This window comes from Carya illinoinensis, chromosome 4 (assembly GCF_018687715.1).
Source record: "Carya illinoinensis cultivar Pawnee chromosome 4, C.illinoinensisPawnee_v1, whole genome shotgun sequence".
In the NCBI taxonomy this organism is placed as follows: domain Eukaryota; kingdom Viridiplantae; phylum Streptophyta; class Magnoliopsida; order Fagales; family Juglandaceae; genus Carya; species Carya illinoinensis.
Window position 1 is genome coordinate 21,508,953 of NC_056755.1, and position 72,089 is coordinate 21,581,041.

Genomic DNA, 72,089 nt, shown 5'->3' on the forward strand with positions numbered 1-72,089 from the left:
CTCAGCTCCTTTCAACTCTTGGCATGTACAGTACACTGGCCTTTCTTTCCCCTTTTCCTCTCTAATGAGTGCCGAACTCACAGCCGATGGAGAGATCACAAAGGTTTTCTCCATTCTTAATTTGACTTAGTAAATGTGGATTCATCAAACATCCTTTCAATGGCTGGAAAGCTCTCTCACACGCATTCCATTCAAAGGCCTTTTTTAATACTTTGAAGAAAGGGAGGAATGGGTTTGTAGATCTTGAGATGAATCGGTTGAGTGCCACCACCTGGCTCGTGAGCCTCTATAGACCCCTCTTGCCATTATTGCCTTCTTTTGGTTCAAATTCAATGTAATTTTCCTTACTTTAAAGAACGACTTGGCTGCATAGGAGGTGGACTTTGTAGTCTTCACTATCATATCTTCCACATAGATCTTATTGTTCCTTTGTATCCAATCTTTGAATAATAAACTGGAAAACTTGGACTTTACCCTGTTTGATATTAGGTACTTGTGCAATTTTTTTTAGGTTTACACCCTGTGCTATGAAATGTTTTGAATTAGTTCTGATCTTCACAAATTCTGTCCATACTAGTTAATAGAAGACACATGCCACCATATAAGGCTGCCATGTGTTAAATTTTTTCTTATTATTCAATTTTTTAAATAATAAATTATAATAATCTACTTTTACAAAAAGATACAAAACAGAAAAAAAAAATTAAAACTAAAAAAAAGAAGGTAGTGCGAAGAGGGGCCACCAAGGATTGGGACACCACGTGGTGGCCCAAGTGTCGACCACTTATGGCCACCTGGAAACCCACATGGTGGCTACAAAGAGGGCCACACTTCTTCATCCATTGACTTTAGAATAGCTCTCCTTTGAACTTTCCAATAGGTAAAGCTGCTGCCATCAAAATAGGGAGTTGACAAAAGAGTCTATCCATTTTAATTGCCTAGCGCAATATTACACCTGGGAATTGAATCCTAGAATAGTGAACCCTGCTTTGATGCCATCAGAAAAATCAATAGGTGCCTTCTGACTGATTAAAAATTTTCAGTTTGGCAATTCAAATTAACGATACTACATCAACCAAAGCAAGAAAAATCACCACATAGGAGTTTTGGCAATAAAGTGGAAACACATTTGAAGCACGTCTTCAAAATTTGGAACTACTCTGATGGAAGTTACCACATAAGATCCAATATAGAAATTAGTTTGTTATTACCAATTTAGAAACATTTACACCCTTAAAGTATCAAAATTTTGCTTGCAACACCATGAATGACCCACTCAATCTCTACATCTGGGCAGATCCAAAGTTCCATCCTTTCTATAACTTCTCCGCAAGTAGCCACTCAATGTTTGCACCTCGCTGGCTCTGAACGTCCAGCTTTTCTATAGTTTTAACACGACTACGTACTTGATTTCTCTCCCTCTGTAGCTCCGGAAGTCCCTCTGGCCAACAAACTCATCCACACCGATGGACTCATTAAGAAACCAACATGAACATGAAGGGATGGAGGTCTATTTATGAAGCGATAAAGTGTCTTGAATATACAACGGATCTCCCTAGATTTTTCTCTCAAGAACATGATGAGTTCAGCAGCTGGGGCCTCACACTTAGCCCTAGAAATTGTGCTTGTTAAACTATATTTACCTTGGGTTAATGTGGGGGCACTTAACGAGTCCAAATCAGACGTAATTTACTGAACCCACTAATGTTCGATTGAGCAAACATGGCCCCCTCATCAAGTGAACTGGCTGCCTATTTTTGGTTGAGTGAGTTTTTGAGTTAGTTCTCTGTGTAGAGTCTTGCTTGAGGCAATAATGAATTGAAAGTGGAGCAAACTCATTGGGTGAGGTTCGCTTGAACAACTTTCAAGCACATGTCAAGCGAAGTCACTCTTTGGCCATTTTCTTCGAGCAAACTTTCCTCATGCTTAAACTAGAAAATTACAACTCAAATAGACTAGTTTTTTTCCCCACAAGGATATGCCAACGCATACTCTTACATTAACAGAACTCTTGTAGTACATTGGGAGGATTGTTTTTCCTCTCGTTCTTGTACTCTATCTGCACTATTGCTTCCCCACTTTCTTCATCCTCCACATGAGGATTCCTTTGATCCCTGTGGTGTGGTCCTTTAGCTCAGAGCTGAGTTAGAGTTTCCACACTAAGAGAACGAGTGATAGGTTGGGTGGTGAGCATCTTAAACAAATTTACAAGAAGTAGAGATCCCACAAATGGTGCCAAATGTTGATAAAAATTTTGTTGAGCACTGCGGCACCAAACCTGCACGCCTGCTATCACAATTCAAAGTGGAAATAACCCTTGCTGGAAGGGTCCCCGGTGGGTGGACTCTCCAAGAATCAAGTTAGTTCTTGGAAAGGAGGATTCAGAAAGTAAGAATAGCGTTAATTAGGCATAGTCCTTTTACTTAGAGAGTGCAATTTCTTCTATGGGCCAATATCAACATCTGTTTCTCCGATTCAACCCATGTTGCAGACATGTCTGGAGGATCTTCTGGGCTGTTGAGTAGAACATGTGATAATGGATCCTTTTTCCATTGTGGTCCATTTTCATATTTTCCAGATTTCTCACGATATGGGTAGATTTGCTCCCAATCTGATGAAATGGGCTTTACACCTTCCCAACATCAGCTACATTGTATCCTAAGGTCATGGCCTACATAAATTTATCCTTATAAAACAGGTGTGATGAAACACATTGTTCCGCATAAGTTATTGATATAATTCCAATATTTATTGCAATATCGTAAATGCATTTTGGTTTTCTTGATTGTAATATATATGAACCTTTGTGATGCAGCTTAAATGTGAACAATGGAAGCGTTTCCAGTCTCACAGCAGTAGGGGGGATGGGGTCAAGCGAAGGCATGAGCGGCTGTTCTCAGATTGGTCAGCAGTTGTTTTGGCCTGTAATTACCGGTCATATGTTCATGTTGCTTACACAGATTATTTCACAATGGTAGAGAGTAACGTCTTTACCCCTTTTTACCCTTTGGATTATTCTGTCAGGGAAATCGAAATTTAGGGTCCATTTTATCGTGATCTAGGCATTTAGGTTTGAAATTTAAATCCATAGCATAATGTTATATGAAGTTAGTACTGCTAAGGATTCGAGTTTTATTTCTTATGTTTTAGCTGTTTGACATTTGTTATATATGTTAACAGATGAAGCAGAATCAAGTTCTTGAGCCTGCAATCAAGTGGGATTTTTATGGCTTATTTTGGGGGATTACAGCCATCTGAACCCAGTGGATGGCTTAGATGCTCCATTTCCTAGCAACGAGTATCTAGTAATCTCAGAAAAGATATGAATAAGTTCTGGATCCCACTATGCGCAGGAAATGTGTTGTAGCTGTGGTTTTAAATATGATTTGGGACAATCTAGTAAAATATATTGGTGGCAGAGAGCACGAAAATATGACTACGGAATATCTGTGGTCACATAAATTTTGTGGACATCCAAAAAGCTTTGACATCAGGAGGAGACTACTGCAGAAAAACTAGAGGCAAGATGCACTTTACAAGAGCACGCACAGCTGCAAAGGAAAATTGCAGCATCACCTACCAACTCTTTAAGCATCACCAAAACGCAAGACATACATCAAGATCCTCAACCATATAAATCCCAACTGCAATCCAACAGAACAAAAATCAACATTCAACTACAACATAAATATTAATCAACCTGCAGTGCAAACTTTTACACTAGTAATAAAATATTATTTTTTAAATTAGTTAAACAAAATTTAAAAGAACATGTCCCAAAAATAAAATATTATTTTTATTACTGCCACGTAGGCAGTTGTGAAAAAGTTGGATCATGTCTCACTCAATTGCGACAACCAACATACCAATGGAGCAAAACAAACAACGATCCAAGGCCCAGCCAAGGTGCAGGTCGTCCCCGGATTTTATAGCTTTCACAAACTTTAGTTAAGACGATGTTGCCATGTGGATTCAACCTGATATCTGTCCCCGGGCAATCTCTCCTTGTCACACTATAAGAAAGTGTCTAAGGCCCAGTAACGTAGTTAGAGTTGATATGTTGTCGGGCCATGGGCCATATTATGTTTAGTTAGTTATTTTTATTACTCGTTGGGGTCTCTTGTTTTAATTGGATTTTAGTTGTAGAGGGTTAATGGGCTTGGGTCCTTTATAATAGTTCTCACTGAAAATGGTTGTTTAGTGTGCTTTTAATCTAAGTCCATAAGTGGGTCAGCCTTGTTGAAGCCTGGATAGGAGCACAGGGTTCTATGAAAATTATTCTAGAATGTTAAAAGTAAATTCTCTATTTTTCTCTCATTTTCTCTCTCATTAGTGTTTCACTATTTTAATTTTTGAGGTGTTACAAATTGTTATAACAGAGATATAGGTCTTTGTGCTATCAAAATATATGAAGAAATTCTTGCATTAATGGGAATAGAATACCTATCGAAATCTTCGTAATAAGGCACATTGCAGATAGAAGAAGACTCTGGTGCCGTTGAGGACCCCAATGGAGTGGTGGAGGAGGAGATACATTTTGGCCGATCATTGACACAAACAAGTGATATGTAGGAAGACAATTAGGCTTCGATAGAGAACATCAATGGGAAAAATGAGCAAGCAGGAGTGTGAGAGGTGACAAGAGGGAAGAGAAAGTTTATCTATAAAAGGAGACGTGATAGTTGAAGGACCCCAAGCAGAATATGAGAGCGGGTTGACAGCAAGATTGCTATGGACAAATCCCATGATTTGGTGACGTGACTAGGTACGGATGTGGAGTCCTTATAGCCCACCCCAAGGCGTGAGAACACAAATTGCCAATTAGAATCGACAATATGATGGACAAAACCGTTAATAATTATTAAATTCCTGCCATGCCAACGTGACAAGAATTTGCAGGGTAACCAGGCTCCCTAGCAGGATCAATATGGTAATAGTCATTTATAGCTAGAGGTGCCTCATGCTAAGGAAACAATGAGATATACAACTAAGCAAGATAACTCATTCCTTCTATATTCAAATCTCTAGATTTGATATCGAAGTCCCGAGATCAAGGGAATAAATTAAGCCGTTAATTGATTGTTATCGGTAAGATATAATGAACAAGTGCGGGTAATCTGAGGTAATCTTTTCCCTGATTCCTCATTGCAAGGAAACATACATATATTTCTAACTTAGGTATTGGATGTGCATCAAGCACATTGGGCCACCATCTTTCCTTGTCATAGGTTAATGATCGAGGTTAACAGGTGGTGAAACACGTCCAAAACACTTATCATTACTCAAAATCAAGGACCTGGTGGAACAAAATTAGCAACGCTATCAAGTTATCTTGCAGAAATTAAAGAAATACCGGAACAACCTCCATGAGAATTTCAGCCATTTGGAGTATGAGGTTTGCGCATTGCAAGATGAAGAAGAACAAGCAGCATAATTGATTCTTGATGATGAGACCATCAAATGTGAGCTCAACAATTTGAAGTCTAGTCCCAAAACTAGCATTTACAAAACCAAGGGCGATATTCATGGAGATGGAGATTACCATCAAGTTGTTCATGCATGGAATTTTTTTGAGGATACTCAGCTTTTATGGTTTGGGTTGTGGGATATCTCCAGGAGAAAGAGATGTGTGGGTTCTAGGGCTTATCAAACTAGGAATAGAGCATCACTGTTGCTCCAACCTCAAGTTTCAAACCAATATTCTTAGATTTGAAAGTTTGACCCCAATGGTCTCCTATTCTCACCCTCACATTTCTTTCTCTCTAACCTCTGTCTTTGTCGCTATCACTTTAAATCCAAAAACACAAAAACTTTCTTCCATTGCTTGCCCTCTTTCTCTCATTTGATTCCTCTCTACCTATGTCTCTCCAATAAAAAACACCCTTCCTTGTAGTGTGGGTCCTCTGCAAGCAGCGGTACCCATCGACCAGTCAACCGGAACTTCACCTCCTTGTCCTTTATGACTGGCTCGTTGACCAACCTCATATGGTCCTCTCCTTCTGCTCAAGTTGTTGTCGTATTACTCAACTCTCTATGATGCCATGACGTCACCTTCGCACCTCTCTTCACGTTTCGATCCTTCACTAGCAATGCTACATCTGTGTGGACTACCTCCAAGCTAGATCACAATTGGGTAATACTGACAAGAGCATTTACTTCTAAGCCTGCTGCAAGTGATGTTGTTGGCATTGACTTGGGAACAACCAATTTTTGTGTTGTAGTTACGAAGGAAAAGAATTCCAAGGTTGCTGAGAAGCTGTTTGATGAAAGGCTTGAGTGGAGACTTGGGAGGGATTTATTCCCTTTGCTGCCTGATGTGTTCGAGTGGATTAAGCAAATTAGCAACCCAGGAGCTCTCAGGAGATTTGATGAGCTCAACACGGATCTCTTTAGAAAGTTTTGAGAAATGTTTGGGGAATGCTAAGATGGACAAGAGCATTGTCTATAGTGTTGTGCTTGTCAGTGGCTCTACCAGAATTACCAATATCCAGTAGCCTTGTAGAGCTCATTTCGTTAAAGAAGTCCTGCAATCCTAATAAGGCTATCACATATGGTGCTACAATCCATGCTGTTGATTTGAGTGAAGTGGGTAACGAGAACGTATTGATTTCCAGGTACACAACCCACCTGTGTCATCCATTCCCCCAAACCACATGATGCTGGGGGGGGGGGGGGGGGGGAGGGGTCGTCCTCAGTTGACTAGCTGCTTAACTGCATGGATTTACCCAACAACATGGTGGTTATGGCTGTGCCGTTCCCGCCAAAATTCAAGGTACTACAGAAAGAGCTATACGATAGTTCTTGAGATCCAGTCAACAACTTAGAAACTTTTAAAGCACACTAGACCCTTCATGGGTTTCCTTGAGAGAAGCATGTTGAGCTTTCCCATTGACTTTGAAAGGCATGGCAAGAGGCTGATTCAGAGAGTTGCGGACAGCGTTGATTTATAGTTTCGAAGAGTTGGCCAAACTATTCCTGACACAATTCATGACTAGTAGGAGGAGAAGCCGACTTGGAGCATACCTTCTAACCATAAAGCAATAGGAGGAAGAGAGCCTGAATGCATACATCACCCGATTCAACAAGGAACGATTAACCACTAATGATTAAGATGAGAAAATCACGCTAGCAATCCTTCTAGGGATGTATGGCCTCAAATCCCATTCATGGCAGAGTTAGATGAAAGACCTTGTCGACACTGAGAGAGTTCATGGACAGGATTGATGACTTTGTCAATGCTAAAGACATGTTTGAAAACTTAATCGCACCATGGAAAGCAGAGATGAATGAATCGAGTAAAGACCTTTAGAGATCAAGTGAGAAGCCTCATAGAAGTCTGGGTGAATGCAATATGAAGAAAAATGAGAAGGGTGTGCACCCTATCAGGAATGTGGTTCAAGATTTGTCCATAAAAATCTATATTTATAGTTAGAAGGACAGTCACGAGACTAGGAGGGAAACGATCAGGCAAGGAGAGGACGTCGTTTCTACACCTACCCCCAGTCTGACAGTCACTAGATGGAAGACTGCTACACAAATGAGAAAGCAGAGACCTGAAATGATTGATTGCAAAACATTTGAAACTCATGAAGCAGGTGTTGGAGTGAAGAACAGAGCGAGATTGAATGCTTGTCAAAGCAGGAGTCCTAAAAGGTGGCAAACAACAAGGGAATATGATTGAGATGCTCCTCACTGAAACCTAACTGTAGCGACGCATCCTGGGGTGAGATTAACACGAAAGTAGGATTCGTTGGAGGAAGGGCCACCTTATCTTGTAGAAAGGTGCACACTTGCAGGGCAAGATACAAGGAAGTGTACACGACATATTGACCCCCAAACAACCAAGGCGTGGGAACTCGATCAACATCTCCTTTGGGGAGGAAGATTACAAAGGGGTCCTATATCCACATGATGATGCATTGGTGGTAATGTTGTTAGTCGCAAACTATACTAGAAGAGTTTTGATCGACAATGGGAGCTCGGTCGATATCCTCTTTTGGGATGTTTTCACCAAAATGGGCATTGATCCTAGAAAACTGCGACCGTCATCCACATCACTGAAGGGTTCTCTAGAGATACAATGCAACTGTAGGGCCAATAACCCTAACACTCATAGCCAAAAAAGGAGGACGCACCCCTACCACAATGGCTAACTTCCTAGTATTTAGAACCCCCTCATGTTACAACACCATATTGGGGTGACTAACCTTGAACAACATCAAAGCCATCACTTCAACCTATCATTTAAGGATAAAGTTCCCAACGAAGGTAGAGTAAGAAAAGTTCAAGGTGAGCAAGCCTTAGCATGGGAGTGCTATGTACAAGAGCTCAAGACTAGGGGAGTGGATATCCATGCATTGGAAAATCAAAGTTAGGATAAGGCCTTGCCCCACTGCTGGTCCTCCTTGACTATGACATAGAAGCATGAGATGAAGAAAACCTGCAACAAGCATAGGCAAACAAGCCAAAGCCACTAGAGCTAGTGACACTACATCCACAACAATCAAAAGTTACAACATGAATCGAGACCAAGCTCTAACTCAAAATTTGAGAAAAACTAATGCAACTCTTGGTCAAACATAGAGACATGTTTGCATAAGGACACGAAGATATGCCCAGAATAGACAATGCACTCATTGAATATCGCGTCTGAGTCAATCCCAAAAGTAAGAAGGTTCGCCAGAAGAGAAATACACGGCCATTTAGGAAGTCAATTGATTGCCTTCTACAGGATTCATTAAAGAAGCCCACTACCTCGAGCGGTTATCCAACGTCGTACTATTGAAGAAAGCCAATGGCAAATGGAGAATGTGTGTGGACTTCACCAACCTAAAGAAAGCCTGCCCAAATGATAGCTTTTCCTTGCCATGCATCGACTTGATTGTTGATTCTACGACAACACACCGCATGCTAAGTTTCATGGATGTCTACTCGGGTTACAATTAAATCTGGATAAATGCGACCAAAGAAGAGGCGACCTCAATCATAACAAATCAAAGACTATACTACTATCAAGTCATGTCGTTTGGCCTAAAGAACGCCAGTGCGACATACCAAAGGCTCGTGAATCGAATGTTTAAAAAGCAGATCGGACATAGCATGGAGGTATATGTCAACGACCTGTTGATTAAAAGCAAAGAGTCATCCCAACACTTGGAGGATTTGAGGGAAGCCTTCCATCTACTGCGCCAATACAAAATGAAGCTAAACCCCACCAATTGCGCCTTTAGTGTTGGCTTGGAAAAATTTCTTGGTTTCATAGTGTCTGAGAGAGGGATAAAGGCCAATGTAGAGAAAATTAAAGCAATCATGGATATGAAGCCCCCTCGAAACATTGGCAAGACACCAAGGCTGACTAGCAGAGTTGTAGGACTTAATAGATTTGTATCTAGATCCATAGATAAGTGCCTACCATTTTTAGGGCCTCGTGCAAAGTACACTTATGGAATGATGACTGTGATTGGGTGTTTCAAGCACTAAAGTAATGCCTATCCAACCCACCACTGCTAAGCCAACTTGAGTAAGAGGACACACTTTATGTATACTAGGTGGTATCACCCCATGCAGTGTCGACGACTTTGATTAAAGAAGAGGGGGCAACTTAGAGGCCAATATACTACACGAGTTGTGCCCTACGAGGGTAGAGTTGAGATAACCTCAAATGGAGATGCTGACCTTTACATTGGTAACAACTGCTTGGGGGTTGCAGCCATACTTCTCATTAGGGTCTTGATAGAAACCACCCCAAAAAAGGTATTACAAAGACCAGACACTTCTGGAAGCCTAGTGAGTTGGTTAATTGAGCTTAGTGAGTTTGGATTTGATTACCTGCTGAGGCATGTGACGAAGGGCTAGGCACTAGCAGAATTATCATCTAGTTTACCAACTTTCCTAAAGAAGTGTCGACCACTCTGGTTGAGAAGCTCTGGTAGGTCTTCGCTGATGGCTCATCCTGCTACACTGGCAGGGGACTAGCAGTCCACATAGTAAGCAAATCCAAACACGAACATCATTACATGGCAAAACTCGCTCTTAGAACCACCATCAACGAAGCCGATTATGAATCGTTGGTAGCAGGACTCTTGATAGCAGAGGCACTGAGAGCCATCGAGGTTAAGGTAAGAGCAGACTCCCAAGTGGTATTTAACCAAGTATTGGGATAATACATGATGAAAGGAGAGAAGTTGAAAAGTAATTGCAGCGGGTATGGGAGAAACATGACTGATTTTTTTATTTTAGCATAGAGCCAATTCAAAGGGAAGATAACAGTGTAGCGAACAAACTTGCATGGATAACCCTGGGAATGGGGGAGTTCGCGTTGCTATGGGAAGTGGTAAGCTGAGTGATGAAAATCTCAACTGTTGGGGATGAGGTCATCGAAGACTAGGAGAACCGGAGTGGGCTCAAGAGGTAGTAAGGTACCTAGATACTAAAAAAGCTTCCAGCAGCGAAGGAAGAGGAGAGGAAGATAAAAAGAAGGGCTGCTTGGTTCACCAAGATCAATGCAGTCCTCTATACTATCTTTAAGGCGATACGAGATGGGTCGGTTGTTTGCAATCACTATATATAGGCCTTTCCATCGTGGCCCCAGCTTTCCTTTTTCTATAGTAGAACCCTCAGCACCAGGTCACCTATTTTGAAAGAATGCGGCTTGACCTGCTTGTTGAAGTATTGCTTTGCTTTTCATTTGTTATTCTTCGTTGGTACCACTACCTCTTCCCTCATTTCTTCTAGAAGATCTAGGCCTTCTGCTAACCTCTCGTTGTTGGCGTCCAAGTTGAAGTACTGGTCCTAGTGTGTAGGCATTCCTACCTCCACGGGAATCATTGCCTCGCTCTTGTAAGTAATTGTGAAGTGCGTCTCCCCAATGGGGGTCCTAATAGTTGTTCGGTATGCCTATAATATGCCTGAGATTTCTTTGGGCCATCCTCCTATATGAGCTCCCAGCTTTTTCTTAAGGGTGGATAGGAAAGTTTTGTTGGTTGCCTTAGCTTGGCCATTGGCTTGCGGGTGTCCTAGAGACAAGTACTTCACCTTGATCTTGAGCTCCATGCACGATTCTCGGTAGTGTGAGTAGTTAAATTGTCTTCCATTGTTTGATTTGAAGCTCTGAGAATGCCAAATAGGTAGACTATTGACTTCCACATGAACTTTGTGATGGCTTGGGCAATAATGGTTGCTAGGGCCTCTGCTTCGACCCACTTTGTGAAATAGTTGACCGCCACGACTAAACATTTTGCCCATCCTTTGGTTGTTGGGAACTGGCCAATCAAGTCTATTTCCTATTGCACGAAAGTCCATGGGGAGGTGATCAAAGTTAGCTCCTCTAGTGGGTAGTGCGGCAAGGGCTCATGCTCTTGGCATTTCGGGCACTTCCTTGCGATGTCCTCTAAGGCTCTAAGAGAGTGGGGCCAGTAGTACCTAGCCTGGGTTACCCTCACAGCTAATGCCCTTCCACTTGAGTGGCTTCCATAGATTCCCTTGTGAATTTCTGCTAGCATGTATTGGGCTTCGTTTAGTGAGAGGTAGCCGAGGAGTGGTTCAGAGAAGCCTTTTTTGTACAAGACCCCTTTCACTAGGGTGAACTGTGCTGCCCTATTCTTGAATTTGTGGACTTATTTTGAGTCCTTTGGTAGTTTGCCTTCTTGCAGAAATTCCATGATGTTTATGGCCCATTCGGGAAATGCCGGGATCGTGACAAATACCTCGACCTAGATGGATGGGGCATCGACCATTCTGACCACAATGTGCTCGGGGAGGGGAGCTCCTCATGTCCTAATGTGGCATTTGCTAATTGATCTGCCTTCTAGTTCTCTTCTCTCATGACTTGTCCAATGTGGAAAAAGCAGAAGAGGTCATGCTCCTAGCAAAATAATTGGAGGTACTTCTTCAGCTTTTCTCCCTTTGTGGTGAACTGTTCTAATACCTAGCTGATGACTACTTGGGATTCCACCCTTACCTCCACTTTCTTGGCTAACAGTGCTTCATACTCAGCCTCATCGCTATTTGCCTTGAAGGCCAATTTCACTACATAGTTATGCTATTCTTCTTGTTCTATCACTATGTGCACCCCTACACCCTTGCCAGCCTAGCAGGACGAGTCGTCTACGTACACCTGCTAGGGCTTTCCTTGGTGAATTATGCAACAAAGTCTGCTAGCACCTGCCCTTTGATTACTGTGCAAGGTAGGTACTCTAATTTGAGTTCACTAAGCTTGATTTCCCACTTGGTGAGTCAACCTGACGTATTCAACTTTTGTAGGATCTTTTTTAGGGGAACATCGGTGAGCAATTTCATCGGGTGGGCTTGGAAGTATGGTCTTAGTCTTCTTGCAGCCACTACTAGTGCAAACACCAACATTTCAGCCTGCGAGTAATTAGCATCGACTCCGCGGAACGCCCGACTCATGTAGTAGACAGGCTGTTGTCCTTTCTCTACTTCACGGACCAATACTGCCAATACGGCATGAAAGGACATGGCCAGGTACACGGTTAGATTCTCGCTCAGTTTTGTTTGGCTGAGGAGTGGGGGGTGGGCTAGGTACTTCCTCAGGTTAGTGAATGCTTCATCACAGGCCACATCCCATTATTGGGCCTTCCTCAAGACTTTGAAGAAGGGGAGACATCGTTTGGTCGACTGAGCAATAAAGCAGCTTAAAGCAGCCACCCCACAGGCAAGCCTCCTGACCTCATAAAGGTTGCTCGGGGTTGGGGGGAGGCATCCCTACTATTGCTTCGACTTTCTCTAGATTAGTCTTGATTCCTTACTCAGAGATCATAAAGCCCAAGAATTTCCCTAACTCCACTTCAAATGCACACTTCGATGGGTTTAGCATCATTTGATACTGCCGGAGAACTATGAAGGCTTCATGAAGGTCCGTCAAGTATTGCTCGGCTTTCTTACTTTTGACTAGTAGGTCATATACATATACCTCCATGTTCCGGCTGATTTGTTGCTTGAACATCCGATTAACCAGTAGCTGGTTAGTAGTGCCAGCATTCTTTATGCCAAACGACATGTCCTTATAGTAATAGAGTCCTCGATATGTGAAGAAGGCTATCTTTTCTTCGTCATCCAGGCTCATCCAGATTCGGTTGTACACGGAGTATGCATCCATGAAGCTAAGGAGCAGGTGTCCTGCTATCAAATCCATGATCAAATCGATACAAGGTAGTGGGAAGCTGTTCTTTTGGCAAGCTTTGTTCAGGTCAGTGAAGTAGATGCACATCCGTCACTTCCCGCTTGCTTTCTTCACTAGAACAAAATTGGAGAGCCACTCGAGATAGTGGGCTTCTTGGATGAACTCCATTGCCAAGAGTTGGTCAACCTCCTCAGCTATGGCTGCGTACTTCTTGATGCTGAAGCTTTGCCATTTCTATTTGACTTTCTAGGTCGTTGGGTCCACGCAGAGGTGGTGTTTGATGATAGAGTTGTCGATCTTAGACATCTCCTCGAGACTCCAAGCAAACACGTCTTGGTGCTTGATGAGAAGTAGCTTCAGAGCTTGCCTTAGTTTGGGGTCCAGCTTGGTCCTGACTCTAATTGTCCATTCGGGCCTCTATCAGTCAACCAAGACCAGCTCCAAGGGCTCATTCAGTTCGGCTTGCCGGAGATCCTGCTCGTCACGGACTTCCTTATCCCTACTCAACCAGGTCTTGCAGTGAGGGTGGCTCAGCTACTTCCCCTGTTCCCTAATCATCCTGACTTCCTTGACCTTGTGCCTTAGTTCCCAAGTGTAGCACTCTCGGGCAAGCACTTGTTCACTGTAGACTTCCCCCACCCCTAAGTCTATGGGAAACTTCATCTTGAGATGGTAGGATGAGGTTACCGCCCTCAAATTGTTCAGGGTCGGGCACCCTAGTATCGCATTGTACAAAGAGGGAGCCTTGACCACCAAGAAGTAGGCCATGGTTGTTGCGGCCCTGGGGGTCATCCGGGCCAAGACGGATAGGGTGATGGCTCCTATTGGTTGAACAATGTTGCCCGTGAAACATTTGAACGGCTTGGGAGTCTGGCACAATCGGTCTGGGCTGATCCCCATTCTGACAAAGGCTTCCCAAAATAAGATATCTGCTGTGCTGTAGTTGTTAATCAAAACTCTCCGGGTTGTGAAGTTTGCAATCTGCATGGTCATTATTAATGCATCATCATGCGAATGAAGGTTATCGTGGCGCTCCCAGACTACCTTCGTGCCTCAGTGGAGATTCTTCCTGTCATGAACACCTCCTTATATCGAGCTCTGCGAGCATGTGCCCTCCGAGCTAATGAGGTGGTTCCTTCTCTTGCATATCCCCTCGCGATCGTGGGGATCTCTCCAACTTAGCTGTCCGTCCTCATCAGGCTTCTACATGGTGGGCTCCACCCGGCCTCTCTTCAAGCCCCTTGTCTTCTCGGGCCCAAGCCCCACCCATGTTCTAGGTGGCCACCCTCATGCCGTTTCTGTTGGCCCTCTGACTGTCTTATCTATTTCTACAAGTCTTCCATAATTTCCCTCCTCTGCCTTAGGGTAAAGCAGTCCTCAGTGCTATGCCGGTCTGTCATATGGTAGCCATAATACTGGTAGCCCTCCTTGCCCCAGCATGGTTCCCTCTATTGGCTCGAGTCTTGCTTTCCTTTTAATGTCATGTTTGCATGCACTAATGTCTGCCGCATCTTCGGGCTAGTACTTTCCTCCTTCTCTTTACCTCTGACACTCCTCTCTTGCCCCCTTGCCGACTGGGCCCTGCCCTTTGTCCGGCAGCCTTCCAATCCTCTTGCTCCAACTTGGACCATTGTGGAGCAGTCAGGGCCTCGAGGGTGTCTTCCGCATTGATGGATCCATCTGCCCGATCTATGAACTCCCTCAGAGTCGTGGGGGTCCTTCACTCTATCTCGGCCATGAACGAGCTCCGAGGCCAAATTCCTCCTAGCAAGGCTGCCAAGGTGATATTCTCATCTTGATCATCTGTGGTCACGCGTTTCTGGTTGAACTGAAAAATTTATGACTTAAGGCTCTGGCCATCTCTCTGTTTTACTGTCAGGAGGTAGGCAATCAGACGTCTTCTCTTCCGGCTCACCATAAATTGTGTCATGAAGAGGTGGGCTAGTTCATCAAAGCTAGCCATGGTCCCTGGCCGCAGGGATCTGAACCAGGCTCATGTGGCTCCTTTCAGGGTCAATGGGAAAGGCCAGCAGGCAATCTCTCTTGGGAAGCTGTACAAGGTCATGTGGTCCTTGAACATCTCTAGGTATTCCAGTGGATCCTTGCAGCAGTTATACACCTCCATCCAAGAGACTTTGAATTTGGGCAGGGGAGGCATTGTCATAACCCCTACATTGTACTGTAGGTCAGTGGTGAAGCGCTCCAATTTCCTCCATCAACTTCTTTATTGTAGCCCCTATCTCTGCAAGTCTTTCCTCCATCGCTTTGTCTTGCTCATCTTCTTTTCGCATGGTTTGGGATCGTGTTGCTACTGGCATGCGAAGTACACGCTTCTATAAGAAAGGACCTACAGACAAGGTCACTGTTGATGTTGTGTTTCACAGCCTGAGCAGTTCCATGAAAGCCCAATGCTGAAACTTGCAACTAAGAAAAAGAGTGGGCTTCGGGGTGGTTTGGGGTTCCTCCAATGCCAAAGTCAAACAATGTTCCTTGTGTAAGCTATGGAGAAAATAAAAGTGTAAGAGGAAGAATAAGAGAATCCTTTCCCTTGGTGAGGGTGGGGGTATTTATATCTATCTCGGGTTCGGTCCCAGATAGTGATCGTGCGGTATTAGCCCGTACTTGAGTCAAGCCTGCTATCAGTCTCTCTACTAGGCGGCATTGTGTCAGGGAAGGTCATGCAGACCACTGGCACCCCAGGATGCACGTCGTTGCGTGTTTGGCCCCTGGTGGGCATTGAATGCCACGTGGTTCCTGGCTGTGGCATGCGTCTGTGTTCCATTTAAAGTGATGCATCTTTGGTCAAGCACGCCCCATCCCTAGATGTGTCAGCCGTAGGGGCTTTGGGGTATGCCATGCCCCCATCCTTGCTGGTGGGACCCTGTCAGCCACTTGTATGTTAGGTGCTACTTGATCGCCGCGGGCCCTTTGGCTACTGGGCTCCCTGGTCTAGCTTGATGCATCTTCTATCTTTCTCCCGGGGCCTAGTCCTTCTTATGCTTTGTGGCTTGAGTTTGCTAGGCCCAGGCTGGCCCTAGGAATTACCCCCATTATAGTTCTCATTTCCTTTGTTATTTCTCAATTGCATTTCCAGTTTACATTCCACGCAACCCTCTGATTAGATTCACTCCTAGAGCAGTAACCTAACAAAAAATCGATTCGAATTTTGTTCCGCCACAAAAAAAAAGCCATGTGCCCCCAACTCTTGACCATAGGTTTAGGTTGTAGAAATCTTCATGATTTTAATCTGTATGTATATTTCGGAAGTTGATCCGGACTACTAATTCCCACTTTTATTAGATATTTCTCAATGCTTCATTGAGTCAAACATTGTAAGAAAGTCTTCTTATAAGGGTGTAAGTGGGCAGGTGGGTATTGGGTAACTTACGGACGAGGTTGTTGATGAAAAGCGGCTGCCTCCTCCATCAATTCAAGAGGTAATTTCTCCTTGGAATTCCACCGCTGACGTTCATTCATGAAGCTTAATTTCGAAGATGGTGTTGAGCCCTTCGTTGCCGAGTGATAGAATGATTTGGATGGGGAAAGAATATGGAGAATTAGTATGAAGAGTATACCAATTGGGTGGAGATCACGGAAATCAAGAGCAAGAAGAAAAATTTTAGACTGTTTGCAGCAATATAAAGAACTTTGCAATGAGCATGTCCTTATATCTGTCAATTATTTCAAATCAAAATAATTATTTTATATTAAAATGATTCAATTATTATTATTATTATTATTATTATTATATAGTGTTTTGTCAAACTTTGAACAAAAATTTTCACGTCATAGAGTCAAAAATTACTGTAGCGATTGCTTTTATCTTTTGACTACGTGATAAAGTATAACATCTAATTATAATATATACCAACGTCACTACGTGCATGATCAACGACCTAGCAACTGCTCTAGGAATACAATGTTTCAGGGTCGAACCAGTAAATACTAGAGCTTAAGGGGCTAAATTTTAAAAAAATAAGTTTTGGGGGTAATAGTTAATAATTAATATTTTTAAAATTTATCATAGAAAAAGCCATAAAAAATTAAAATTTTGAACTTTCAACTATTTTGGGGCTCCTGCATGCATGGCTGTAGTCCTGCATGCTTTAAACAAATCAAGATAATTTAAACATAAAATACGCCAAAATGTTTAATTAATTAAGTACGTGTGATCTGATCCAAAACTCTCAAGTTATCTCCGGTCTCTATCATTTTTCGAGTCTATTTCCAATATCCCTTCTTTGTATTAATTTCTACGTATCAATAACAGTCCCAAAAGTCAAGATCCAAATTTCTCAATAAATAAATAGTGATCCGCCTTCAATTGCCATCCAATTCTTCATCACCAAAAGTACACCTAATTTCTCCCTTGACCAAGTAATATTTTAATATAAATAGTCTCACATTTCTTTTAACAAACTAAATATATATTATATATTATATTATATATATATATATATATATATGAGAAATGATATTTATAATCGTATATTTTTTTTTTAAAAATAATAAATTTAGCATTTAATTTTTTTAATAATAAACTCTATTTTTTAAAAAAAGAATATACGATAGTTGCATAATCTATGACTGTATCTAGTATGATTTTATGAAATTTCGAAAAATGACAACCCTTTCTTGAATATCCATCGTAGGCTCCTGGTCTCTAATCAATATATATATTATATAGAGCCACGTTTTTATGCAAGTTTCTGTGAGTCTCACGTATATTTAATTTACTCATATCTGAATATTTCAAAAAATAAAAAATTTTCTCATATCTGAAATGTAAAAGCAGTACGCATCATCGTTGCCAAGAAAGGAAAAAATAAAATAAAATCGCCCTATAAATTATAATAAATAATTACCTGAAAATAATCAATCACTGCCTCTCTAAATCTTCTACAGTACTATCATCGTCTTGATCAATACCACCTGAATGAATTCTTGCAGATGATCTATCCCTACTTAAGATCCTTTTGAACGAATTAAATCGTGATGAGGTCGAACCACCCACGATCTTTTGATCAGAGGATTGGCCAGCACCATCTGATGTCCCAGCTACCACGCATGATGACAATCCAGAATTCGCAAACCCTAAAGATGGAGCCGTGGGTGCTGCAGTCTCTAGGCCGGCCGGACTTGCCGGAGCCTCACAAGACTCGGGATGAACTTCCGGCATAGCCTCGCATCGACAAATAGGACATGTAGAGTGTGAACTCAACCACTTATCTATGCATTCCGCATGGAAAATGTGCTTACAGTTTGGAAGCAACCTAGCCATGTCTTCACTCTCCAACGTGCTTAGACACACCGTGCACTCCGTCGCAGTCGACGACGCATCAATCATTTCGACATCCCTTTGATTGAAAACAAACACCGGTAACGACGCGATGACCTCCGGATCAAGCCCGCGCCTGGGTTGCTGCTCACCTGAGCGGGCAGGAGTGACGGTTAACCCCAGTTGAAGTAGAGCGGCTCGTCACCGGCGAAGGACACACGTTGCATATATGTTTAAAGCAATGAACAATACGATCACCACCAACAAAGAGACGATAGCCGTGAGCATCATCTTGCCATTCAAATGATTCCTGTTGTCAGGATTGAGCAAGGGTGGGGGACCTGGATCGTGATTATTCATGGCACGAAATGGGTCATTATCAGTGGAGGACATGGTTTGGTTTGGCGTTGTTGGTTAATTGTCTGAGAGAGATCGAGTGTGCAAGTTTTGCCTCTTTTTGCGAGGGGCTTTGGACTTGTTAACTGCGTTGTGGACCGGGTTTCTTTAGGGAGAACAAAAGATAAACTCGATCAAACGATTGATCGAGTAATGGAGTAATTAAAGAGAAACTCCATCTTTTCAAAGATGTTGAATGCTGAATGTTGACTTGCATATATGCATTATATATATATATATATATATATATAGTTCGGTATGCGCAATTCTTGAGGTAGCTAGGATGCTTTACCTGCCCCTAGATGTTATTTTGAACATCATTTAATAGTTAATTACCCTTTGAATTCTTCTTAATAATATTTTGGAAAATTTTCATATAAGAAAACGTCAATGTCCTCTTTGAATTATATAATTTCTTCAATCTCATGACCAGTTCAATATGTATTGTTTTCAAATTATTGTACGTAAATGTCAATACCTTAGAGATTGTGATAAACAATGAATTGGTAATTATTAATACTGATCGAGATGTCTTACCTGAATCATTTTGTTTAAATTCTATTCATATGAACTTTTGGGAACTCCATTAATTACTTTTATTCGATCGATTGAGTAGCTTAATTAACAACTTTAGATACTACAACGTGTACAAAAATTGAGATTTAGGGAGAATCAAATTTTGGGACAGAGCTTTTTTGAGACAGAATGTCTAGCGAGCCTTCTGCTGCCTAAATGAGAAGTACTGTCAGTGTACGCACGGCTCCCTGAGTACTTTAGCATGGGTTACAGTAAACACACTTAAACGCTAAAACAACAACACTAACGTGAAATTGCCTGATCAACGGGCAAGGAATCCGGAATCCGCTGGCACCAACGAAAACACAAACATACGTCGCAGAGGCACATCTTTAAAGGCCCTAACAAGCAACGATTTAGATGTCTCCTTGAGGTTCACCCTTGGAGATCTGTATTGCAATACACATAACGAAAATTCAAGAGCAAATTTCCATAATTTGTTTTTTTTTGCATTTTTTGTAAACTATGATCTCTATCGTGGTTGACTTGAAAATTCTGAAGTCTTTTTTGTTGGATATATAGGTTGACCTTAAGAATCATGAATATCTGTTGAACAAAATAAACTAAGGTCCAGCCCATTACTTGGGATTTAAGGAAAGTTGAACGACAAAGTGATAGAAGACAAATAGGATTCAACTATCCAAAAGAAAGAAAGAAATCTCTATAAAAAGAGGGAATCTCTACAAATCAAGATAGATTATAATTGGCTCCCCCTCCAGACTTCTATTGAGAAAGCATCTTCTTTTAACCTCATTGAAACCCTATTTTTCACCATTGCATTGAGGGTTATAAGAGGCCATGAGAGATTACAAAATATTATAGTAGATCTTGCCTTCAAATGACCCATGGACTTAGGCTTATATGCCAACTACGTAAATATCTATGTCTATCTTTATTTACATTTTATTTGCTTTATTTATTATTTATTCCATGGATGAGTATTAGAACAAAGCACGATCAACGCCTTAGCCACCCTTATATATGGGCCATTCGCTACATCGAAAAATACGTCAACACTTTCCTTTTCATGTGTTCTCTTTTCTATATATCTATAACATGTCCATGCTTATATTACAATTGCAAACTTTAATTACTGTTTCAACTTTTACTTCCTTTAGGTCCATATATATACGATAATTAAGTTTATTTTATTAACTTTGCAATGAACTTTAATTAATTTTTTTTGTAGGACGTAATTGAACGTTAATTATTATAATTATTGCATTATATATATATATATGACAAATTAGGATTTGAAGTAATAAACAATCCCTCGATTATTCACTCGCATAATGCATCTTTTTCTAATTTTCTCAATATCGATCCAAAGGAAAATTAACTAAGGGCCCTTTTGGGGGTAAAATCCTAATTATTCGCAGCACTTGGTATTTCAACTCAAATAACGCGCGTCTCAAACTCTCCGTTGCAGAAAATAATTAAGATGTTAGTTTTGTAATTTATGTTACAATATTTCACCATAAAATATTAGAAACTATCTCACTATATCCATTCTTGTGTTAAAAAAAAAAATAAAAAAAAATAAAAAAAATAAATAAAAAAAAACATCATTAACATTATTAAACATTATTATATTAACAAAGTGAGATAATGATCAGAATATATATAGTACTGAAGTACGTAGTTTACTTGTAACGTTACCGATCATAAATGATAAATTATGCATCTTTAGAAGGCCGTATGCGCGCGCGCATCATGATGTGTCACACGATCGAGTCGAACGCCGTGCATGCCCATGATATGTTCAAAGATAGTACTAATATTTCAAACTTAGAAATGGGGGTAATCATGTATGAAACACAAATTTTCATTGACTTGAAAAATAAACTTGTTGACTTATAGATAAGAGCGCCGTGCGAGGTTTGTTCATAGTCACATGAGGCGGAGACTTTTTTTGTCCTAATTTCACAGAAATGAATTATCCCTTTCTCACTGGATCGAAGACCTTCAGGTCATGAACATTGTTGTTCGACGTTCTTAATTGGAAAAGAAGAACCTAGTATTTATGAGTACGCGCGTGTACGGACGTTGCTTCTTCATTCTTTCTATTTCGAGATATATATATATATATATTTATATATGCGTGTGCAGGTATATTTGCAAGTATTTTGATGTATGCATGCATCAATGTATGTATGTATGTATGTTTGTATCTGTATGTTGGTCCAAAATTCAAATAACTTGATTGGGACAAGTGATCAGAGACGTCATTGAAAAGTTTAAATAACAAGATGGGTTGAATAATAGATTGATTTGCATGCAGTTTTTCTTGACACCAAAATGGTCCCAATACTATAATATATAATAAGATTGATCCACTCTTCCTCACGTCAAATATTGTTTTCTATTAGTAAAACTCAAGACATGTTCAAATGGGATTGCATGTCTCGCATTTTAAAAGCTATTTGAAAAAGGAATATATATATATTATACACATATTCTTGAACTAATACATTATAATATTTATTAAAAAAACTCTAAAAATTTGTCACATATCACTGACCACCGTTAATTAAGGGGCCAGATTGAGCTGGTCAAAGTCTTGTCGCCATCGCTAGCCACCCTTAACATTAGCATTGGTACTTGCATGCAAATGCAAACACATATTTAGCTAATAATCTCACTTTTTCTACTGCATTGGAATAGTTATATGCAAATTTTTTACTTACATGAACAATATTTCTACATATTTCAAGAGGTACAGTTCACCCTTCATATTTTATTTTATTATTTTTTCTCTTTCCTCTCATTTGTTCTGTGATACCCTATTTTTACGTATATTTTTATTGAATGAGTATTTTAATTTAATTAAAATATTGGTTCTTTTGTTTTAAATTTATCGAATTTTAATTGAATTTATTTAATGTGAAATTTATTTTGAGGTGCTTTTTAATATTAATTATTGTTTTGTGTTTAAATTACTGTTTAATTTAATTTAGTTTATTTTTGGATTTACAATTTTGTTGTTAGTTTTTACTAGTTATTTATTATATTTTAGCAAGACATTGTATTTAAATTATTTTATTCAATCTATTGCTTTTAAAATTGTTTTCGTTGGATCAGTTTCTGGATCCTAGATGTGAGGACTGGACTTTATTTCTTTTCCTCATCTTTTCTTTTCTCTTTTTCTTTTTTCTTCCTCTTTCTTTCTTTTTCCTTCTTTCTTTTTTCCATTTTCTCCCCCGGTCTCTCTCTCCCCTGTGTGACACTCTCTCACTCCTCCCTCCCATTCGTTTTCTTTTCCCCACCGTAGCACAGCCATCGGCTAGTCGTGCGTCTCACCACCTCCATCGATTGACTCCCCTCCTGCCGGTGATCACTTCCCTCCATTTTCAGACCACCTAGTGCCGCCGTTAGCTGCTGTGGGCTCCTCCAAGCTGTATGATTTTTCATCCATTCTGCCGCCGTCGTTCCACCTCCAGCCACCACTTCTTCACCGATCTCTTGACGACCTAACCCACCCATTTCCAGTTCCGATCCGTCGTCGAAGCAACCCCCACGAGCTCAACTCCTTTTTGGCCTTTTTTCACTTCCACCGCTGTTTTCGCTACCACCCACGGCCAACCCACATTTCCACTAGCGTCATAAACACCTCTAAGCCATTCTTTATCAATCTCAAGTCTTGGTTCGTCCCCATTTAAAAGTGGGTATTTTACAACCCACGGCCACAATGTTTTTACACTGTTACGTTACTTTTTTGCCACCTTTTGCCACCCTTTGATCCTTCCAAAAATATTATATAGCGCTGTAAATATTTTTCAAACTTTATTTAAGATTTAAATACATTATTGCTTTTACAATAAATTGTGACTGGTTGGTTATATCAGACTAAGTCCGAAGAGTTGGGAGTCGGATGGATTTGAGAATGGAGTTATTTATGTTTGGATGAGTTGGATTGTTGGTTATCTTTGTGTCATGTCATTGGCATTACATGGTGCATGTATATACATGTGTTGGAAATTAAAAACTGGGTTTTCATGAGTTAAATGGATTTTTGGGTGCCTGTGTATTACGACCCCAAACCGAGATGAGACATTATCTAGGTGGAACTTCTCTGGTCACTCGGGAGAGAAAAATACTAGGTGACATCTCCTGGGTTGTCACTAGGCAACAACGGGATTGAATGATATGGTAATGCTATCATGCCGACTCCATGGTTCCTTGGCTAGCGGGGACTAAAGGATTCCTTGTTATGGTACGCGTTGGGCGAGGAGCTGGGTATAGCTCGTGTAGATGTCACATGCGTAATTGTTACCTGCAATGTGGCATAAGAGCCAGAGTGTGTGGATAATCCCTAGGGGAGATCATGGCGCATACAATAATTGGAACAAGTTTTGATATTGGATATGGCCTATGTTGAACCCAAGGTTTCAAGTTTCATGTGATTATAAATCTACACATGGATTTTGATGATAACAAATTAATTCAAAGAATAAAGGAGTTTCAAGTTCAAGTTGTCCACACAATGGAGTCAAGCACATAAAAGAACCAAGCATGAGCCAGAAAGAAACAAGTTCACATTAAAGTCATAGAGTAATGTTGTAAATCTCTTAAAATTCAAAATTAGAATTAATGCTCAAAATTAATATTTTATCATAAAGCATTAAAATATATTTTCCACATGTGCATGAATTTTTTTGAAAATTAAATTTGAAAATTTTGAAAGATGATTGATTGTCATCTTTTACATATGCATGCCTTGATTAAAGGGTTGAACTTTGAAAATATTAAAGATGATTGATTGTCATCTTTTACATGTGCATGCCTTGATTAAATGGTTGAACTTTGAAAATATTAAAGATGATTGATTGTCATCTTTCACATGTGCATGTTTTATTTGAATATTTTTAAAAGTGATTGATGCTTTTTTAGACTTATACAAAAGGTAGATGATTTTGTTTGAAAAATTTGAAAAGTAAAGTGTGCTCCTTTTGTCATATACAAAAAAGTAAAAGATTAGGTTTGAATTTTTTGAAAATGAAAGTGTGCTCCTTTTGTTATATGCCAAAAGTAAAATATTAGATTTGATTTTTTTAAAAAAGTGAATGATGTTATCTTTGACAATTGAAAAAGAAGAACTTTTTATTTGAATTTTTTGAAAAAGTGAATGATGTTGTTTTTGACATATGAATCTTTTTTAATTTGAATATGAAGTCTCATACGTCTATAAATAGATCATTTGAGAGCTTCACATTCACAACACCAAGAGCATATAACATTCATTCAAAGCTTTCATTTTCTCTTCTCTAAGCATTGAGCCTTAATACTTGTTCATTTTGAGAGATATAGTTTGCGTTGTATTGTTCTTATTTCACTCATTGAGGAGTGTTTTCTGATAACCTACCCACTATCAGCTCTTGTATCAGAAAAATGGTATGTATAACCCTTGTGCGTGTAGAAAGTATTCTACACGGGGAGTAGTTGAATCACCACGTGTAAGGTGATTGCAAGTGTAGAGGGTGTTCTACACGGATCCTTTGTAGCGGTATTGTTCAAAGGTGTAATAAGTTTCTATTTTCACCTGAAGGAGGTTGAATAGTGAATTTGGGAATCCTCAAGGGGTAGCTTGAGGCGAGGCCATAGGCAATAGGGCCGAACCTCGTTAACATACTGAGTTTGCTTCTCTCTTACCCTTACTCTTTATATTTATTGTTATTTCATATTTTGTTTATATTTTATATTATATATTTGATTTATAATTGTTATTTTTTTAATACAACTCAATTCACCCCCCTCTTCTGTTAGTCATCTGGGCAACAACCTATTTTTTGGAAAAATGACGAGTTTGATTAAAGGGTTACTTGTGGGCCATTTTCTGAGAAAATTGCGAGATTTTGATAAGTGAATTTTCGTGAATCATTTTCTGAAAAAATTATAGGTTCCTTGTTTTGGGCCATTATCTGGGATAATGGCGAGGTTTTGTTTTAAATGATTTATTGTGGGCCAAAAATGAGATTTTTGGCGTGCGTGAAAAAAATGTGAATTTACACATACATATGGCATCTTATTCATGCATATTGTTGAGTTTTAATATATTTTTATCTTGTAAGTGTTTGGATTATTACTTACTTACGGTACTGTCTTTGGTATCATAGACTTTGATGTAGATGAGAAGAAGGAGGCTGAGCCTGAAGAGGCGGTTCCGCCAGAGTACTGATTTGGAGTTGTATTGTTGGAAATTATTTTCGCTTGCCTTTATTTTATGTATTTTAGATTGGTGAACAATGTTAAACTTGTAATATTTTATTACACTTGTTTTAAGTGAGTTTGTATTTAAATAAAATTTTGGTATTTAGTTGAAAGACTTTTTATTACCACTGTGTTATTTTTATGTACACGTGTTGCATATACACACACTCGGCACTTGGCGATGGGATGCGTGACCCGTGTTGTCATCATCCTGACGTCTCGATTTTCACCTGTCCATACGTAGGAGTTGGGGGCGTCACATGCTCTCTCTCTCTCTAGCAATAACTTTATTTTTTTTTCTCCTCTCTCTACCAATGTTTCTACATTTATTCTGGACTTTCTTTATATTGCCTATAAATTATTTTATGATTTCAGTTTTAAGATATCACATGTTATTATGGTGGTAGGTTTTAATTGCAAAATATATATAAAAAAATTAATTTTAGGGAAAATAATAATAATATATATTTTTTTATTATTTTAGCTAATAGACGGAGAATCCAATATGAGAGTGTTTCTTGAATAGCAAAGGAAAAAGGCAAAGCAAATGCTCTAAAATGATTTTGCTTTTTTCATTTGGCTATACAAATGTCAATGCTCTAAGGGCCATAAACCACAATTAGGGCTAGCTGTGTATCCAAATTTGGATTCGGATTCGGAGGGAATATCCAAATCCAAATCCAGCTTTTTAAAATCAGGTGGATATCCATTCCTATTTAAAAATAAATTTTTTTTATCAGATTTTAAAACGAATTTAAAAAAAAAAATCTTTTAAACACTTTTTAGAAGGGTTTTTTTTTTAATTTTTATAGGCCATTATGTTTAGTATTTTTTATATAATGAATACCTTTACAGGCATTTTTTAAATTTTTTATTGCCCATTTACATTTTTATAAAACAAAATAAATAATAATAGAAATCAACACACACAATACACTACATGTTACATTGTTGTTTGCATCACAATACAAAAACATCAACTTTACAAAGAACATGAAATGTGAAAAATCCAAAAGACATATAAGGTTGTGAAAATGAAGCAAATATTAGAAATGCCTCCTATGATTCAAACCCATCATCCTACAGATTTGGAGGTAGCTCTATTGTCTTGAAGGATCTCATCAAATATGGATTGGCTCCTCAAAACCACTAGCTTGAATCTTTATCTGAGAACACGATTTTGGATGGATTTAGATTAATGCATCCAATAGATCTAAAGATCAGATAGATGCTTGGATTTCCATTCTGGTTTCTCCTTTTCTTTTGAGGTGCTATAGTTGGAGTGGTTAAGGAAATGATTGTAGAATACCATATTTATGAATCTCAAAGACTGTTCAAAGAATACAAAGACATGCAGATATTGCATTGATAAAGAAGTGCATGGGAATAAAGTTCTATTTAGGTGACCTACCATCAAATTACTTTTTGCTCAAAAAATCATTTCGAAGATTAAGCATATGAAAGGCTGCATGAAGATTTGCAACATATAATAACACCAATCCAAATCAAAATGGTCCAAATCAAGTCCATTTTGATTTTGTCTCAAATTTCAATCAATTGGATATATTTGACTATAAATTCCACTAATATATTAGCAAATTTAAAAGTACTCCATTATCTATAGACTTGATTCAAGCTAGAATTTTCAGGGAATGCAACTTGTCCAGCAAATTCAACAATTGGCCAAATCAAGGGCTGGCATGAGCTTGCCTCTTAAGCTCTCCTTTGCCCCCACCTCTAGCCCTACACCCCCCACATGATGAATAGAAACGAGGAAAGAGGACAAAACTAAAACGAAAAATAAACACGGTAACTAGATCAACTACAAATCCTAACCATATTTTAAAGGCTGAATGTAGTGCAAAATCAAGTACATCCACACATCCTAACTTGGATGAAATAAAAAGTATAATGTGTACTACTAAATTCAACAAGAAAAAGTTCTAAGAATAATAGTTTTAGGTGTGTAAGGAAGCATTTACATATTTTTTATAAAGGAAAAACCCACCTCAGATAACATTCGCTATTTGTTAAGTAGGTCCTAGCCTTGTTGAGAACTGAGTTCGATGACCTATACATCCTCCGTAGAGGTTTGAAAAAATCAAAGGAATGAACCACATAATATGTGAACTAATAAATTCAAAACGATGCCTATTATTCCAAATATAGGTCAAAGTAATAGGATATGAGCAAGTATAAGAAACTAACACCAATGGAACCAACCTTTTTTGCAATAAATATACAATGTTCATCATCTAGAAAATACTTCTTTGGTGTGTACTCGAATACATAGTGAAGGAATTCATTTTCCTGTATTTTTTCCATGACTACTCAACCAAAAAAAGGAAACAAACATGAAATTAAAATCAGAGCAGATAGAATATCCACGATACCAACTGCATATGTTTAACGAAGCCTCCCCCAAGAAAGCGCTTCAAAAAATTGAACTGTGATAATTGAAATTAGATAAACACTCAAAAGTTGGCAACATGCACAAAACTAGTAATACATGATAAGTGGCAAGTAGTAGAAAACCTATATCAATTCAGACCATGAAGATGTTTGTAATGATTCTCCACCAATATTCACTGTTATCTGAGGACAATAACTATACTGATATAATAATTAAGAACATAGTTAGTTCCCAAGTCCCATCTGCACCAAGGCATCAATGTCTGTAAAGTACTCTTAAAAAGGCCAAAATATCCCGAAACAACTTTCGCTGGCTATTAAGACCTCTACTAATAGAACCTCTATCACCTGTCTCAGCAGAAAGCTTTCTAATTTGATTTATGATTTTTCCCTTTAATCCTTGTATATGTGGAAATCCTTCCTGAGGTTTGTGTACATGTGAAAATATCTGCAAGTGCACAAAATTGTAACAAGTAGTAAAGTGTTTTAAATAAAACGGATATCGAACCCACAGAGATTAATTATGCTACTAAATACTGAAATTTACTAAATTAATTACTATTTGAAAAATCGAGATTTAAAGAATAGGTTATCTAAATTAAACTAAAGATAAGAGCATTAAAATTAAGATTTTAAAGATAATAAGAATATATCTAGAGCGTTTGATTTAATCTAGCAAATCACACATAATTTATTCTTTCCCCTTATAAAATTTTAAATTTCTCAAGTTAATGATAAAAATTTCTTAACCATTTAATATCTTATCTCGAATAATATTAAAAATATCTCCAACTAATAACTCAATATCTCTATATGAATTTAACTAATTGAAGACTTATTAAGTTCTTTTGATTTTTCTTGAAAATTACACTAATCGCGGAAAAGTATCTCTACTTTCACTCAACGAATGGTGCTTAATCCTAGAGCTCTGATCACAAATCACCTCTTGGTCTCATTGCAATTCAATAGATCAAACAATAATTAGCTAGAAAATTGCAAGCATTAAGAACAAGGAATAAACACTCAATCATAGAAATATTGAAAATAAAATAACTTAGAATATAAATTGTGTATTCAATACTAGCACCAAAGCTCTAAAAAATAAAATTAGTTCATAATGAAACTGAAAAGAAAAAGAATAAAAATGGTATTCTTAATTGGAGTCGGTTGATGAAGCATGCGGCTCTCGATTCTGCTCTCCAAATCCGCCTCCTCCTCAAAGAATAATAATTGAACTAAGAACTGGATGTCAACTCTAGACTTAAAAACCTCTGGCTCCCCATACCCTCTATTTATCCCACACATCAGGATTAAATAGATGTTGAATTCGAAATATGGAATAAGAGAATTATGGCTATAATCTAGCCTGAAAATCTGGAAATAATTTCTAAAGATGAATGTTAACAAAAGAGAAAATTATTCCAATAATAACAAGATTATAAAAAATAGAAGATTCAGTGATAAGCAGCTTGATTTGTAGAGCTCTGATCTCGAGAGGATCCCAAAAGATAGATGCCGTGTGTGCTGAATATAACTGGTTTACTTGGCTAATGGCCAAAATGAGAGGTTCTTGACCGAGTTGAAAGACTCCCGGCCGGGATGATAAATTACCGAGCGGTAAGTCTAGCCTTTGGGTCTTCTTGCCTACTGAGAGGAAAGGCTATTTGCCTTTGGGTCTCCTTGCCTACTGAGAGCAAAGTCTACTAGCCTTTGGGTCTCCTTGCCCAAATCTCCTTGGCTTTCTTCAAATCTCATCACCCCTTATTGATCTGGATTTGTAGTCTCTTGTTTTGTACCAAAATGCTCTCTTTTTACACTAAATCTTCTTATTCCTTCAAAAACAAGAAAATAAAGAAAAATATAAAATAAAATCAATAAAATTAAAGGAAAACTGACACTAATAAAAGAGTAATAAAAATCACATAAAAATACAATTATCAGTTTGATTCCAACTGGAATCAAGCCAACACTTGAACCTTTAGCTTCACCACAAAACTTCTCCACACTCTCAAAAATTAGTGCAAATCAAATCTTGGGATTTTCTTTCTTGATCTAGTTAATTTGGCAGAAGATAAATCTATATAAAAATTTGTACAAAAGATAAATCATTATACATTGATAATAGATATCCATAATACAAATAACATAAATCTGTATAGCAACAATTATCCAGCAACAATCTTACAAAGTTGTAATACATAGAAAAATATACCTTGAAGAACAAGTTGTACATATGGGATGAACCACTAGCAAAGTCTAAAAATGCTTAAGTTACTGAAGTTGAAGGAGAAGGATTACCTTAAGAAAAAAAATTGTAGAGATTAAGTTAAATAGATAAATTAGTAATAAAAATCAAAATTAACACATAAAAATATTTACCTTTGATGACAATGTTTTCTACATACTCTTCCACCTCCCCCAATATTAATTGGTTTATGACTCAATTAATTTTGAATACAAATTAATGTTTGTACAGTCTCTGAAACTAATGAGCTTTGCAATGGGTCCAATACACATTTATCGGTGCTGAATGTTGACTTGAATGTAACACTGGAACTAGAGATGGCCAATACATCACGTGCAACCTTCGCAAAAGGATGTGATATCTAAATGAGCTCCTCTTTCATCAAGTCAAAATCTCATACTCGGGTGTTTTTTAATCAATCCCATCTAACAAATATCTACCCCCATATACCGAAATGTTTTTCTCCTCAAAATATTGCTCTAGAATTTTATCAAAGTCTTCACAATCGAGGTTGTCACCAATATTACTTGAGAAACTTCTATAGGCCACATTAGATCTTCCACTACCTAGCCTATGAAACTTGTGGTATTGCTAGATCAAGCAATTCATGAGCAAGCTCACTTTGGCCTCAATTCTATATTTTCTTGCATCCCCTTTGCACCTTTTGAACCAATATGCTAAGGATGTAATCTTATATCAAGGGTCAAGGAGAAAAACTACATAAAAAGTCATGTTCATCCTATCCATGCTCTACTAATATTTATCAATCTTAAACTTCATATTAGACGCATGCTCATCAACACACCATCATCATTCTGACACATTTTGTTCAAAGTGTGTTCAATTATACGAAATTGCTGAAATAGTATATTTGAGATCATGTACAATGAGATGAAGATTTTCAAGGTGACATCATAAAAAACTTTTAGAAATTTAATAAAAATCTAGGTCCTTTGTCAATCCTCATATGCAAGCAACAAAAGCTGTGAATCCCTCACTCCCACCCATTAGTAAAAAAATTTTTTCGTAACTTTTAGCAACACTCAACATTAAGTATATTGAGTTCCATCTAGTATAAACATCTAAACACACCATTTTTTCACACTCAATGTTCAACTAATTTACACATTTTAAAACATATCAAGCATTGACAGTAAGACTACACAAATCTTATTGCATCTCTAATACTGTTCACTGCATCATGTATATCTATTAAACTATCACATAGAATGAGGTTTAAAATATGTGCAACACATCATATGTGCATAAACTCGCCCCCAAAATTGTGAAATCCTTATTTCTTATGCTCCTCCTCAGAAGATCAATAGCAACATCATCAGAGGAGGGATTATCTATAGTGATTGTAAAAGGGCAGTTAGTCTCTTAATCCATTATATTGGAATCTAACATCCAAGAAATATAACAAAACATTATGATTTTCTTGTTCAAGTCCAAACTTCAATCAATAAAATAATACGTAACACACATATAATTCTTGTTTTGTATCCATGTCCATATATCGGTTGTTAAACAAACTCTTTTACCACTCAACAAAGCCTTCAATTTTTACTTCTCTTCATTATATAAACTTATACAATATTTTGCAAGGTGGTTTGAGATGGCAAGGATAACCTAGGGCTCTAAAGTACCCAAAAGTTCAATAAATGTCGGATGCTCTACAATCATAACTGGCAATTCATATTGGATAAAATAATTGGCAATCATTAGCCCTATTGTTTCTAAATCATATTTTCTTAACCCTTAAGGACTACATCATTTTCCATCCATTCTAACTCCCGATTGTGATAGTGGTTTATCATTCCCAAGACTTTTCTCTCTAATGGGAGATGTTAACAAGAAAATTTTAGATGGTGTGACATTGTAAAATGTCATTTTTATACTAGCATTCATATAGTCTTGAGTAATAATTGCTTTGAGCTTTACGTCAATGAGATCAACAGGTTCAACTTTTGTAAAATGGTCCCACGTTATATATCGGTTGGTAGCCTTCTTGGCTCTTTTTGCTTTTGGAGGGGAAGGATGGTGTCAGGTTTGCAATATTCATGTAGGAATGTACTAAAGGACTAGCATTTTACTTCCAATTATATATGAGCTAAATCACCAATATTACCACTAAAACTATATTCCATCTATTTTAAACGTAAAAACTAAAAAGATAAATATAATGGAAATCAAATCAATATCAAAAGAGATGATAAAATGAAGTAAAAACTGCATTAGTTTTTCTAAAATAAAATAAGAAAAAGATTTACTACTCACAAAGACAAGAAGGCACCATTTACATACTATACCCATGGACAAATTCCTTATTTGAGAAAAATAGAAGAATTGATTCATATATATTAGTATTATTTAAATACTATAGCCATGTGGATTAATAAACAACGCCAACATAATAATCAAAATATGCCATCCATGTACATACTTGTAACAACACCAATGTAATAATCATGTAATACCACCAATGTATCATTTTCGAAATGCATGTACAGAGAGAAAGAGACGATACATTGTAAGAAAAGTATAGCAACCAAACAAACAGAGTACACAAAAAAATTAATATCCACAAGTATATTTAATAAGCATAACTTTTCATTGCATGTTTAATTCATATTTGTTATACTGCAATAAAAATAAGAGAAAAATATAGGCTACATATGTTTATTTTATCATGTCTAATTGGGTATCTGGGCTTGAAGAGGGAGAAACTTGGGTAGATGTTAGAGCTTCTTGCACGGCTGAGAGGAAATCGATGCCAGTAGCTGGGCTTGCGACGACGTAGGATGACAAGGAGGGGGAGAAAATAGAGAAATAGAGAGGGAGTAGAGTAAGGGTTAGGGCGCAATGGTGGATGGAGAGAAAGGCTGGGGAGAGGGAGGAGGGGTTCGGAGACGGCGTTATGGTGCTATTGATAGCAGTAATGCAGGCTAGCTATCAACATTGCTAGGGGGTCACGGGAGGGGACGACATAGGTGGGGGGAGGGGAGAGGTGAGAAAGAGAAAAGGAGAGAGGAATTAGCTAGAGTTTTGGGCTTGGGGGGCTGTGGGGAAGAGGGGGTGTTTTCGTGAGTTTTGGTGCTGAGTAAAAATTCATTGAGTAATTAAATTTTAATTGCGGCTAATCTTTTCGTCGCTAAAACAAATAAGCCACGCCGATGATGATATAAATTAAATAGTTTTTTGTGACGACTTTATTCCACGGTAAAAAGAAAATCTAACTTGTCACAATAACTATTTTTCCACTAAAAGTTTACATGCTGCTCATGTTTATTATCCAGGAAAGAAGTTAGTCACAAAAACCTACAGATGCGATAGGAAAAAATTTTTGCCATTAAATATTATTGACCACGACAATCTCATGGGAAAATGCATATGTTTATTATTTTCAACAATTTTGGTGGCAAAACGACACTTTTTCCCACGATATTATGTTGTTGAAAAAAAATCGTGGCAAAAGCCACAATATGTTATAGTGAGTATAATGTACATAAAAGTAGATAGAAAATAATATGAACTGAAATGAGATAATTCTAAGGGTTAAAACATCCCTTTAAATGCTAAAAATACATAACTCACTGTCTTGTGGCAAAATTAGGCATTTTACCCTTTACATGTAAGAAATGATCAGTTTGCTCTTTAATTAAGGATTTCACATATGAACTATAAATGCTACCAAAATTTACATTCCTCACGTATAGTTTGTTTTAAGTTCATAAATGCAAATATAAACTATGCCTTGGCCAAAACATGTAAAGGCTAAAAATCTTATTTTTGTTCCAATTCTTTCAAACCTCAAAACACAAAATTAACCCAATTCTTACAACACTAATATCTTACGTTCTAATATCATACCAAGACATCACAATAACCATATCACGAAAATATAAATTCCTCATGTCAAGAAAAGTGCAAAAAATATTAAGTCTTAGACAAATAGAACAACTTCTTAATGCACTTGGTCTATCACTTTTCCAATAAACTCCAATGACTTTAAAAGTTCCTAAACTCACTCTTAACATGTGTATAATTCAAACTAAGTGATAATCACACTTGAACATCAACCAAAATCACAAAAATCACTATCAAACCAATTGCCTTCTTCAATAAGTCTAAATTGAGTAACACATGTTCTTGACTTAGATCTAAGATACAAAATTTGAAATTTTCAGTGAATAAACATTCACTAAATAAAAATGTGTACTTCATAGTCAAGTCCTAAACATGATCCTTGCAGTAAACCTAAATTCATATGGCAAAAGTTTCGTAAAAACCTTAGGCAAACCCGAGAACTTCAATATTGATTCATAACCAAACCTTTTTCATACAAAGCATGCTTCCAACAATTAAATAAACCAATTCTCATCATACAAAAATCTTAAGAACTAAATGAAAGTTTTACGAATTTCATATAAGAATTTCATAGCTATTGCAGTAGGTTTTAAGAACCAACTATCACCACAGCTAAAACTACTTTGTATGTTCCAATTTGATCTCCGAAGAAAATATGTGTAACTCCTTAAAAAAATATCAACATGCTTTGCATCAACTCATAAAATGTATAAAAATGCGTTAAAAGTTCATCATATCAATATTCGGACCTAACTTTAAATTTTTTTTTTTATAAAAAAACTAAGCTTTCACATTATACAAACTGTCATCCAGTATGACCTCTGTGTGTTCAAACACACTTTTCACAAAAAAATACTCCAATAAAAATCACAAAAAATTCATAATTGGAAACTATACGCAAATATAAATAATTCATATGAATGACTGTTTGTGAGAATCTACTTAAAATGGCTTCGAACAATTCAAATAAGATCGGCCAAAAACAATGTCAGAAACTCCAACTCATGTTGTCTCCAAAAAAGTGAATGGAAAGTGTAAAAATTTGACGGTAAAGTTATAGAAGACTTATATAGTATTAGAGGGCTGATGGTGTATATAAGGATGGTCTTTTTATGGAGGGTTTGTTAGTCAAATCTAGGGGCAAACCCACGGGCAAGACAGCCCATAGTATTGGTTGGAAGTTGCCATGTGATGGGGGGTTTCAGGGTGGCAGTTTGGCCTCCCATCAACTACTATTTAAGTTGAGAATGGTGGTCATAGTACATCTTGGGAATTGGAGGAAACTTTCTCAAGAAGCAATACTTGTATGGTGATTTTCACTAAGCTAAAATCAGTCAAAATGGGGTTTGGGGAAATGATTTAGAGTTTCTTTCCACCATAGTTTTAGGATTTCAATTAGATCTCAATGTTTTGGTTAGATAGAATATATTTTTCCTTAGGTGGCATTATAACAATGGTTGATTTTCCTTCATTTCATTCACATTTCCATGTCATGGTTTCTCTTACTGACATGTATCCTATACTATTCAAAAAGTGTGGATAACATCATTTCAAGTGTCCACTAAAATTCCTCGACTGATTTTGGACAATTTACATAGTAATTTAACCATCAACTAAATTAGGTGTCACATGGCACTATCTCGAGTGTTACAAAAATGCAAGAATAAATATTACACCTTAAAATCTCAAATAATCATATGAACTAGTGATGCAATTCATTTCACAAAATCCGACTCTTAAGTGCCCTAAATAAATAAAAAAGCATTTTTGAAAACTTTTTATTTAGAAAATGAAAGCGTCTTATTGCACAATAAAATCTTAAATATTCATCTGGGACTAATGGCCGAGACTATTTCTCAATCTCATACTCCTAATTACCTCAACTAAATGAAAATACACTTTTTTCATCATAGCAGGTAGAAAATCGACTATGTTGACAGACTAAAACCTAAGCAGTTGCTATATTTGTGAAATCGTTCTAGCGTTTTATGATACTCTAAGGTCCACCAAAATTCATCCATTAAATTTCTGGCGGGCTGTCATAATAGAGAATGTCACCGCTAATTATCGTCATAGGTATGTGACTCAACTTTTACATCTAGGTCTTTTGTTTTGATTTTAATACGTATATACTCAATTTTTCGCTATTCTTAGTATCTCTCTCTCTCTCTCTCTCTCTCTCTCTCTCTCAATACTCTTCTTGAGTTCTAAATGTGAATCTAGGTTTTTGTGTTTATGTTTAGATCTAGATGCAGTTTTCCCAAACCTGGATTATTTTGTTTGTGAATTTGGCCACTGTATTTCTGTGTGTGTTTCCTTGGAACATTAACATAGATTTGAGTTTGTATGTTTCCTACGATTTTTGTTTGGGTATTATTCCAACATAAATCGATCTCTCCCTCATCTCTCTGTTTGTGTCTCCATCTTTCTGTTTTAATTTCAAATTTTTCATGTTGGTCGTGTTCAAAAAGACTGATCGTAAAGGTATTAGATAGGAGGCTAGGGTTTTAGATTTTCAGTTTTGGCCATCGATCAGAGGAATATCGCCATGCTTCTCTCCAACATGAAGGTTAGATTCGGTTCAGTCTGTTTTTCCTTTTTGAGTTATTAATTCTATTTGGCTGCTGAGGAAAAAAAAAAGGGTCAGAAAATGATGGAAGATGAAAAAGGAATTGGGTGTTTTTGCAACTTGATCTCCGAGGATGAAGTTGTTTTTGAAAAGTTTATGCATCATTAAACTTTTTTTATGCTATAATTTTTAGCTTAACTAGATATCTATTTCTTTGAAATTACAAACTGCAGATTCAAAACTTGGCTGATTTAATTTGGTCGCACAATGGGCACTTTTGCAATTTATTTTATGTTATTTTGGAAGCCGAGTGCAATAGATGAGTCTAATTGCCTACTTTTGCCTTTGTGAAAACTAATGTCAGCTGCTTTATACATTAAAGGAAGCTCGCAGACAAGGTTGCATCAGCTGGATTTTATGTGGTGGTCCCTGATTTCCTACATGGAGATCCCTTTTCGTTCAAAGATGCTGATCGGCCTCTACCAGCTTGGATTAAGGATCATGAAACAGTGGGTTTTAGACTGTAATCCTTGTGGAAATTCTTTACAATTATCTTTGTTGCAGAGGACCCTTTTGTCAAACTTGAATCCACTATTGGATTTCCATATATATGCATGGGATAAATTATTAATTCCCAGGGTTGTCCGAAATATTTGTGGATTCTGCTGCATAACTTTTTTTATCGTCATTGCATCAAGCAACGGATGGTTCATAAATTTCATAATGCACTTTGATGAGTGCATGAAGCTTTGTTTCATTTTAATAGGATAAGGGATTTGAGAGGCAAAGCCAGGAACACTAGCGAAGCCAAGCATGAAAGACGTTGAATTCATGGAAGAGCTGAAACAACTCATTGAGAAGGAAGAGATACCTGCACCTGCTCCAATAGAGCAGCGCTGGTCAGCTTGCATCAGGAGTGCCATGAGTCCTGCTTCAAGCTCAACTAAGTGCCATGAGTCCTACTTCAAGCTCAACTAAGGATGATATATTCTCATGGGTAAGTTCAATTGCATCTTTCCTTTTTTTCCCGTTTATTTTTATTTCTTTCTTGTTTTGAATATTGGCTTCATTTTGTCAACTGTTGGAGATATCTATTGCCAAGTAAAGATGTGTACTTGGTGTGGTTGTAAGTATATGACATAATTTAGATATTTTGCTTTTCTTTGGAGCGTGGGTGGGGGTGGGGGGATTTTAAATTGATCTAGAATCAAATCCAATGTATGAAGAAGTATTGTTTGTCCAAATGAGGGCTCTACTTTTCTTTCTTTTGACAAAATTTACTACATATCAAATAAACATTCTCATTGGTTTTAAGTTTGTATGAAGGAGCATTTTTGAGTTTGTAAAGCATGATTTGGTGTTCTTTTCTAAAACTTGAATGTATTGGGAATGGATAAGTTTGTAAAAACAAATATAAAATTTTCTAATACAAACTAGTTTTTACCACAAATTAGATTCAAGGAAAAATGTATATTTTTCCATGAAAAATAAATTTGGTGGCAAAAATAGTATTCGCCACTCATTATATGCCATCAACGTCCCATGAAAAACATTGGTGGGAAAATTTTTTTTGCCACTTAATGCTTTTTTTCTGACCACTCTCAACCATGCAAAAAGCCACAAAATGTTGCAGTGGCTATAATAACTGTAAGTTGACTTCTAACTTACTTTCAGGATATTTATATATGTGTAGTGGTAAGAAACTATTATTTATGTTCATCATGCTTATTATAAATGTTTTGATATGTCATGCCATGATTTATTTCAAGTATATGCATATCTACTACATGCCATGCCATCTATCACATGTTTATTGTTACATGTTACTTCATGTCCCATGCATAGAGTTTGTCAAGAATAACAATATTTTAAAGTCATTCAATCTTTTATGTTTATCACAACCAAGTGCAAGGATAAGGTATTATTCTAGTGGAGCTCCATTGTTCATGTTAAAGTGTTTAAAATGGTGTGAAATTCTTTAGGCTAATAAGGTAAAGATCAACAGGCTTCGAATGAGACCTAAGTAATTAGTTTTCAGAGTGAAGTCAGGTACAAACTTTGATAGTGCCAACCGTAGTTTAATTACTGTTTATTGATGTACTCACAACTAGTGCATGTACCTCTGATGTGATGCAGTACCAACAGGGGCACATGGCTCTAGGGGACTTGTATAGCATTCGTAGTTCATGTTCATATCGTTTTCAATTCATGTCATTTTTCAGTCCATGTTAGTGTTCTAGTTATGCTAGCACATGTCATACTATTTGCAAAGTCATGTCACGCTCATTCATGTTCATGTCAGCATTCTTATCATTTTTGCTTCATGCATGCATCTAAATACTACTAGTTTCAGTTAGTTGTTAATTTGCTAAGATTTATAATCAAATCTCAATTGATGATAGTCCTAACTTCCATTCTAGCCAGAATGTTAGATCATGTGTTAGGACGGGGAGAGCCACCTAAGGACCAACTGGATGTGGTCGATTAGGCCCCGATGAGATGACAAGGAGCTTATTACTTCCGTCCTCCAGTTTTTAGATAGGATCATGGCTACATGAGCAGCTCAGCGAGCTAGCTTAGTAGTTATGCTTTTAGTATTGTACTTTAGTAGTGCCATCTCCAGTACCTATTTACGATACAATCATGATGGACCAGTTTTGTATCATTACTGTTATCGGTTCATTATGAAGTTGTGAATCATGTGAGGTTTTGAGATATATCACTTTTGATATATAGTATTGTTCAAAAGAAAAAAAAAATATTATCTGTTGTATATATTGCATACTTTTAGATGCATGCTAGATGTATTGCATCTTAATCTATCATGAATGCGAGTAAGTAACCTTGTGTTGCATGGCCCGACACTTTGAGTTCATCTGATCCCAAGTAAGACTTAGGGGCATCATATCCGTGGTGGTAACTGACGGCGACGGCTTAGATTTTGCCTCTGGGTTTTAGCAAGAGAGAGAGGAAGTGAGGGTGAGGAGATCGAGACTAGATATAGAAAGGCAAATAATAAGTTAGGTTGGAGGAGCAGATGTTTAACATATTTTAAAATGGCATCATTTTGGTCTATTTAAAACAACATCATTTTGAGCTCAATTCAAATTTTTTTAAAATAATGCAGGTACCAAGAACCCATATGGCCAAACTAGATCCGTGTCCGAGTTTGGGTTTTAACCACCTAGTAAATTTGGGTGATTAACTGCCCAGAATCACTCAGATACGTGGTTTCCGAACCAGATTGGAAAACATTCTGGCCCGATTTTATAGCCCTATCCACAATAGCCACCACTTAGGCCACCCAAAGGGAGGATTGATTGGGGCTATCATAGGATTGAAGGTTTTCAAGGTTTTAAATTTCATTGATTTAGTTCACTATTTTTTTATTTTTTTAATCTTTTTTGTACTTTTTAGTTTTTATTCTCTTTTAAATTTTCTAGACTTTTTAAACTTTATGTATCTTTTTTTATATCTTCTCAATCTTTATACATATGATGCATATATGACCACTCAATGACTTGTGTTGAGCAATAATTGATGTTGGTATCACATTTTAAATAGTTTGTTATTAACCCAAACCAATTCCAACAACACATATACAACAGGCAAAACTCCAGACATGGACTCTCTATATATGGGAAGCAACGTAATGTATACAATGGCTACTTTTACCAAAGATTTACCTACCCAAGTGTTACAATATTCATATGGGAATTATGGAAATCATGGATATTACCATTACCTACACAAGATTAGTTAATATTATGATTTTCTATATAGTATGTATTACCATTTTATTGTTTATAGATAAATATATTCTTCTCTCTCCATAATGGCCTGAGGGCGACAGAAGGAAGAGAAATAACTGTTCCTATTGTCAATGGTGGGTAGTCAAGTCACTGTTCATGAGAGTGGTACAATGGGTGAGGATGGAGGTTCTGGAGAGTATCTAGAAGAAGTTGAGCCTGAATGAGAAGGAGAATGCTGCCATTAATGTATGTGTTTGAAGTTTGGTAAAGGTGAAAATAAAGGAGACTGTAGCCTGATTGGAAAAATATGCTCGAATCACACGAAGGGGAAGGAGGTGGTAAGAGCAATGATGATCAAGATATGGAAGGTTAGTAGACCACCTGTTTTCACTTAGATAAGTGCAAATATATTCATTATTACCTTTGTAAATATGGGGGATAAGAGGAGAGTACTGGATGGCTACCCATGGTTGTTTGACAACCTAATATTTATGTTGAAACCATTCGATGGTTTGACCCAACCAACTCAAATTAAATTTGATATGGTTTCTCTATGGGTGCATATGCACAATTTACCTCTATTATGTGTGACATATGACACGGGAGAGTAGATTGAGAATTCCCTTGGGAGAGTAGAAGAGGTGATGCACCAAAGTATGATGTTGGTTGGAGAAATTATCTAAGCGTGAAGGTGAAGGTATATCTTATGAAGGCTGTTGCGAGGGGAAGCACTATAGAAGTGGAGGAGAAGAAGCTGTGGGTGCCTTTTACCTACGAGAAGCTCCCCAAGATGTGCTTCAAATGTGGCCATATAATTTATAGGGAGGAAAGGTGCATCCTAGCACGTAATCTGGATGATGATAAGAAAAACCAATTTGGTCCTTGGTTAAGGGTAAGTTGGGGGCCTTGGGAAAATTTTAGGGGGAGGATGGTGTTTGATGAAGAAGAGGAGAGTAGGGAGGAGTAGCAAAATGAGTAGGGTGTGGAAACTGAAGAGAGTGAGGAGGTGAGGGTGGAGATTAGTGAAGAGTATGCTGATAGGAAAGAGAGTGGGAGGGTGATTTTGAAAGAGGCTGCTAGGGAACTCGACGTGGTTGATGGGATAGGGTTTGAGGGAGAAGGGTAGAGGGAGAGAGGAAGGGGTGGCCACTAGGATTGATGAGATGATTGGTCGAGATGGGGTGGGAGGTACACTGTGTAGGGAGAGTAGGTGGAAAATAAGGGCGAGGGCTAAACAAAAAGAAGGGGGGACTGAAGGGGGATAGGTTGCTAAAAAATGAAGTGGGGTGAGAGAGGTTAATGAAAAAAAAAACTAAAAAAGTAAAAAGGGGTGAGGAAACAAAAGGGTTTGAACTCTACAATGTTGAGGTGGTGACTGTGCAACAGCCCCACCTATCCCAATAAGTGTTCTATGTCGGAACTATCGAGGATTTGGGAACTCTCAGACAGTTTAGGACCTTTGCTTTATGACAAAGGACAAAAGGCCCAAAATCATGTTTCTCATTAAGATCATGATTGTCACAAAAAAGTTGGAAAGAATTCAAAGAAGAGTTGGTTTGGAGCAATGCTTTGTGGTAGATCCCATGGGGAAGGGAGGGGGACTAACTTTGTTGTAGAAAGATGAGCTGGAAGTGGAGATTGTAACTTGCCAGTCTGAGAAATTGGGAGGTAATTAAAGGGAGGAGAGTCAAATGGTGTTCTTTATGAAGGCTATGAAGGAGAATGAGCTACATGATTTGGGGTATGGTGGTGACAGATACACATGGAGCAATGCGCATTCAAATGGCACCTTTTTCAAAGAGAGATTGGATAGATATCTAGCAAATGGCATGTAGAAAGAGTTGTTTAAGGAAGTGAGAGTTGAGGTGCTGCTTGCTAGGTGTTTAGATCATAAATCCATATTGATGCAGATGTTTTCAAACAAGACATGTGGAACCAGGAAGAGGATGTCTTATTTTAAGACTTGCAGGACCAAAGATGAGGATTGTGAGAAGGTGGTGAGGGGGGAATAGGTAAGGGATAGAGAAGGGAGTACTTATTTAGAGAAAGTTCAGAAGGCCCTAGTCAAATGCAGTGTGCTAAAGGGGTGGGGGAGACAAAAAAATGAAAGAGAAGAAGAGGAGTTGAGGGAAAAAAACTAAGATACTAAAAGGGATGCAATAGGAGGAGGATGGGAGCAAGAGTGAGGAAGTTAGCTGGTTAAAAGGGAAAGTGGGCCAGTTGCTAGAGAAAAAAGATATAAATTGGAAATAGGGGGCCAATAGGAGTTGGTTTTAGGATGGAGATAGGAACACTATGTACTATCATGCCTGTGCAAGTCAAAGGAGGAGGAAAAACAAGATTACTTAGATTTCTGACTTATCAAGCAGTGTTTTGAAGGACGAGGTAGGTATTGAGAGAGCCTTTTAAGAGACACTTTAAAGAGGTCTTATCTTCAAGTAGTCCATCTATGGAGATGATTGAAGCTGGAACACAGTTTATCAAACCTAAGGTGAGCAATGTGATGAATGTACTTTTAACTAAGGAATTAACAAGTGAAGAGGTGAAATCAGCAATGTTCCAGATAGGTCCTTATAAGTCTCCACTAGCTGATGGATTTGGAGTTTGTTTTTACTAGAAATACTGGCATGTAGTAGGAGAGGATGTGTGTTTTGGCTGTGTTGGAGTTTTTGAAAGGAGCTAATGACCTGAGACTGATAGATTAGATCCTTATAAAATTAATTCCTAAGGTAAAGGAACCTGTAATAGATAGAGAATTTTGACATATAAGTTTGTGTAATGTCTTATGCAAAATTGTGGCCTAAACATAGCAAACAGGTTGAAGATGATTATGCCAACATCATCTCTTATTAGCAAAGTGCTTTCATCAAGGGAAGATTGATATTTGACAATAATCTGGTGGCGTATGAAATGTTGCACTAGATGAGAAGCAGGCAGAAAGGCAAGGTGGGGAGCATGGCAGTCAAGTTGGACATGTCAAAGGCCTATGATCATGTAGAGTGGAGTTATTTGGAAATGGTAATGAGAAGGATGGGTCTCGGTGATCAGTGGGTGAAATTGATTATGGGTGTTGTTTTCACAGTTTCATATTCTACTCAAGGGGGTTGAGGCAGGGGGACCCCTTGTCCCCATTTTTATTTGTATTTTGTGATGAGGGTTTGAGTAGCATGATTAATGCAGCCGAGGAAAGAGGGGAGCTAAGAGGGGCTATAGTCACTAGAGGAGGAACATCTGTGACCCACCTAATGTTTGCAGATGGTTGCATCTTGTTTTGCAAGGCAAGTGTGAGAGAATGGATGAAAATAAAGGAGATTTTGGAGGTGTATGAGGCAGCCTCTGGTCAATGCTTGAATAACCAGAAAACTTCAATTTTCTTTAATGGAAATACAAAAAGTGAGGTGAAGAGGCAGTTAATAGAGGTGGTGGGGGCTAGACTATGCAGGGATAGTAAGAGGTATTTGGGTGTGCCTACTTTGGTTGGTAGATCAAAATATAATGCATTTAGATGGATCAAAAAAAGGATTTGCCAAAGACTTAGTAGTTGGAAAAACCAGTTTTTAACACAAGCTAGAAAAGATGTGCTTTTGAAAGTTGTTATATAAGCCATCCCAACTTACCATATGAGTGTTTTTCGACTACCTAAGAGACTATGCAATGAGATTTCTTTAATAATGCAAGGTTTTGGTGGGGCCATAAGCAAAATGACAGAAAGACACAATAGAGAAGCTGGGAGAATATGGGGGCATCTAAACAAGCAAGTGATTTGGGATTTAGGGGCATGGATAGTTTTAACACAGCCATGCCAGCCAAACAATGCTTGAGGACTTTGATTAAACCTAGGTCTCTTTCAACAAGAATCCTTAAAGAAAAATATTTTAAGGGAAAGGACCTACTGACCTCAAAACTTGGGTGGTGTCCTTCTGTTTTGTGGAGGGGATTGTGGAGTTCTTTGAGGTTGCTCAAAGAAGGGGTGGTTTGGAGGGTGGGAAACAGGAAAAAGGATCAAGGTTTGGGAAGACAAGGGGATACCTTCTTGGGCCTCTTCGCACTAATCACAAGTTCCTGTTCAAAATATTGATAAGATAGGTAAGGTAGAAAAGTTCATTGATAAGGGGTGGTGGAAGGAGGAAATGTTAGAAGCTGTGTTGGGGAAAGAAGAGGCTGGGTTTATGAAATCAATTCCTGTAGCAAGAGGGGTGGTAGTGACAAGCAGATTTGGGGTTTTACTAATATTGGGATATTCTTAGTTAGAAGTGCTTATCACTTGGATGTGGGTATGAAAATAAGGGCTAAAAGTGAATCCTCTAGCATTAAAAGTGGAGTGGGTTGAAAGGCTATATGGAAGATGGAAGTCCCTGTAGTGGTGAAGAACATCATGTGAAAAGTTGTGGATGACTGTCTCCGTACTAAATAAAATTTGGGTAAGAGGAGAATGGTGGAGGATTGTGCCCTATCTGTTTTAGAGAAGTTGAAATAGTTGGCCATGCTATATGGAGTTGTGGAGCTGCAAGTGATGTGTGGGCTGAAGGAGTAAGTCCTGTCCAGAAGTGGTGTTGCAGTGAGGAGGAATTTTGTGCAACATGGAACAAACTTGTGTAGCAGTTAACTCAAAGGGATATTGAAATGGTTGCTGTCACCATGAGACATATCTGGTTAAGAAAAAACAACATAGTCTTTGAAGAATAGTTCACAGGGCCAAGAAGAGTGATAAGTAAAGCTAATGAAGACCCAGATGTGTACAGAGAAGCTCAAAGGTAGGGGGCATCATCCAACTGTAATAGTAGGAAGTAGAGAGGTGAGGTGGAAGAAGCCTACAGCAAATGAGGTTAAAGTGAACTGGGATGCAGCATTCGATCATAAAACTATGAAGATGGGAGCTGGTATAGTAATAAGGGATGAGGAGGGAGAGGTACTTGTTTCTCTCAATATGCCAAAAGATAATGTATGCAATCCAATAGTTGATGGGATTCAAGCTTTGTGGCAAGTTGATGAGCTGTGTGGGAAGCTTAGATTTACAGATGTGGTCTTCGAATGTGATGCTTTGATTGTGACTGTAAATAGCACAGAAGAGAGTTGGGGCTGGTATGGACTGTGATATCCTCATTTTACGTGTATTTTTATTGAGTGATTTTATTTAAATTATTATAATTAGTGATTTTCTTATTTTAAATTAAAGGTGATTTTTGTAATATTATTTTATGATTTTTAAGTTGTAAAAATTATTTTTATGTGCTTTCTTAATATTAACTATTGTTTGACATTTAAAATGCTCCTTATTTTAAAGTAGTTTATCGTTGGATTTTATTATTTTATTTTATTTTATTAAGTCACTGTGTTTAAATTATTTTATTTAACTCGCTGTTTTAAAATTTATTTTCGTTGGATCAGTTTTAAGACCCTAAGTTGAAAAGGTTGAATCTCATTTCTTTTCACTTCTTTTTTCTTTTTCCCTTTTTTTTTTCCTTCTTCTTTTCTTTATCTTTCTTTTTTACTTCTTCCTCCCCTACATTTTTTCTTGTGCACGAGCCTCCCCATCCCCTTTTCTCTTCCGTCCATTCAACCTTCCCCAGCCTAGCCTACGCCACCATCCGGCGACACCGCCCACCCCACCTCCTTCCCCTCATGCTGGCGAGCTCACCCATGCCGGCCACCACCCCGCACGCTCCCTCATTCTCTCTCCTGGTCGTGTATAGCCCGAGTGGGCTTACATTCACTACGCCGCCATGTGCCACCACCACCACCACAGCTTCCCCTCCCACCGACCATCATCCTTCACCAAGTTCAGCTCCTAACTCTCCGTCGTTCGCCACCACGAAGCCCTTTAAGACTCACGGCTTTTCCTCCGTTCCACCGCCGTCGCACCACCCCATGCCACCATTTTTTCACCACTTCATCACCAGCCTCTTGCCAACCTAACCCACTCATTTCCAGCCCTGATCCATCACTGGTGAAGCCCATCCATCTCACTTTCCGTTTTAGCATTTTTGGCTTTTGACCGCCGTTTGTGCCGCCACCCACGGCTAACCACCACTTCCACTAGCTTCACCAACACCTCTAAGCCATTCCCTATCAATTCCAAGTCTTAGTTTGTCCTCATTCAAAAATGGGTATTTTGAGACCCACGGCTTTAGTGCGATTTGCACTGTTACACCAAAATGGGATTTTGGCGTGCATGAAAAATGTAGACTTTTGGACCTCATGCATATGGCATTATGTTCATGCATATTGTTGTTGTTTAATGTATTTTTACCTTGAGGATTGTTTGGTTTATTACTTACCTGCGGTACTATCTTTAGTACCGTAGATTTTGATGCAGGAGAGGAGGTTGAGCCAAAGGGTGCGGCTCCACCAGAGGAGTGATCGGGAATCGCTCTCTTATGGGTTGTGACTTATTTCTCGATTTTAGTTATTACTTTTGGTTTGTATTATATTTTTACTGGTTATTTATAATATTTTTAGTACGCTTATTTTTAAGCGAGTTTGTATTTAAATAAATTATGATACTTAGTCAATTGACTTTATTATTCTGCTGTGTTATTTTTGTTGTATACTTTCGCTTGCGCATACACTTGACACTTAGCGATGGGATGTGTGACCCGTGTTGTCATCATCCCGACGCCTCAATTTCCACGTGTCCATATATGAGAGTTAAGGGCATCACATGGACAATTGATAGAAGACTTGAAGTAGGTTTTTTCATGTACAAACAGATGGAAGATACAACACATACAAGGATGGTAATAAGGTGGCACATAGTTTGGCTAAAAAAGCAAGTGGTTTAGAAGAGGAAGTAGTGTGGATTAGGATTATCCAGGAGATGTACGTGTTTTCTTTCTTACAGTTTGATAGAAAGTGTAATATCTGGTTATAATAGTTGAATGGATTAATGAAGATATACGAGGTTTTATTCAAAAACAAAAAAACGGTGAAATGCAGCTTACATTTAGTATCAAAATGTTTCAACATACTCTATAAATACCAATAAAGTGACTCTCGGCACTCTCACAATGACTGAGCAGTTTTCACAAACGCCTTGTACTCATTATTTTCATTTAGTAATAGAATTCTAACAAGTAGACCAATTTGATTGATTTTACAACCATGCGAGGATCGGAAATCCTGAATTAAAATTAAAGAGTTATATGAATTTATATAAGCTTAATTACGTTCACAATCTTTGTACTTGAAGGTGCTATGCACTAGTATTCGTACATGCATGCATTGATCAGCTCTCCTTTTGTTTAATTCTATGCATACGGTTATTTAATTTTGCACTATATATATATATATATATATATATGTATCATCCTTAAAGCAACATAAAAGGAATTTGTATTACGTCATAAAACTAAAACCAAAATAAGAACCGAAAGAATGAATAATTGGTAGGTCTCATCATATAGAATGCACGCGCGCTAGAAAATTAATTACAAATAAGCATGCATGCATGGATCATTTACACTTCCACACTTGTCCAAATCGAGTTTTATTTATTTATTTTTTCTAAATAAATATTCACAATTGTAAATCTCATTCACAAAAGCTCCAATTTATTTTTATGTTTATTTTTTTTAAGTAGCGGAAAGTAACAAATCAAGAAACCTATTATATATCCAAGCAATCACAGTTATTATACCCAAATTTAAGTAAGCATTAGAAATAATGAACACAAATTTCGATAATGAACATAAAAAATTTTGAAGAACGTTTGATCTTCAAGAGAAGAACTACGTACGTTGATGCTCAGTCACCACTTTTACATCCGTTATAGAAGTAATTAATTGATTATAATTAGTTTAAACACTCACAACAACCTTTGGTGGCTCTAAACCTGATTTGCAATTCCACAATTGACTTGTTTGATTTCTACATCAACAACATGCATGAACTCAATAACTCTAACCCTCCTATGGCTTCTCCTATGAATGAATCACGTTTAATCTACTAGAACTCTAGTAGCACCATTAATGAACTCACCAGCATACCGATGGACTTAAAGAACTTTTGAGAATTGCTATGATCTCATGGTATGAGATAAAGTGTTTATTCCATATATATATATATATATATATATATCATTACATGATATACAGGTGTGACTAATTACAACAAGAAATAAAAGTAAAAATAAAAATAAAAATAGGCAAAAAAAATCTTTGAAACAATCACGGATGTCATAGATAAACTTTCTAAATATACATTATGTCCTTTACGTTATAGAATTTTCAATGGTTATATCCTCCTCTAATGTTGCTCTCCCAAGATCACATAGACTTCATGGTTGATCAGCTGGACTTATATGTGGTTCTATCACTCCCCCTCAAAGTTGGATTAGGACAGAGACCAAGTTTGACCTTGAGGTCATGAAATGTAGACTTGGGTAATGGTTTAGTGTAGACGTCTACCAGCTGGTTGGAAGAGGGAACAAACCAAGTTTCTAAAGACCCAAGCACTACTCTTTCACAAACATAATGATAATCCAACTCGGTGTGCTTTGTGCATGTATGATGTATTGGTTTAACAGTCATGTATAGGGTACTTGACAGCATAGGAGTAGTAGTAAGGTGAATCTTGAGATCACGTAACACAAAAGAAAGTCACGTAAGTTCAAATGCAATGGTTTCCATCGAGCAATATTTGACTTCAGGACTAGAACAAGTTTACTGTAGTCTGTTTCTTGGCACTCCAAGAGATGCTATTACTACCAAGAAATGTGCAAAAGCCAATTGTAAAGAGGTGACTTGAAGGGCAACCAACCCAATTGGGATATGAAAAAGCATATAAATCAAGTGTACTTGCTTCTAGAATGTTCAATCCAAATTGTGTCGTGCCATGAATATAGCCTAGAATACGCCTAACCAGTTTATAATGCATCATTTTGGATGATTAAATGAATTGGCATACATAGTTCACATTGTAAGGGATATTGATTCTAGTAAATGTGAGGTATTGCAAACCTTCAACAATGCTCTTATAGTGTCTGTATCAAGAAAGAATTCATCATTGTGGAGAAGATCCAAATCTCGAGGTTGGGGCATTGAGTGGAAATGCCCTGGCATCCTTTGGGAGGCACAGCCGCACAAGAGTGGAAATAGGTTTGTAGCTACTCATGTAAGCATAGATCAAGAAATCCAAAGCTTACTAAGTTTGGATTAGAAATAACCCTTGGGGAAACTTGTGAACCTCAATTCCAAGGAAATGATGCAAGAAACCCAAATCTTTGATGAAGAACTCTTGTGCCAATTTGTTGATAAGCCACTATATGTGGTGGGGACTAGTTTTGGTGATTACCATATCATCTACATAGAGGAGCAACACTAACATACCATGTGAGGAGTGTGTGATAAAAAGACTTGGATTAGAGGTGTTGCAAAAGAACCCAAGTTGAAGCAAAAAGTCGCTAAGTCTATCAAACTAGGCCCTAGGAGCTTGTTTTAGACCATATAAAGCTCGATTGAATTTACAAACATGAGAGGGCTGAGTTGGATCTGTAGCTTGGGGGTTGATGCATATAAATAGTAGTGGAGAGTGAAAAATGAAGGAATGCATTCTTAACATCAAATTGGCACAATTCCTAGTCTTTTACCTCTGCAATGATAAGTACCAACCAAACTCTAGCTAGTTTAATAACTAGTGAGAAGGTTTCAGAAAGATCAATCCCATCTATGAGTATACCCTTTAGCAACTAGTTGGACAATGAGGTGTTCAATTGATCCATTATGATTCAATTTGGCTTTATAAACCAACTTGCATCCAACTACATTCACAGTGGGTGAATATCGAACTAACGTCCAAGTATTGCTGGCAACAAGTTCAACAATTACTTCATCCATACCAACAGACCAACCAGAATGATTTTGTGCTAACTTGATGGATATTGGTTTAGAGGGAGCCTTAGTTGAGATGTGAATGGTTGCATACCTAGAATTGGGTTTCCTAATGCCAGCTTTTGCTCTTGTGATCATGGGATGAGCTAGAGCTGCACTACGATCAAAAGTATTGCTAATCCAAAGTATTGACTATCTGAAGATTGGATTCTGGTCCTAAGTATTGGATCCAAAGTATTGACTATCTCAAAGATTGGATTATAGTCCAAAGAATTGGATCCAAAGTATTGACTATCTCAAGATTGGATTCTGGTGCAAGGGAAGATTGTTGGTTGATTGCAAAAGACACAATAGGTACACTGCTTGAGGAAGAGGCATGATTCAATTGTGGAAAGGCAAAAGCTGAATGGGGTGTGTTGGACAATGCAGAGTCTATGTCCCAGTACGAGTAGGTAGTACTGAGCTCCCGCTCAAGAGATGAGTTGTCATAAAGTCTAGCGAGTTGAGAGTAAGGAAAAATTGTCTCATCAAATACCACATGTCTTGAGATTTACATTCAACTTGTGGGAGGATAGAGATATTTGTAGCCCTTATGTTTACATTATACCTGATGAAGACACAAGGGAGAGACTTGGGTTCTAGTTTGTGTGTGCGATAGTCACCCAATTAAGGAAAATACTTGAGCCTAGAACACGAAAACTCGTGTAATCTAGGTACTTACCATACAAGAGAAAACAAGGAAATTAGAAATCAAGGAAATAATCATTGATGTCACAAATGGACTTTACCCAAAACCATGAGGGTAAATGAGCATGAAACATCATTGTTAACCCCAATTCATTGATGTTGCGGTGTTGTCTTTCTGTTTTGTCATTTTATTTTGGTGTTTTTGGACAAGAAGATTGATGATGAATGCTTTTATCAAGAAAAAACTACATGAAAACATTACTTCCAAACTCACCACCTTTTTCACTTTGGAAAATTTTAATTTTGGCATTGAACCGACAACTTACAAACTTATAGAATTGGTCAAAATAGAAAACCAATTTTGATTTCTTTCTCATGGGAAAGAGCCAAGTGGAATTAGTGTAGTCATCAGTAAAAATCACATGGAACCGAAACTTGTCTTTATAGATAATGGGGGCTAGTCCCCATAAGTCACAATGTATTTTAAAGAAAGGAGTACTATTGTCACTAGTAAAAGCTAAAAATGGTAAACCACAAGATTTGCCCATTTGACAAATAGTGTATATGGAAGGAGACTTAGAATCTGAATCATAGCATATAAGCTTATTTTGATGCAAATAATAAGTTATTATGTAGTGAGGATGCACTAGCCTTTCATGCCACCAGGCTTTTTTTAACTTTCTGAATCAAGTAGAGAATAGAGCTTGTAAACCTCCATCAGCAGGCGATGAATCAAAGGTGCAAAGGCCCTTCTGCTTCCTTCCCTTTGCCACTATCTGATTAAATGTCCTATCCTTTATCACAAAATCATGACCATCAAACTCAAAAACAAGTGGAAAATCAGTGGTCAAACGGCTAACAGAAATGAGATCGTTCTTAATTTTTGGAACTACCAAGATCACATCATTCAAGCAATTAAAGAGAAGATTGTCCAATCCCAACAATAGCATTGCCAATGTGAGTGATAGGCAAGGTGTGACCATTTCTAACCATCACACCATCACATCTGCAATAAAGTGTTAAGTATGCAGATCATGTCGATTACCTACCCAGGTTAGCCTAAGTTATAACTCAGGCGGATTGGTCAAGCTTTTAAAATCCGAAGATTCGGCCTGAATTATACCCAGTATCCAAATTTTGCAAACATGCACCCACTTAAAAAAATAAAATAAAAAAATTTACTAATTTCTTTCCAAGAAAGTAAACAATGTTGAAAAAACAATTAAGACAATGAAATAAATCTTAAAACATTGAACATTATCCATTGCCCATAATAATAAAAATATATAAAACTGGAAAATAAATTTTATGTCAAAAGAACAACTAAAGCTAGAAATAACTAATTTCCTTGTTAAATAAATCCATGATATAAAACAAAAATGAAGTCCAATATTTATTATGTAAAATGCATGCATGCAACACACAATGCATGCATAAAATAATGTTAGAGATCAAAACGACATAGTTTTGTACATAAAACTATTTTCTTTTTCTTTTTAAATAAAACCTGGGTACCAGGTTAATTACTTGTACCTGCCCCGAGTATGGGCATGGGCGCGGGTAAGGAATCCGGTTATCAGCCTGGGTTATACGTACCCAAGCCAATAGCTGCCAGTATGAGCAGGCCGGATACATGAACTGTCTGAATTGGATTTGTACATGCCTTAGGGCATGTACCGTCGTGTGAAATGCGTCTAGCCTAATGCGGTAACTTCAAGATTCTGTTAACCAGCAAGCTGTCCACGAAGACTGCTATTACATGCAGCAGACTTTTTAGCAAAGATATGCAATGTATCATTTAGATGCTTCTCTATTGCCATCTTTGATCGACCAAACCATTAGATCTTGTAGTCTCAATATGGTTCTGAACAACTGAGTACTGATCGAGAAGTAACCAAAACTTCTCGACTCTTTTCGCAGTCGCAGTCAACCCTTTCCCGAATCTAAATTGTCTACAATATTTTTCCCGAGGAGGTGCTTCATGAGCCAGTCAAAGTCTCACGGAAACGGTAGAAAAGACAGCCACCAGAAGCACTGAAGCCATATGCATGAGAATGTTTAATGCGTAGATGTAACTAGATCGATCGAAGTGGACTTCTATTAATAATTATACTTATCTGGCCCAAAATCCTTAAGAGTCATGAACAAAAGTCATTGAACGCCATGATCTTCTTGTGACAGCATACAATTTGAAATACGGTGTAAAAGATGATCTTCTTGAACTTGCACATGGAGAAGGCTTCCAATTCCCACTCTAAGGGGATGTTTGGAAATTGTTTTGGTCTCATCCCATATCCCATCTCATCTTATCTTATTTCTTTAATTACCAAACATCACTCAAATGCAAATATTTTCAAATTTATTATTTTAACTTTTTCAAACTAATCATTACAAACTTTCTTAAACTTTCAAACAAAAAAAAAATAAAAATTTAACTTTTTCAAACCCTAAAATAAATATAATATTAAAAAATTATATTATAACAATATTTTAATTTTATAATATTTTTTAATTCAACTTTTTCTATCCCAGTTCCCAAAACTTCATAAAACATTCAAACTATATCATTATTATTTATGAACTATCTTACTACTATTCACAAAATTTTATTCTCATCTAATTCCCTAAACATCTCCTAAAGCCTCCTCTACATGGTATGTTAACAAAAAGAGTTTGAAAAGGAGGATAATGTTAAAAGAAACTGCCAAAGGTTTTAGACATGGTTTGACTCATCAACTGTTCCATTCCATTAGTTGAGACAAAAAAAAAGAACTGAGCAAAACAAAACAATACAAAAGCCAATTTTCTCCTGTTTTTTATATAAAACAAATTAAAGAAAACATCTCTTTCTTGTTTAAACACAGTAAAGATCACCCGATTCAAATCAGTTTTCCTCATGCATAGTACTATTCAATACGCACGGTTCACGAAGGTATAGAATGGACCTAGAACTTGTTTTCCACATGGTTAACGACATCATTCATGAATTAAAAATTGGGCGTGGAGCATTATTCTACTTGTGTATTCGGCACAATCAAAGACAAGTTATTGGACCATACGACCAGTCACCAGAATCCAGCTTCAATATATAGTCATATTACTTGAACAACTTAAGCATGTATTAAACAAAGTTCAGCTAAACGGCCAACTTCATAAACAATAGAGCACCCAATATAAAATCACACTTGAAGTCAAATTATTCGTAAGAAAAGCTAAGTGATGAATCCAACCGGCCGATAATTTCTTCCCACGTTAGACCATTGATCATTTGACTAGAAGCTCTTCTTTCCGTGTGATTATCGAACAGTGGTATCTTCAAAATCCTTAAAACTCCAGAAGAAAAAAAAAAAAAAACTTGATTTGAGCGAAACTCGAATTTACTCTTCTTATCACAATTAAAAAAACTTTCTAACGAAGTTTTCTCAAAATAAGACTCGCTCAAAAGCTCAAGGAAACAAAATATCCTCCTACATTTTCACTGTTCTGTTTTTCAGAAAACAAAACAATAAAAAAACACGTTTTCTGGACAGATTTTCCATGGCAAGAAACATTAATTGCATAAGAAGAAGAAGAAGAAGAGGAAGAAGAAGAAGGCACAACCAAGAAAATCTGAATAACGAGAATCTAGGTTCAGTACCTAATGGTGAGGAAGACAGTTCAGTTCTTGTTCAATCAATGGCGGGAGTTGGAAGACGCAGAGGACGGCTTATTGGCACTCTGCTCTTCCTCACCCCGAATCGTGGCGGGAATGCAAAAGCTCGATAATGTATCGGTGGCAAACCGGCTTCCACAGACCAAAGACTGGTGAATTGGCAGTGTTTTGTGGTGGTCCGATGTGGCAATGGGAAGATCATCCCAAGCGCGGAATGGGGGTGCAAAACTGGACTGAAGGGGTCCCCTCTGTGAAAATGCTGAGCCCAGTAATGCTTGTTGTGGCAACGTTTGAGAGTTGAAGACAAAATCACCCCTGTGTTCCGCGCCTGTGTCGCTGTTCCACGCCACCATTCTTTGGTAATTGATGTCAAACCCCATCGAAGCCGAGCCCGCGAAGAGGTTATGGTCGTTTGGAGTTGAATGATCCTGGAAAGAGTGGAGGGATAGACCAAGATCTTCGGAGGGGTTGGAGGCTCTTGAAATTATATCAGATGGGTAGCTCTGGAAATTAAGAGAGGAAGTTGCAGAGCTTGTGGGGAATAAAGATTTCAAGGTATCTTTGATGGCTTCAGAGTCTAGAGATGGTGGGATGAAAGCCGAATTGTCGTCTGGGTTCCCCGCTAATTGCCTTTGGAGCAGAAAGTCGTAGCCAGAAGACTCTGATTGCTCAGCTATTGTCATTTCTATTGAGCCTGCATTTGGGTCTGGTTGTTGTACAGCTGTAGGATTAGAAGTACCAGGTGGATGCCATGGTGGTAGCTCAGCTAGCTTGTCAATGGCGGACTTCGCCTTCTTGATGAGCCAGTCCACCGCTTTGCTGGGCCGGTCATAGCCTAATCGGTCTTGAACATCATAGAATTGAATGGCAGTGTGCGCTGAGAGCCGGACCCGACGGTCCCGGGGTCCTTTTGACGTGTAGACCTTGCTGTGCCTGTCTTTGCGTCCTGTGGATCGGACAATGTGGCCCCCTTGGACTTGGACTATCTCTCCTCCGGTGCCCTTCATGCCCATAGTTTGTCTGTGCTTTTCATTTCATCTGGTTTGGTTCCAAATTTTGTTTGTGGGTGCTTCTGTTTGGTGGGAGTTTACGGCTTGACCAAGTGGTTGACAGATTTGGAGGAGTTGGATATGTTGGTAGTGGGTGCTCGTGCCAAGGTCTTGTTCTTGTGGTTCTTGTTGTTTTGGGGCTGTAACTTGGTGGATAGGCCTCACTGTTTGCTTATGATTCCTCTGAAAATCCAGATTGCTGCTCTCTCTCTCTCTCTCTCTCTCTCTCTGTGTGATTCGGCTCTTCCAAGAACTTTTTGATTTCTGTACGACTCTTCGAGTTGCTTCTGCTTCCTCTTTCTGCTGCTTGTCGCTCTTTATCTACTCCTGCCAGAACCCCAGAAACCTGATACAGGCCCTAGACATGCTGCAGATCCCAAAGAAAGCCCTGCCATTGAAATCTCTGGATTCCACACCACAATAAATACAAAACCACACTGTAAATACTGAGAGAAAAAAGAATAAACCCAGAATTTAGCTGAACTTGCAAACAAAACACAATAATGATGTATAACAATTAAATTATGACTAGCCCATCTATCTGCATCTCTACAGATGGTAGAATTACAAAGTAAATAGAGTGGATAGGTGGCCGGGTTTCTCCATGTGGGTACAAATTTCTGTTAGAAAATGATAAAAAAATTGTAACTCCAACTCCAACTGACTACAGTAAAGGGGAAAAAAAGGCCATTACAAGAGGAAAAGAAGAGACTACAGGAAAGGGAAAAAAAGAACCATTATTTCATATTTGAATTCTTGAATGATATTGTGAAATTAATTCGTACGTTCTACGAGGTGTAAGATACGGAAGGTATAGAAGAATGGCGATGTACGAAGAGAAAGGAGAAGAGGACTTTAGAACAGTAGAAGGTCGAGAGAGTCGTACCTTTGGCCCACGAGAGCTGTTGATGCGTCTGAAGCCAGGCTTTGGTCAAGTTGAGGTGCAGATATCTGGTCATCTCAAAGCCCTAAAATCACAAAAATAAAAACCTAGCTACTAAGTCACGAACCATTACTCATCTAGCCATCTCTCAAACCCTAGAGTGAAGTAAAATAAAACATATGAATTTTATATCATTTATTGAGTATTATTTAATAATATTCAAAATTCACTCATCTATAAATTCTATGTACTCTAGGTCATGTGCCTGTTTCTTTTTTACTTTGTATCGTTTGAGTACAAACTCTAGATAATCTAATTCTAGTACTGTATATTATATGGGAAAATTCTTTAGTAACAAAGAGATCCAACAAAAGTAAACTTAAAAATAATGTGATTTGATGCAGTACGAAAGATTGTAAAATTACTTTTATGATAAAGTAAATCCAATATATCAAATAAAGTCATGTCATCTTGTAGGTTTATTTTTTTAAGATCTTTTTATAGTTATAGCATGATTTATGTTATATATATATAATACAAACATAAATATTATGCTTGATGAGTACAAGTTATATTTATAATGACTCTTCATAAACAGAATTGTTTGGTGATGAGTTATGATTAGAGTACAAGTGACGGTCGATAATTTGATAGAGATAGTGACCACCTCCTCCACCCACTCCCCCTTTTGAACGCTTTGATAATGATGCCTAACAGCTTTTAATTAGGGTTTCCCTATATATATATATATATATATATAATATGTAAGTACTTGATCTACGATTAAGATATAATTAAATTTTGCAAAGAAAAAATATTGAACAATACCCTCAACTACATCCATGCATGAGTAGTACTTGATCGCCTTCTTTTGCAACATTTGTTTAGCGCCCCCCCGAATCTTATAATGCAGTTCAGAAATATATAAGAAAATAAAGATATGCAATCATTTTCACAATCTTTTATATATATATATATATATATATATATATATTTAATATAGGGGTGGAGGGTTTCAAACTCAGGTTTTACATTTAGAGAACCGGAGCATATGTTATCAGACCATTAGACTCTTAGCTTATATAATTATATTTTAAATAAGGAGTATATTTGTAAAATAATTTATAACATTATCTTATAAAAAGACATTCATTTTAAAAATATTTGTGTGTATATTATTATTAAAAAATAATTGTGTGTATATATATAATTTCATAATTAGTGGTCTGCTGACGGCCCAAATAAAAAAAAAAAGCACGTTATAATTTGGTGACTTGGTTCGCTTTCTCTAATTAAATTAAGTCGCCTTTCTGTTCACGAAAATTATTATCTCAATAGAACATGTGAAGAGATCATGGATGTGAGTTTGGCCCAATTTAAAATTGATTTATGATAAATTAATTTGATTAATGCACTACTCCAAATCCTAAACAATTGCATACATTAATTAATCTTGTTATTTATTTTGCCATGATCTATTGAAGCGGGCACATGAGCAGCTTATATATATTTATGTATAAAAGCTGCTGCTGCTGTGTGTGTATATATATATATATATATATAGGGCTTGTTCGTTTAAGGTGGACAGCATGCGCACAGCAAAAAGGATTCAAATTAATGTTATAAATAATCGTAAAGTGTGGAAGTATCGTGCAGTTGTTTTAAAAAAGAGTAAGGTATACTATTAAAAAATAAATATTTTTTTATATTAGTCTCATATTTATTTCTTTTTTTCTAAATGATTGCGTGACGCTTACACACTCATAACTGAAACTATCATTTCTCTAAAACTAATGATAACTCGTCAATTAAAGTTTTTTTTTTTTTTTTTTTTTTTTTTTGTTTGGTAGTAAAGCAACGGGCATTGGTCATTGCGAATGAAACTTAAATGTTGTAACCATGCATGATTACCAAATAAAAATAAAAACTTATATGTTTTAGCCATATTATACGTTGAATATGGCCAGCGGCCTGTATCTTTCCAAATGTAACTATCATTCGGGTTCATTTTTACCGATCTAGCACGGTGAAATGGTCCCAGCTATATATGACCCCCAAAGTAGCTAGATAGAGAAAACAAACGATATTGTATAATAATGGGTTTTCTTTTTTCTTTTCGAGTGAAAATGGTATTAAAAAATTAAACAAAGAAAAAGACAACTTAACCTGGATATGAAAAAACATTGACCATGTTGTCTGTCCTCTTGCTCTCTCGTAATTGGAACTAATTAATTTGATCAACAAGGGCCAGAAACTTATAATGTTTTTCTGGGAAAAATTTTGAGAAGAGTACTACTTGTCAGCAAATGTGCATTAATTTTGGGTTTGAAGTCCTATATGTTAAACAGACAGCTAGGCATATGTAAGGGCGCAGTTAACTATAGGTTCATCATGATCTGCAATGGAAACAAAGTGCAGAAAAAAGGGGGAGACATGCAGCAAGTAGACTTGCACTACTTCAACCTCCACCAAGTGCAGAAAAAGGGCGGCATGCACTACTTCAACCTCCCAACTCACGCTTCACCAAATTAGAAGCAGGAAAAGGTGTGCCACTGATCTCCTCATCTCCCATTCCTTTTGATTATTTTTTATTCTTTATTTATCATTGGGTATTTTAGTACCACTTTCCCAACTGCTTACACAAGTTGAGAAAATTGAGGAGTCAAGGCAGTGCGGGTGAGGTGACAAAAGCGCCCACAATTCCCATTGATAGGTCTCTCTCCCTCAATAGCACGCCATATAGAGGGCAGGCCTACCGTCTTTTTCATTGAATTCTCTAGGATTCTTTGGCTACCGAGAAATTGATAGCAAGCCGCCCAAGTATTTCTGTAAAGACACGTGGTCTTCCTTTTTGTTTTTCCTTTTCAATTTAGAGAAGCTTTTATATGCGTTCGGACACTATGTTTATCAAGTGGTCTAGTGGCATGAAAATGAGATCATGTATCTTCATTTTCTCCTTTCTCATCGGTCCTCTTACAAGAAAGGGCAAACATATGGATCATTAAGACTTTTTTAATTAGAGTATTTATCTAAACATTTTGTCGTAAGTCATGAGAGGTAGACAGACAGTATTTATTGAACATTTAATAATTTATTCGAATTATTATAAATATTATTATGAGACCGAGATGCACTAGAGGGGCATGTCCATCCCACACTGGGATGGGCCTAGTCCACCTCATGAAAAGCATTGGAGGGACATGTAGAATGATGGGAAGGCATTCACACAAACGCATGCCATTGTCCGGATAATTCACAGGGATCTATGCAACACTAAATGATCCAATATGGATCATAGGCACAGGATCCCTGTGAAAGATCCTGTCCCTGACAGGGTACTCAAAGAAAGGCAGTGGCTCACTACTTGCTATGAGCGACATGACCCAAGCTTTTGACAAAAGCCATCAAATTAAATGGCACCTAGAGCAATCAGAAGAAACTCCAGGAACAGGGGAAACAGATGCCCAACCTAGAGAGGTGGATATAAAAGCCTAAGTGCATATTAAACTCAAACTCAATTATTCATCTCAAACTCTCTCCAAGAAATAAACTAACTTAGGCATCAGAAGTGTCACCCACCCACTAAGCCCTCATGTTTTTTGTGTTGCTGGTCGATTGAGTTCGTCAGCCTAGGCATGGAACACATTTGTAGCATGCACTTTTTATGCTTATTTCTAGCCAAGGTCTTATGACAAAATCTAGATCATCCAAATCACAAGCATATAAACCTTGAATCTTATTCGTAAAGTGCAAGAACAATGATACCATTGCGATAAAAGATAGGATAAGATATTTAGAGTCAAGAAAGAGAAAAGTATCATGATGTGTTAATGAATTATTCAAAGAAAATGAAAGATGATGATAGTATACATATTAGTCATAGGAGAAGTTCTAGATCTATATAAAAATCTTATAAAAATAAGTTCCTAGCTAATGTGTCTTAACATATTACGTCCAGATGACATGAAAAATCATATACGAACTTACCATCATGATTTCTAATCATGACTCCACAACTAGTAATGTTATTATTTTGTCCTAATAGCATCAATGTTAATGTTGAAATGATGCTTAAGCTATGTATCCAACATTTATGACCTTATCAAACACATAGATGGATTGAGAGTAACGGAGATTACGACAAGACTTGTGCATTTTTCTTATCGAGCAAGCCAAATGGGTTAATGGAGCATGAACATGATCAATTGAATGCTTTTTATAGTCTAAGTTTTAGTCTCCAACATTTATAAACTTGATCTTGATGTTACTTTTTTTCATGGAGTGTAAGAATGTTGATTAACTTTAATTGAGGATATTACTACAAGGCACATTGTAGTGGCAAAGTAGCGCTATGGATATTAAATCGAGGTACTTGGGAGGAAGTGATTGTTTTCATTCATTATTTACTCTGCACTCTAAACACAAGCATAAACATTATGGATTTTTTTTCTTAAATAATTTCTTTGTGTAGCTCTGAATATCTTATGGAGATTGTATTTTATGTTGCCGGTGATCCTATGCTTTTCTTTGTAATCTTCTTCACCTTAAAAGCTTTTACTCTCACTATATGTTGGCCGTTGGGTTTTTCTTATCTCTCACCTTCGCCCTTATTTTGGCATGCTAATGCTCTATTTTCATTCTTTCTTAGATGACAATTGAAGGACTCAAGCACACCAGTCAACAACAACTAAATAGGGCCTTGGCTAATCATGACAGGTTTTGTACTTTGATGTGTCTTGAGAAGTCTAAAATTGTACACTTAGAATATAATGTAATTGCTTTATGAATTGCAATATAATGTAATTGCTTTATGGATTGTAATACAATGTAATTGATTAGAATAAAAAAATAAGTACTTTGTGTAATTGTTTCATGGATTTTAATATAATGTAAGATGTGTAATTTTCTTTTATGTATATTGTGACAATAGTTTCAGAGTTGGCAATAAATTCTTTCCTGGCAAATTGTTTATATTTTTAGCATTACTAGTTAATCAAAAATGTATTTCTTGACCACGTAGTCGGTCTTTTTGTGTCACAATAATAGTAAATTTGTGAAGATCTTTTTCGCCACATATATTAAATACTTGCAGCGATATCTATTTGCCATATAACTAAAAACATATTAGGAATAATCCTTTTCTACGACAATATTTTTCAATTGCTGCACAAACATATTGCCACATGAATTGTGTTTTTTTACCATCGACCCAAAAAACAACTCACTTTTTTTAGTCTAAATTGAAACACGTTTGTGGTTACAGAATTCGTTGCAAATATTAGAGCTTGTTATGACCCATATGACTAGTTTCGTTGCCATAAAGCTTTTGAGATGCTCTAGTTGCGTCCACTTTGTGGTGATTGATAAGGACGAAATTAATTAGTTGTGGTATTTTTTGGTATTTTCACGGCGATTTCATTCGACGCAAAAAAGGCCATTTTTGTTGTAGTGTATATAGGTACGTAGAGGATACCATTTGATAAAGAAGAGTTTAAGGCCTTTTTTTTTATTATACAAATGAGATAAGATAAGATGAAAAATATATGAATAGTAATAAGATAGTTTGTCAATAGTAGTGAAATGCTTGGACTTAAAATGTTTTATGAGATTTTAGAAAATGAGAGATAAGAAAAAGTTGAATATTAGAAATATTGTAAAGTTATAATATTATTATAATATAATTTTTATTTTGAGATTTGAAAATATTAAATTATTTTTTTTGTTTTGTACGTGAAAGATTGAAAAATTTTAAATGATTATTAGATAATGATTAGTTGATTAAAATTTAAAAATTTGAATAGTGCATGTTTAGATATTAAAATAAGGAAAAGTCTAGTTGCAAGCATACTTGTGCACTAATATGTGCACCAATTTATTGTGATAGGTCAAAAAGTAAATTTTATTGAAAATAATGTTAATTTAAATTTTAAGTATGAAAGAATCAGTATTGGTACGCAGATTAGTACGTGGCTTTACTTGTATGTAGCAAAACTCTTAAAATAATATAAGATGAGATGTGATATAATGAGTACAAACCATCTGGAAAACCAAACAAGCACTAAGTACCCTAGCTCATTGAAAACCAAGTCAGATGGAAAAGATATTCCAATATATAGCGTCAGCTAACTTTTACATAGGCTTCGGTGGCCTAACCAATAAATTTAGCTCCTACAACCAAACTTTAATGTTCCTACATAGCTGCACAATAGTTCTTAGAGAGTCTTCATATGTACATATGTATATATATGACATTTGTTGTGGTATTCTTTCAATATCTATATGACTATGTAATTCAATTAAGCAACTATTTTTTTACAATGACAGAACTTCTTTTGTCTATGTTATATAGGAGGAGGGGGTATGAAATTTTCTATTAGGGCCCACTCTAATTTAATTCTCAAAAATATAATTTTAAATGACAAAGTTATGATGTTTTCCGAGTTCAAATAATTCTTCTAATTAACGTATTGAAACTATCTTTGAATATATAAATTTTATTTTTATATCATGCAAAAATAAATTTTTTAATGGTTACGATTTTAAAAACAAAAACTAAAGTTATTTTTGCATACTTTTTTCGCATTTCACTAATATGATTGGTTACTTTACTTTTTTTAATATAAAATAACTATTTTGACTAATCATATCAGTAAACTGTAGAAAGAGTACGTAAAAATGATTGTATGTAGTGGAACTCATTTAAAAACACAATTGATATGATGGGCCATACACATTTTTTGTGTAGGTGCAATTGTATTATTTTTCCATTTTTAAATATATATATATATATGTATCTATATTATATGTCTATATGTATATATGTGTGCAAGGGAAGTTCTAAAATTCCAAGTGGTGCAAATAATGCACCCTCTGATCAGATGAACGTCGTAGCTCCGCCGCTGCTCGATCGGGTCCCTACACGGCCTCCCTCATGTCCAGTGCAGTTGTGTCTCTTTTAGTATATACACGCCCCTCGAAATTAAAATGTGCTTGATTGGCTGACACAATTGCTTTAACAGTTACCGGCCGCTACGTACTAATACAGAGTGTATGTGCATGCGTAGACTTTAGCCAATTATATATATATATATATATTCATAGCATTTTGTAGGGATGGAGCAGGAATTTAGGGTGGCATCTTTTAAATTTTCAAAGAAGTAGCTATGCAACTGAATTATGAATGCAAACTTAACAGCCCATTAATAAAATTCGCCCTTTTTTGTTATTTTTTCTGTGCATAGTTAGCGCAGCTCCAGCCTTAATTACTTGCTAATACATATCAACCAGTACGTACGTACTTGCCATCGTAGGCTAAAATCAAGTTGCAGGGTACGTACAGCATAGATGATCATCTTGATCTCAACTTTTTCTCCCTCAATGAGCTGTTTTGAAAGCGAAGTTTACAGATGCATACACACACATAGAGACGAATACGAGAGAGAGAGAGAGAGAGAGAGAGAGAGAGAGGAAAAGTAATTACACATGCATGCATGCGCTAGGTATGAATGAATTGATTGTGGATGAATCGATCATAGAATTGACCAATATTTCATAGTAGTAAGATGGGAAGCATATGGACGTGGTAAATAATTATCAATGATTATAACATTATGCACATTATCATCATTTTACTTTTCTTGTGGGAAAATCTAGTGACATATGTATGGGACCACAGCTTGGGCTATAATTACTCCGATCAACTTGCAAAAACAAACAATATTTTATTAAAAATGTACTGTTTCTTCTAATTCCAAATTAATTAGTTTAAGCTAGCATTGTGAAGCTGCTAAGAACGTAAAAAATGAAGTATTTTGAAGCTGTGTTGGCAGGGGAGAGATCAGAGGGGCATGCTGTGCATGCAATGAAAACCAAAAAAAATGGTGCTCATGTACAGAGAAAAGGACAATGGCAAGGATAAAGCCTGAGCGTCGTACCTCTTTCTCCCCTTTTATCCATAGAAAAAGTGAAAGCCACCAAACGGGAGCGTGATCCAAGACGATTTTAATGTCATGCGTGATGTCAGACGTGTCTGATCATATGGAGAGTGAGGCTGAGAATGAGAGCGAGATCTGACTGCAACTTATGTCAAGGGTACCTACTGGCCTCTACCTCCTACTCCAATATATCTATATATGCCATTCTTATTTGGAAAATACTAAGCCACTGCTCGCTAGAGTCACCGTTAGCCAATTTTTTTTTTAATAATTAAAAAAAATTATTTAATATTATTATAAATTTTTTATATTTTTTTAAAAAATATAAAAAATATTTTCTTGAAAAAAGACAAAAACAAGACAAAACATTTTCTTTTTACCTAACAGTGGGAGCCACCAGCGATGTCTGTAACACCTTCTTTATTTGTAAGTCAAATCTATCTAATTATATATATATATATATATTAGAGCTATGAGAAGTGTTCCGATATTTTTTTTCATGTATTTTTTAAATCATTTCAATTATTTAAAAAAATTATAAATTCATTAAAATATATTTTTTAACGATTAAATAAAAATAAAAGATTAATAAAATTTACGGAGAGAATGTGTCAGAGGCTTAAGTATATTTCATATATATATGTGTGTGTGTGTGTGGGGTACTCTACTTTTGTTAAATATTGCACCTAATTAACAAGCTGCTAGCATTATTATAAATGAACTGATCATCTCTCTCTCCTCATTTATTTTCTTTCTTTTTGTGCAGTGTTCTCATTTATGAATTTAAGGTGCATCCCTGACCTCCTGCCGTAAAAATGCTATTTACCTTTAGCAGTACTACTCTTTAAAGACCATACATGGACTAGACAATAGCTGAGACGAACCCGTTCTATAGAGCTAGGGTTTTCCACAAGGATTGAGCCTTTATACTACGATATATATTTTCATTAATGTGATTATGGTTTTGATGTGTGCATTCCTTTTCCTTTTCTTTTTTTCTTTTTAAAAGATACATGGCTCTGAAAACTCTATCTTAGAGAGAGAGAGAGTCATTTCTTCAAGAAGGGAGTAGAGGTAGAACCGTCGCCGATCAGTTTTTACATACTTTTATCTCCATAGTTCTATATATGTAGCCGTCCTTTAAAAGGGTACCAGTACTATATAATTCACTAGCTAGGAGATCGAGTACTATCCGAGAGAAAATTGAGCTAATTAATTCACAAAAAATAATATTTCCAATCGTAGAATGCGTAAGTGTCTTACAGTTTGTTTGAAAAAAGTGAATAAGTATGAGATTCACCTAAAAAGAAATTAATTCTTTAATAATACAAACTCCACTTTTCTTTAAAATGATTATGCAGCACTTGCACACTCCACGAGTACTGTATCAAGCAGTACTTTTAATTCGTCGCCTCCCACAAGTACAAAATATATTCACAATGACACATAATTTGTGAGCAAATTTTATATTTTTTACATTTTTTTTCTCGATTGCAAGAAACATTCAAGCATCCTAAAAACCCATTATATACTAATATTAAAATATAAATGTTTTAACCACAAAAAAATTTTACAAAAATAAATTTATGAACTAACGTAAGTTAATGTGATACGTTAGAATATTATAAAATTAACTACTTTTATCGTAAAGTAAATCTAATGTATCATATGAAGTATTTATATCAATTGTGAATTTACTTTTGTGAGATTTATTTGTGGCGGTAGCACTTTTCCTATTAAAATAGGGAAAAACTTCTATATATATATAAGATGCAGCACCGCTCTAAAGGGTATTCCTGTTGCTTGTTAGGTTTTAGTGTTCTTATAATTTAGTGTCTAAACTATGCTTGTAAATGTTGTTGATCGATGAATCAAAGTCGAAGTAAAATGAGTACTATAACTTCTTTCTAAAACCAGATGAAGGCAATTAAACTTCATATGGTTGGAAAGAATTTCAATCGATTTAGCTAGATCTCTTGTGAGAAGTTCGGTCAACAGATAAGTGTGGCAATTTGTCAAAGATTTAATTTGCTAGACCTCTTGACAAATTCTCAATAGAGTAAAAATTAAGATATTTCCACTATAAAAAAAATGAGCATTTGTGACGGATTATTTGCGACAAAAATGACTATTTGAGACAAGAAAAACTATGCTTGTAGTGTTTTGTTTGTAAACAATAACACTCTATGATCCGTAGCAGTAGTTGTTATGATCGTATACAATTATTTGTAGACAAATTTTTCAAACGTGCAATTTGCAATATAAATTAGGATTTTCAATTCTAGATGTATATAGGAGCTATTTTCTCACTTTTCATTAATGGACCTATTCATTACAACTACTAAGGCCTTGTTTTACAGCTAAACTAAGACCTCGTTTGGACATTCAACCATTCTCATATATATATATATATATATTTTAGATATCCTTAAAAAGTTTCATAATTTTCTTCACAAACATAACTCAAATATAAAATATTTTTTAATTCCAAATTTTTAACTTTTTTATCAAATTATTACATAATTATTATCCAAACACAAAATTCAATACAACTTTTTCGAACTTCAAAACAAAACACAAAAAATAATACAACTTTTCTGAGTTTCAAAACAAGAGTTATATTCAAACAATTTTTTAACTTTATAATATTTATATTCAACTTTTCTCTCTCATTTTTCAAAACTCAATAAAATATCTCAAATCAAATTATTTTACTACTATTCACAAAATTCTGAGGTATTTTGATTAAGTATCATTAACAACTGATTCTTGCCTAAATAATATTTTACACATTCAATTCCAAGAGGGGGAGTAGCTAGAAGAAGACATTTTTATTTATTTGAAGAAATCACAATTTGCAAACATGTTAAATGGCTTGATAGAGAAAGTAGTAATTTATTATATATGCTTGGAGCTCACATCAAAATCATGCTTCTATCATCTAGTTGGAAACAAGGTTGGAAAGTTACCTTTAATCCCAACATGCACTAGTAGGTAGTTGTATTTACAAAGCCAATTTCAAAAGTTCATTTACTTTTTTGGGGCTGTTGTATATTCCTATCATTATAGTTATTGATTATGTTAGTAGTGGGTATCACATGACTCATACTATATTTATATAGGTGGCAAAGTTGCAAGCAGTTAATTAACTCTCCACCATTAGCAGTTAACTTTAGTGAAGTTAATTAATTACCATCCATTAGAAAACTCTATAAATGAGAGTTTTGCGTACATTAATTAGAAGAGTGTATGAAAAAATTAATGTACAAAACAAAAGACTCTCATCTCTCTCTTGAGCTCTTGATCTTGAAGTGTGGAAATATTTTAAGAGACTCTAATTGCCTTGTAAGCGACGTAGAGGTGCAATCACCACAATTTGGGATGGGCTGTAAGATGAGCAAATATTCAAGCTTGTGGGAATCTCACTCTGCTTGAGATAATTCGAATAGTGTCAAAAAGATTTTTCAGGCTAATTTTTTGAGGCAATCGGGAAAAAAATTCAAATGGTATCAATAAATCGCCGCTAAAGACATGTTCAAAATCAAGAATTGTTGCCAGTAAAAAAACATGATTTTTCTCCCCCAACAAGTATATATCATAGAAAATAATTATTTCTAGCAGTATACTTGGCAGGCTGGGAAAAGTATAATATGACTAAAACAAGTCTTTCTGGCGATTTATGATTGTCGAAAAATGTCTTTTACAATTTTTTTAAAAAATGTACTAAAACAGTCATCATTATCCTCCCAATCCTGGAACACATTCCATTATAATGTCCAAACATTCAAGCCATTTCATAAAATATATTTTTTACATCATAACCACACATATATATTTATATATATATTCACTAATTATGGAATGCTAATTAAAGTCAAAAGTGAAAAGAGCCCTTGACAGCAATATATATTAGCATGCACTACAATCAAAAGTGATTCAACATTTGCACAACAGTTATAGATATAACACTTCTCAAAAGTTTATTATATCATTGATCTACGCAACTCCTTGGCTGCAAAAAGCCCTATTTTAATAGTGTAAAATCATAGAAGATTCAATGATATAACTGATAAATGTTGAACTCAGAAGTGAAATTGTATTGTTATGAAAGCAGAGTACATATGTGCTCTTTATATACAAGCCACAATAGGCGGGAAAAATAAATTGAAAAACTAACTTAACTTGGTTCACAACTAAACTAACTAAACTGGAACCAACTAAACTAACCAAACTGAATGAAAAAATAATACAGACTAATACTTCTAATACCCCCCCTTCAAGCTGGAGGATGAATGTTAAGCATGCCCAGCTTGGAAACTAAAGTAGAGAACAACGGAAAACCAAGTGGTTAAGTGAAGCAATCAGCAAGCTGATTGTGAGAATTAACATGAAAAAGTTTGATGGAACCATCTTGAATCTTCTCACGGACAAAATGGCAATCGATCTCTATATGTTTTGTGCGTTCATGAAATATAGGGTTTGTGGCAATGTGGATTGCAGACTTGTTGTCACAATATAAAGCAGTGGCACTGGAAGGATCTACTTGTAAATCTTGTGGCAAAGACAAGAGCCAAACGATCTCAGAAACTGTATTAGCTAAAGCTCTATATTCAACTTCAGCTGATGACCTTGAAACCACAGATTGTTTCTTTGATTTCCAAGAGATGAGAGAACTTCCAAGAAATATGCAAAAACCCGTGATGGATCTTCTGGTGTCTTGACACCCTGCCCAATCAGAATCAACAAAGGCAGTGAGTTTGAAATCTGAAGTAGAAGGAAAAAAGAGTCCTTGACCAGGTGAATCTTTGATATACTGAAGAACTCTTTGAGCAGCATGTAAATGGGGTTGTCGAGGGGAATCCATAAACTGACTCAATGTGTGAATTGCAAATATAAGGTCTGGCCTGGTAATAGTGAGGTAAAGTAACCTACCAACCAAGCTTCTATAAGATTTGGGATCATCAAGAAGAGCACCATCAGTTCTGGACAGCTTTAGATGTTGTTCCATAGGTGTTTTAACTGGTTTGGAACCAAGAAAACCAGTATCGGATAGGAGATCTAAAGCATATTTTCTCTGGGATAAAGAAATGCCAGATGTATTTCTTGCTATTTCGAGCCCTAAAAAATACTTCAAAGGTCTAAGATCCTTAAGTTTAAACTTTTGGTCAAGAAAGGCTCTGAAGTTGTTAACAAAATCCATATCATTGCTGGCAATAAGAATGTCATCGACATAAACCAATAGAGCCATGAAACTAGAGCCCTGAGTTTTTGTAAAAAGGGAATAATCAATCTTGGATTGTGTAAAACCAAGAGAGATGATTGTAGTGGAAAACTTATCAAACCACTGTCTGGAAGCTTGCTTTAATCCATACAAGGATTTATTCAATTGACAGACCCTTTTGTCATGCTTGTCACTAAAACCAGGGGGTAAATCCATATATACTTCTTCCAACAAATCTCCATGAAGAAAAGCGTTGTTTACATCTAGCTGAATGAGATGCCAACCCTTAACTGCTGCTATGGAAAGAAGACACTTAACTGTCACCATCTTAGCTACTGGATAGAATGTGTCAAAGTAATCAACACCCTCATGTTGTGTAAACCCTTTAGCGACTAAGCAAGCCTTATACCTCTCAAGTGTTCCATTAGACCTAAGCTTCACTTTATAGACCCATTTGCAGCCAATTGTACTCTTACCAGGGGGAAGATTAGTTAAAGTCCATGTTTTGTTATGTTCTAAGGCTGTAATTTCTTCAGCCATGGTAGTTCTCCAATGTGGAAGTTTAACAGCTTGATGAAAGAATTTAGGCTCAAAAAGAGTAGAAAGAGCTATAACAAAAGCTTTGTGTTTAGATGACAAATGGGAATATGATATAGAATTAGAAAGAGGATAGAGAGTACCTGAAATAGAAGCAGAAATCTCATTGGAATATGAAGAAGAGCAAGCCTTGGAAGATGCCTGATGGCAATGAAAATCATGCAAGTAACTAGGTGGCCTGTGAGCTCGAAAAAATCTTCTAAGAGCAGGAACATGAGGAATAAAGGAAGGATCAGGTTGGTCTGAAGGAATATGTGGATGCTGAGGGGAATCAGAATTAGAGACAGGTGGCGTAGAGTCAGAGGAAGCAACAGGAAAAGAAATTTGATCAAAAATGGGTTGAGGAAGAACAATAGAAACATGAGGCTGAGTAGTGGGAGATAAGGTTTTGAAAGGAAAAATGTGTTCATGAAACACAACATCTCAGGAAACAAAAAATGTATGATCATCAAGATCATACAACTTGTAGCCTTTGATAGCTAGAGGATAACCAAGAAATATGCATTTTCGAGCTCGAGGAGCAAATTTAGACCTGTTATGGGCTAATGTAGAGGCATAACAAAGAGACCCAAACACTCTGAGATGAGCATAAGAAGGCAGTTTGTTAAAGAGTAATTCATAGGGGCTTTTGTTATTCAACAAAGGAGAAGGAATTCTGTTGATTAAGTAGACAGTAGTAAGGATAGAATCTGACCAGAAATGTAAGGGAAGATTTGATTGAAAAAGGAAAGCACGAGCTATATTTAAAATGTGCTGATGCTTCCTTTCAACCACTGAATTCTGTTGGGGAGTAGCTACACAAGAAAGTTGGTGAATTATGCCTTTACTAGAGAAGAAATTGTGGATGGCAAATTCACTACCACTATCAGTTCGAATGAATTTGATTTTAGAATTAAATTGAGTATCAACCATAGCAACAAAATGCTATAACAAGACCCGAGTATCAGCTTTGGATTTTAACAAATAAACCCAAGTGCTGCGAGAGAAATCATCTACTATAGTCAAAAAGTATTTAAAACCATCCAAGGAAGGATATTGAAATGGCCCCCAAATATCACAATGTATAAGCTCAAATGAACAAGTGGATTTATTTTGACTATGTGAAGGAAAAGGTAACCTCTTATGTTTAGCAAGAGGGCAAACATCACAAATTGTGGAATTATTAACAGAGAGATTAGGAACAATGGAAGACTATAACTGCATTCTAGGAAGAGAGGGATATCCCAATCTCTTATGCCAAACATCAAAAAGAAGATGACTAGAATGTAAGGCAAGAACAGAATTTGAAGACAAATCTTTAGAGCATTTCACTGGCAAATCTGGTAGTTGCAGCAGATAAAGTCCTTCTTTGGCTTTACCCTTCCCAATCATTTCCCAATGGATGAGGTCCTGTATGATACAAGAGTCATGAAAAAAATTTATGCAACAAGGAGATGACTTAGTAAGTTGACTAACAGAAAGGAGGTTGAAATGAAAAGGAGGGATACACAACACATTGTGTAAAACAAGCTGAGGAAGTAAACGAACAGATCCAACATGTGTAACTGGTGCAGAAAAACCATTTGGCAATTTGACAAATGAGTTGTGGACAGGTTTAAAAGATTGAAAAAGAGAAATAGAATGGACCATGTGGTCCGTGGCACCAGTATCAATGACCCATTCATTATGAAGATTTGAAGTAGGATTTGCTGTGTTGAGAGAAAAAATAGAAGATATAGAAGACTTACTAGAAAGTTGATCAAGTGGAGATGTTACTGGATTTGCTGTTGGTGGTGGAGAATCTGAGGATTCAG

The 72,089-nt window shown here is 36.8% G+C and overlaps 4 protein-coding genes across 11 annotated transcripts in view; 1 reads left to right on the forward strand and 3 right to left on the reverse strand.

Moving 5' to 3' along the window:
* LOC122308266 (PLASMODESMATA CALLOSE-BINDING PROTEIN 5-like) overlaps nt 1–3,515 on the forward strand; it is an 11,149-nt gene extending 7,634 nt beyond the window's left edge. Inside the window, exons 3-4 of one of the 3 annotated variants that reach the window (XM_043121499.1) lie at nt 2,816–2,981; nt 3,181–3,515. In XM_043121499.1, coding sequence (XP_042977433.1) covers nt 2,816–2,978 — 163 coding nt within the window. In that variant the 3' untranslated portion in view covers nt 2,979–2,981; nt 3,181–3,515. Of the gene's footprint in view, nt 1–2,815; nt 3,136–3,180 lie in introns of those variants that run through there. The other 2 variants (XM_043121500.1, XM_043121498.1) reach the window with 2 other exon arrangements.
* A 9,248-nt stretch (nt 3,516–12,763) lies between these two features.
* Nucleotides 12,764–13,228, reverse strand: LOC122306354 (uncharacterized protein K02A2.6-like). The gene has a single exon (XM_043118782.1). It carries the CDS (start codon nt 13,226–13,228, stop codon nt 12,764–12,766), a length of 465 nt encoding a protein of 154 aa, XP_042974716.1.
* Nucleotides 13,229–18,020: 4,792 nt separating this feature from the next.
* LOC122306355 (E3 ubiquitin-protein ligase ATL41-like) lies at nt 18,021–18,812 on the reverse strand. Its single transcript, XM_043118784.1, has 2 exons — nt 18,716–18,812; nt 18,021–18,571 (listed from the first exon to the last, which is right to left on the reverse strand). Exons 1-2 carry the CDS (start codon nt 18,810–18,812, stop codon nt 18,021–18,023), a joined length of 648 nt encoding a protein of 215 aa, XP_042974718.1.
* A 32,573-nt stretch (nt 18,813–51,385) lies between these two features.
* Nucleotides 51,386–56,707, reverse strand: LOC122307587 (transcription factor TCP4-like). Of its 6 annotated transcripts, none has more exons than XM_043120546.1 (3): nt 56,548–56,707; nt 54,598–56,064; nt 51,386–51,749 (listed from the first exon to the last, which is right to left on the reverse strand). In XM_043120546.1, exon 2 carries the CDS (start codon nt 55,623–55,625, stop codon nt 54,633–54,635), a length of 993 nt encoding a protein of 330 aa, XP_042976480.1. In that variant the 5' UTR covers nt 55,626–56,064; nt 56,548–56,707; the 3' UTR covers nt 51,386–51,749; nt 54,598–54,632. The 6 variants fall into 6 exon arrangements, with proteins under 6 accessions (XP_042976480.1, XP_042976476.1, XP_042976477.1 ...); XM_043120542.1 differs by having other exon boundaries at nt 51,386–51,754; XM_043120543.1 differs by lacking the exon at nt 51,386–51,749 and adding an exon at nt 54,026–54,283.
* Nucleotides 56,708–72,089: the final 15,382 nt, after the last annotated feature.

What these genes read in the sequence shown, in the direction of transcription:
- LOC122306354 (XM_043118782.1), bottom strand. Translation starts at nt 13,228, where the DNA reads ATGTGCATCTACTTCACTGACCTGAACAAAGCTTGCCAAAAGAACAGC.
- LOC122306355 (XM_043118784.1), bottom strand. Translation starts at nt 18,812, where the DNA reads ATGTCCTCCACTGATAATGACCCATTTCGTGCCATGAATAATCACGAT. An exon ending in CAACAGGAATCATTTGAATG is followed by an intron (nt 18,572 to 18,715) that starts GCAAGATGATGC and finishes CTGCCCGCTCAG; the next exon opens with GTGAGCAGCAACCCAGGCGC.
- LOC122307587 (XM_043120546.1), bottom strand. Translation starts at nt 55,625, where the DNA reads ATGGGCATGAAGGGCACCGGAGGAGAGATAGTCCAAGTCCAAGGGGGC.